At 40.5% G+C, this 72,089-nt stretch overlaps 1 protein-coding gene and 1 long non-coding RNA gene across 2 annotated transcripts; both read right to left on the bottom strand.

The window, feature by feature from the left end:
* Positions 1–17,133: 17,133 nt before the first annotated feature.
* Positions 17,134–69,064, bottom strand: PCP4 (Purkinje cell protein 4). Its single transcript, XM_042811048.1, has 3 exons — positions 68,987–69,064; positions 49,058–49,109; positions 17,134–17,489 (listed from the first exon to the last, which is right to left on the bottom strand). The coding sequence occupies exons 1-3, from the start codon at positions 68,993–68,995 to the stop codon at positions 17,362–17,364; spliced, it is 189 nt and encodes a 62-aa protein (XP_042666982.1). The 5' UTR covers positions 68,996–69,064; the 3' UTR covers positions 17,134–17,361.
* LOC122156358 lies at positions 36,350–39,772 on the bottom strand. The gene is made up of 3 exons (XR_006167455.1): positions 39,711–39,772; positions 38,293–38,348; positions 36,350–36,427 (listed from the first exon to the last, which is right to left on the bottom strand). It is a non-coding gene; the product is annotated as an uncharacterized LOC122156358 (long non-coding RNA).
* Positions 69,065–72,089: the final 3,025 nt, after the last annotated feature.

The following is a 72,089-nucleotide window of genomic DNA, read 5'->3' as shown; positions in this document are numbered from 1 at the left end:
GAAACCTAAAATGTTTACAGATATTACGAATTACATTTCTGTATTCATTTATATTTGCTGTCATAATTCTTAAGCCTCCTGAAGGTGGTGAAGTTGCAGTGAAATCTGCTTTTTTGAATACACTATCACTAAAAACTATGGCAGTCTTAAAACTACAACAGTCTCATCATTCATGTGCTGAGTTTTGACATTCTGCATTAGCTGAAGTGTAAATTATAACAGAGAACCTATGACAGCTTACTTGCTCATAAAAGTAACTGTTCCCTTAAAAAATAGAGAAATATCAAATTTGCTGTTGTACATTTGTTGTCAAGTAGTTGCATTCACATTTTAATTTTTGAGAATAAAATTTTCATTCATTGATGACTGACCTACATTTTCTGAAGAAAAAGATAATTTTGGACAGATGAAAAAGAGGGAATCCTGACTGATTCATGTTTGTACAATGTGTGATGTGAACTGAAATATTAAGTAAAGCATATATGTTTGGTGGGGAGAGCATCAGAAATCCTGTATTATAAATAGTCCTGTTCTGTTTTTATATATTTTTAATTTTCAAAATTCTAGCCTTGTCTTGCACTTAATTGTCATGGTATTCATTGTATAAATTCCTAACTCAAATGCATTAGCAGAAAGGCAACCTTGCCAGATTGCAGAAATATGCTAAGTATTAAATCCCTTAAGGCTTAGGCTTCAGTCACACATGCAAAGAAGTTTTAAATGATTATGAAATACAAAAATGCGTTACGATTTTATTGAACTTACATAATATTTAAAAAAAAAATGATTTAAGTTTTATAAAAGCTGTGAGTTTTAGAGAGACAGAAAATTTCAGAAGAAAAAAATCCCAGGATGCTGATGGAAGCATTTCTCTCTGAAAGGTCCCTTGTTTTTCATGTTGTCCCTTTTTTGTTGTTTCCCTGAGGAAACTGTGATAATAGCAGCATCCAAACCTGCACCCAGCACTGGAAGTGAGGCCAGCACAGAGAGAACAGCTCCTACCCTCACCTTGCTGGGCCTGGGACATCCCCAGGTATGGTTGGCCCTTTGGGCTCCAGGACACACTGCTGGCTCAGATGCAACTTAGATAGCACACATTCAAGTCCTGCATCCTGCATTTATCAAAACATTGAAGAGAACTGGCCCTAAAATAAAGCACTGTAGAATACCATTAGTGACTGGCCACCAGGTTGGTGAAACCCCATTTACTAGAAGTATTTGAGGTTGACCCTTCAGTCAATTGTTCGACCTTAGCATTATACATAGATTGCACTGAAAATAATCCCTGAAAATAATAAGGAAATAGGGATTATTTTATAGTTCCATGGAAACTATAGCTGATACAAAGGACAAAATAACACTATTTGATTGTAGAGTAGATTCTCATATATAGAACTGTATTTATCAACACAATCACCACCATTCTCTGCTCTGCATTTTTGACAGCTATGAACAAGAGCCTGCATGCCACACTTGTAAATATCTGCACCAGAGGAAGTGAGCCACTGTCATTGTCACCACAGCTGGGATGCATCACCTATGGCCCCACTGTGCTCACATCCACTGTTTGGTCTCCATAAACATTCAACAGATGTCAATGAATGTCAGTGGGTGCTATTTTTTAATGTTTTAATAAATGAATAATGACATAGAAGAGCTGTAGGATACCTCTTTCCTTTCTCTCTTTCTCTCTCTTCTTGTGTTCTATGATTTATATGACAGCAAATAATAGCTATCTCCAAAACAAGTGACTGGACAATACAACATCTGTAAGTGCAGTTAATAACTGAGCTGTTTAATAGACAGAATTTGCAAACACATTACTTAAATACAGTTTCATTATGTTGTGTTATTGATAGTCCACCCCTGACTACTGTACTTTAGATATTATAAACATTGATGAGATCTCTCTGTCAGCATTCCCTTCTCCAAACTGACCGGCCCCAGGTCTCAGCCTTTATATGAGATGTGCTCCAGGTCTCTCATCATCTTTATTCCCCTTCACTGAGTACTATTTAAAAGATCCCTGGCTTTTTTTGAACTGGACATGATATTCCAGATGTGGCCTCACTAGGGCAGAGTAGAGGGGGAGGATCACCACCCTCAACCTGCTGATTATACTCTTTAACACACCCCACTATTCTTTTGACCTTCTTGGCCACAAGGGCACACTGCTGGCTCGTGGACAACCTGTCACTCCACTCCACCAGGACACTCAGGTCCTTCTCCTCAGAGCTATTCCCAGCAGGTCAGCCCCTAATCTGTTACTGATGCATGTGGTATAGGACTCCCCAGATGCGGGACCCTATACTTGCACTTTTGGAATCTCATCAAGTCCCTCTCCACCCAACTCTCCAGTTTGTCCAGATCTTGTTGAATGGCATCACAGCTTTCTGGTGTTTCAGCCACTCCTCCCAGCTTCTTATCATCAGCAACCTTGCTGAGTGCAAACTCCATTCGTTCACCCAGATTGTTCATGAAATTTTTGAATAAGTCCAGACCCAGTACCAATCCCTAGGGAGTGCCTCTAGTTACACCTCTCCTACTGGATTCTGCACTACTGATCACAACCTTATGAGCTCTGCCTCTCAGTTCTCAGTTCACCTCAATGTCCATTTGTAAATTTCACACTTCCTAAGCTTTATTACAAGGATGCTGTGGGAGACAGTGTAAAATGCCTTGCTGAAGTCAAAGTAGACAACATTCACTGCTCTCTCCCCACTTACCCAGCCATTGATGACATGATAGAAAGCTGCCAAGTTGGTCAAGTATGATTTCCCCTTGGTGAAGCCGTGTTGACTACTCCTAATAACCTTCTTCTCTTTAAACTGATATCTCCTCTTTGTATTTCTGAGACTAATCCTATCAAATGTGTTGTTGAAAAGGTTAAGGTAGTTTTCTGAAATAATAACAGCAGTAATTGTTGTACAGTTTTGGTTTTTCGCATTTCTCATTTCAAGAAAGTTCCTACACATGAACAGGAACAGTCGGTAGACTCAAATAATTGCCTTGTTTTTTAAGGTAAAATCATCTGACACTGTACAGCTCTATGCTGACTTGTGCAGTCGTTCTCTGAGGATGGAAGGTGAGTTGGTATTTGATTTACAGAAAAAGCCTGAATGTTTAAACTTTGAATGTTCTCCTTATTTGTTTGGATTCATATGAAAAATTGTGCACAAATGCTTTAGATGTGTGATGAATGTGACTCTCTTTTTTCTTTTTTCTATCACATGGATTCAAACATAGCAGATTAACTCAGGTGTATGATGTATAGTAAGATATAGAGGTGCACAGGAGAAAAAATGCACAGCATTTACATAAGAAGCTTCTTAGGACTGCAAAGAGCATCAGCATGTATTCTTTCACTCCCACTTTTGCTTTATGTAATCCCAAATGCCTTAGCCAGATGCCAAGGCAAACAGATCAGCCACCAATTCCTCTCACTATTCCTTTCCAGGAATTCAATTAGAGAAAAAGACTGCCTAGTGAATATCCTTCCCATTAGTTTCCCCTGGACCTTGGAGCTCGAATTCATTTGTAAAGCAGAAATAACCCATGTAGGAGGGTTCTTAAAAGAGTAATTTCTTTTAAAGGTCACACGTGCACTTTTGAAAGAATTGAACACCTGTGCAGAAGAAATTGTCAGCGCTCTTACATGAAATGCAGGGTTTATAGACATCAGAATATCAAACCTAAATGCTTTTGTCTTTCAGAATTTTTAAGTGTACATTTTTATACCTACATTACTTATAGCTAAACATGGCAGTTGTATTTGATGGCTGGAAACTACCCTCAGACTTAATTAACCCCTATCCAGCATCTTTATAAATTGGTCATTTAAAAGAGAGCTGAAAATAACATCATCTCGAATTCACAGTTCAGTTAATATCTTACACAGACACTCCTGGAAGGTCTGAAGTTAAAGGCCACAGTTAAGGAAATGTATTACCCCTGATTTCTTCCTAACTCAACTTCACTAAATGCAACAATTCCAAGACAAAAGACGACAGCTAGAGCCCAGCACCCAGAAGAAATCCTAGCTGCTTTGGTTTTTTTATTACTGAAGCACAAGGACAATCATCTATCAGCTTCCAATAGAATTTGAAAAGGTTACTCTTCTAAGCAGTACACCATTTTTTTATTTTTTTTTTTTTTACAAAAAACTGTAAAAACAACAAAACACACAAAAAAAGCCCAGAGACCAAGGCTAGCATCTTATATGAGCAATGCAACTGTTACCCAAGTAAGAAGCAATACACTTTTTGAAACTTCAGCAGAATGGAAAGTCTCTCATGCTGCAGTGAATGGGAAAATAATACAATTATTTTGCTGAAGAGGGTTTTTAGAAAGAAATCTTGATTAGATCAATTAATTTGATTTTATGTAAATGAGAAACGGATTTCTTTCAAGTATTGGTCACAGAAGCAGAATGTTAAGCTGTAGCATTCTTTCCTTCTTTTCATGCTAGAGGAAAAATAATATGTGAGAATAAACCATTTCCCAAGATTTCTAACTGATATTTGACTCTACAACAAATATCTTTAAATTGCTATCAAGTCTTAAAATTCCTGGGTTATACAACAACAGCCTCATCTTCTCTCTAAAAGTAATACCTTTAGTATCATTCTCTGGTATCTCTTTTTTTTCCAAGTTAGGTGAAAACCAAACAGTCTTTGCTGTCTACCTCCACTGCCTGGCCTCTGTTACTAAGGGATTTATTAGATGCATTTCCAAGTCTGCATTAACAGTTACTAAGTTTATTAACTATTTACATCTGGTATCACATGAGCACGTGTAACATAAGCACTGCTGGAGTAAATGTATGTGCTATATAAATAATGAAGGAATAATGGATTGGATCAGCTCCATCTGGAAATGGGATAAACTCTTTGATATCTCAGGCAGGAGCTCTTTCTAAAGGATCAAGCTAATGTGAGTTTCTCACTGGAGAAAGTGGCTGGATACTTTCAAAGCTGTGTTGGAAGGCAGATGACTGCAGCCTCTGAAGCATGCAGCAGGTCCTTAATAGGCAATGGGTGAGGGTGCTTTGCCCTCCAGAAACAGGAATTTCAGTACCAGAAGAAGGTGGGTTTGGCTGAGCAGATGCATCCTATTCAACCCAGAAGCTCAGAAGGACCTATTTTTTTCTGAGACCTGCCGTGGGGCTGGATCCAGTTATCACAGAAAGTCATGGCACGGGGTTCTTTTTAGCACCCCTGTTTTGGCTATTATAGCAGGGCAAAGAGCACTTTCCTTCACAGAAAAAAAAAAAGAGGAGAGGGAGAGTGGAAGAAGGAGAGAAGGAAAGACTAATTGCATGTATCTATATACATATATACATATATATTTATGTATGTTGCAGTGCAAATGCTAAGTCATGGTCTGAACTAGTGACTGAGCACCTGGTAGGAAGACAGGGCCAACTCAGAGGAGCTCAGGTGCATGCAATGAGTGATTGGGAGGGATAGATCCACCCCTTCCCAAGCCTCATTTAAGGGTTGGCAGTGGAGGTGTGGGTGTCTTGCTGGAGATCCCTGCCTACCTGAGGCTTTCTAAGGGTAAGTGGCTTTTCTTCCATTGTTTCTGAGGCCACTGCATTTGGATTTGTTTTCCTTTGCTGTAGCCTAGGATTGTGCCACTGCTATTATTGCTGTACTTTCCATCATGTTATAGTGCTACAGCATTACATATGTATATGTAAATATTTGGAAGTACTATTTCATTACTAATTTGTTATGTTTAATGACATCAACAAAGAAGAATCTAAAGCAGGCTAATTTCCAGATAGACAGTGAAAATTTAACTCACAAACAAATGTCATGGGCAGAATGAATTGGGGGAGGGGATGACCCATACATGGTTAACCAAATTTGGCTTAGAGCTTTTTACTCATCAGTACTGGAGGAGCCATTTCAAACACAGCAGAGACAGCAGCAAGGAGATGAGAGGAGCACACTTATACAGGCATGAGGATTACCAGGCTGCACTCTTTTTCTGATAAATGGAGACATCTCATATTCTTCTTGAGCTTTGCGATCCCAGCAAGAAGTGTTTTGTAGCTGTACCTCAGCAATGCTATTTGCAGCTGCCAGGGATTACAGGCACCGTTGCTTTGGTTGCACTCCATTTGCATTTTCAGAATTTCTTTGAAACTGTTTGAACTGGAAGGTTCTTTCTGTGACTGTATAATTTCTGGAGCTAAGCTTCTTGTCCTGGACAGAATCCATTGAACCATGCTTCAAATAATGTGGTGGAGACCTGCCTGGTCTCACAAGTTGGGAGATCTCAAGGGAAAGAGCAGGTCTGAGATTAATTCCAAGAGTGGTGAGGAAAATATCTGATCTACAGTATTAGTTCTTTCTCCAGCGTGTACTTGCAGGTACATCTTACACAAATGCTAGTAGGTGCGGGTATACAGCAAGAGAAAAATGATTCTCATTTTTGATGCAACTGAGGTATCATGAAAGCAATCAGATGGCACTGCAGTCAGGCTTATAAATGGGTGGCTAATAACTGGGAACTGATACAAATTAAATCAGATTGATTTTGCTCTAGTTGAGAGCTTAGTAATAACATTGAAATGCAGTGCGAAGAGAGCTGGTGTTCAGCCTCCCTGCTTGACAGAAACTTCATCCATCACAAAATTGTTGCAACTGAATATAGCACACTTATACAGTCTGCAAAAGATCTTCAAAAGCACCCAGGAGATTAAAGTGCGTAAGAGCCAGTGACTTCAAATGGTACTTGCTTTTGTAAATGTCAACCCCTGAAACTATAGTAAACTTAAAAACATAAAAAATAATACTGTTTGAATTCCTACCTAGTTTTACATAAGCTTGACAGGCCTTGCTTTCATTTTAATCTGACTTATACTATAAGGAGAAATCAAACAAACAATAACAGCAAAAAAAGGCTGTTTTTTCAGCTATTATCAAACTGGAAAATAACGTTTAGAATAATATTTGTCTTATGGTCAATAATGCAGGTGCCCATAGCTGCTAAGAGCAGACAACAGGTGTAAATCAACAGGTAAGTTTATGTCTGAGAAGAGGCAAATGAAGGGAGTTAATTTACCTGGACTAATCATCTCATGTAGCAAATATTACTGCTGACGGAGCACAGGAAAATGGATTCACAAGAGGGAATAGCATAGCCTAAAGCATGCAAACAAAAGTAAACACTGATTTGCATCAGAGTCCTCAGCCTATTTTCTAAAAATAATAATGTTGTTTCCAGCAACCCGAGCACGTCTTATGGGTAGTGTATCAAGGGAAGAGCTGTTCATCTGAGAACATTTTAGCAAGAAATAGCATGAAAATCTAAAGGGAATGAAATTTAGTGGCTAGGGCAAAGGAAAAGCAACACAAATGCATTCCTGTATGAGCCACAATGGTTCTGGCACTCCCCAAAAGTTTTGCAATAGCTGAGAAATCAAACTTCTGTGTAACTGTGTCTCCCTTGACTATGTGATTTTATATTCTCAAGATATAAAGCATTTTCTTTTCAGTGGCATTCTGCAAGCATTAAATCCATCACCTATGTATTGTCAGCTATTTCCAAGGCAGAGAATTAGGACTTGCCAGAATTGGTAAGCGGGCTGCTGCTCTGGGAATTGCAAAGGATGTTGGGTGATATCTTCAAGGTTTTCTGTTGAATATCTATTTCAGTGAAGCAATCCATTCCCCACACGCACATTTTGTGATCTGTTTTGTTATCAATCAAGCCTTGCTGGGTGGGAACACCTCACCAAAGCTGCTTCTCAAGGGAGGATGAGGAGCCCTTGTGCAGATGGGCCCCATCAGCCATGGGCTGTCCAGCTTGCTGTTGTATCCAAGAGCAAGAAGGGACTATTGGTAGGCTCTGTATTGGCTGATCCAACACTTCTATCTCGTATCTTCCCTTGTACTGTAACCCTCAGCCCACCTCCCTGCTCCAGACTGGGTGTGCAGCATGGTGGCTCACAGTGCAAATGCAACTCAAGGGCAGACATGGTGTAAGTGCAGGTCACGCAGTGGAGGTCAGGGCTGTTCTCCAGTTTTCCTACTTTCCTGTATACCAGCTGCACACTTCTGGAATGTTTGAGCTGGAGCTCTGACTGTGCACTGGCACTGAAGAAATGCTGTGCATATGAAAAAGTGACATTCAGTACTTTGTGTGTGTTTCATCAAAGTCTGCCTCTACGCAGGCAAAAATGTTACTCAAGAGAATTCTTCTTCTGACTGGATGCTTTCAGGATTTCCCTTATTCTTTTGCACTTTTCTTTGTTTCTAGCCTTAACCTTGAAGCCTTGGAGCTATAAATACTATTGAATATTGCTTATTTAATTTAGTCTTATTGACAGCAGAGCCTGCAGAGTTTCAATTGCAATGCACAGCACAGATTCAGGATAATGGACATTTAATTCATATAAAAGGCTCTAACTCATGTACATACATAACAATGAAAAATGTGCAGGTACCTCTGTCATGCTAAGAGAACAGTAACCTCTATGGGGAAAGTGTTTATTTAACTATAAAAATAGCTTTTACTACTTCTGTATAAAATTATATAGAATATGGTGCTTAATGAATGTTTTCTCCTTGTGTGCATCCACATAAACAGAGGAGCTGATCATCTTCTTGCTATGCAGCAGATGTCTACAAGCTGGAGTTTGTGTTCTATCCCAGCATCCCAAGCAATAATGTGTCTTTTGATAAGACAGGTCTAATGTCCATTGAGATGAGAGTTAATGCTGAGAGGAAAGTGACTTCTGTGTTTACTTACCTCCAAATTGTGCTTTATCCCTTCCCATTTGCCAGATAAAAACAATTGATTGCCTTACCCTATCCATTGCAGAATAAAAACCTCTATCATCAGGGGAATATTGGCAACAGAAGAATTCTGGTGAGGAAAAAGAGTTACCTTTCCCTCTTAAACAACAATTTTAATTTCTTCAAATACAATGTCTCTCAATTCCCTTTTAAATCCTAGGTGCAAGAGATGTTTCACAGATTCTCCCGGGACTGTACGTACCATATGTCAGAGGAAAGTTTGGAGGGCAAACTGCAGGATGGCTGATCAAACACTGATGTTTTTATTTTTAACTCTAAGACAGAACTTATTCAGCACAGCTGTGATTCCTATAAGCCTGCCAATTGCCTTGCATAACTTGAAACACATTGCAATGCTTCAGCGTCAATGCTCAGGTATCCCCCGAAGACAACACTACACCCTTTAGTTTTACATAACTGAATAGGAAATATCAAAGTAATTTGTTATATGAGCAAAAGAGTGAGTGGGGAATGAAATACTCCAGCTCTTCAACATCAGGCAGCTTGCTCCCTTCCCTGCCACTTTTCCCCCTCCACCTACCCTTCTTATCTAATTCTCTACCCACACTCTCTACCTCTTCCTTACTGCATTGTCGTTATTTATGTTCCCTTCACCTTTCCCATATTCCTTTCCACTATAAAACCCTCCTCCTCTCAGCCTTGTCACCATGCTTTGCTACTGTCTCCCACCACTGCATCCACTTCTCTCTCTTCTTCAATCACTGTAGCTCAAGAAGGGTTGATTGCTGTTGGAACCATTCAGGGCTTTAAGGAGGTGTATTGATTCCACCACCCAGTGGCCACTCAAACAAAAGGTCTAGTGGTGGTACTTGTTTCTGAGCTGCCTGTTGTTTTAGCAGTAAGGTTTGCCTGCTTGGTTTAGGCACCTTTCCAGCCAGGCAAGCAGATGTGTGCTGGTCACGTTTCAAATTATCCTTCAAGCTAGTCCTACATCAAGGCTGAACAGGATTGTGAGAAGTTTCATGTAATTATTTTAAAACCTCAGATAAAACAACAAAAAATTTTGTATTCCTACAGAGCTGACCCTATACCTCCAAACGATATTTAAGTGGACACCAAACACATTTCCCTTGTCTGGTTCTATGGGAGCCAGTGCTCTTCAGGATGTGACCACCAAGGCCCCTGGTGCCAAAAGCAGCCGGCTTAATGCCATCACCACAACTGGGCTTGGCTACACCCAGAGAAGGACTATAGGTAAGCCTGTGCTGCACAAAGCATGTGTGCATGGTATGAGCCATTTTAATGCCTTTAGGTGAAATGTCACAGTGTTAAGCAACATGACCCTGTTTCCTGTGCCGTAATTATTATTACCATTGCAATGTTTCGTTATTGCCACTATACTGCAGGTTATTTTTGTGTCACTCAGTATGTATTAAATGTGGATGTGGCTCCCAAGAAGAAAAAGGGTGATATCACTTTGCTGAAAGTTGCAGACAAAGTTCAGAAAGTCACTGTGCTTTGTGTTCTTGATGAGGCAAAGTGTAATCTCCTCATGCTCCCTCCCTCTGTCACGTTAGTCCTGAAATCTTCAGTGGGAGTATTTATGGTGGAAGCTACTACCAAATGCGAGTAATAGCATCAGTTTAACTTTGCATTAAAACATAATGCACTGAGAAGGGGCAAGAGTCCTCAGGCTTATTTCAAGGCCTATTTTTAGATAAGATATGCAGACTTTTCTTATCAAATAATTGGACATTGCAAGTAAAGGCAAGCTAACTTTTTAGAATAAAATAGGAATTCATTTAAACCTTTCCTAAGCTTCCAAAAAAAGGTAGATTTAGAGATTATTGAAGCCTTTGCACCTGATTGTAATAATTTATTAATGGGAAATGGAGAAGCACAAAAAAGTCTGAACCAGTTACAGTTCCTGCCCAATTTGCATAAGGACATCTGCATGAATTTCTGTATCGTTCTCATATTGCAGAGGTACAGTGAAGCCATAAACTTAAAGGTGTTTTACAGTCAGTATAGTCTCTTTAAAAAATGGGATATTCATATAAGGGAAGGGAAAGACTAGACAGAGAGATCACAGAGAGGCTCCAGATTCCTAGGAAATGATGTTTTGGTTCTAAGCCAACAAAGTAATGCTGTCACAGGAAATGCCAAGAGCTGTCTAGATTTGTGGAAGGGGGACTGTCACTTATAAGATAGTCAAGATAATTATTCTGCTGTGCTTGACATTGGTGAAGTCTAATTTGGATGGCTGGGTTTCAGTTCAGGTACACAGATAAATTGGCAGAGTTCAAAGGAGAATAACAAAAATGGTTTAAAAGTTTTGAAAAAGGAGGCCTACAAGTGGGTATAGGTGTTCTGGAATAACTGAAGTGGTAGGAGGGGAGATTTGGGTTAAATATAAACAAAACTCAAAAGCTTTAAGAAAAGTTCAGCCATAGAACGAGCTGTCAAGGAAGGTTTTAGAATCTCCATTGCTACAGATACTGAAAGGCAGGAGACCATCTGTAAGGGAGAGTTCAGGGATAATTAAAAAAAAAAAAAGTGCTATCACAATTTAGGAGTTGGACTAAATAATCCATTCATGACTAGATCTTAACAGATTGGAAGTGGCATGGCTACTCTTTTTTACCTTTTCACTGTGGAGATGGTCTTTATTGTATAAAACAACATGACAATTTTGTTTGCATGATGGGGACTGTAGATAGGGAAGGATATATGTGTTTGAATATTTATAGTGAATAGGTATCTAATATTAATTTTACCACAGTAAGAACACTTTATCCCGGTTTTCTCCATCATGCTTTGAATGTATGTATAGTGTGCAGCTTAAAGTTGATATAGAAACAAAAAGCATTTAGATTAGTCCATTTGTCATATCCCTTACTGAGGCAACTAAATAATGGTCCATTCCAGACCTCTCCTGGGACTTGTGATTACCACATTCAAAGAGATTTTAGATCAGGTGATAGAATCATGGAATCGTGTGCATTGCATGATTTTCTTCAAGGGTCATCAAGCTCCAACTCCCCTGCCATAGGCAAGGCTGGCAACCTCCCCATTTAATGCTAGACCAGGCTGCCCAGGGCCCCATCCAACCTGGCCTTGAACACCTCCAGGGACAGGGCATCCACAACCTCTCTGGGCAGCCTCACCACTCTCACAGTAAAAAATTTTAAAGGTCCTTAAAGGGAGCTTAAGGGGTTCTTCAGGGAAACTTAAGGGAACTTAAAATGGTTCAAATTTTTGAGTGGTAAATTGTTGATAATGGATATAGAGGAATAACTGCATCGTCTTATGGCGCTGAGATGACACTGGAGCCTAAATATCTTTTAGCGTTCACTGTTGACTTTCAGCAGACACCTTAGTGAGCTTCTCCTTGCTGCAAAGCATCTGCTGGCTTATGGGTTTTGAGGAAATATCAAGCAACCTATTTTAAGTGGTCTTCAGTGGTGATACAGCTGTACTGACTTTATTCCAGAAATTTCCACAGACAATTGCCAGCTCTAAAACGGGATCTGGCAGGTAATAACTGAGGGTAGCAGAGTGTACCTAAGATGCCTCCTCAGATGCAGAGGCCTCAGGTTCTGCATCACCTAGGACAAGATAGCCATGTCCCCCCTATGGGCCATTATATGGTGTAGCTGAGTACCATTTCCTCCCTCTTCCACACATACCCCCCTCAAGCTTTGGCTTTCATGACTAATGAATTGTGACATGCTCCAGCTGGTTTTCTGAGGAGCCGAGCAGGGACCATGATTGTGCATGGTGTGTGACCATGACCAAGATTCAGTGGAGTGCATACATACCTTTCCATGGCAACTTTGCTTTGAAGAGGCTTTGCTTCTTTACAGTGTTATCCCTGGAATAAAAACAAATGTGAGGGTTCACTGTGAGGGACGTGGACATGGAGTCTGTTCAGTGGCCCCCAAATTCCTGATTTTGAGGGTAGTTAGATTCCAGTGCCCCATCGCACCAGCTCTGCAGTCAGTGCTAAGTGCAGTGACATGGCTGTGACAGAATGTGTGACGCACTGGGGAGAAGTTGGCAGAAAGCAGGCTGCAGATAAAAATGAAACAACAAAAAATTACCTGAGCTGAATAGAAAACACCTTCAGATGACTCAGAGGGTTTCAGCAGAGATGTCTTTTATTTTTTTTTCCCCAAACACGCTCCCTTTTTGCTCCAGTCACTCCCTGTCACCCTTCCTTCTCTTTTTCATACTGCTGTAAATGCTTTTACTTGCACATTTGCACAGCTGCGTATTGGCTACTGTGCTTTAGAACAATTTCCAGAAGGCTGTTGTACAAGCTGAGTTATAGCTTGTTGGCTGAAACAGATTTCTCAGCTGCTGCTAACACCCAGCAAGAAGGCTTGGTGGAAATTCCTCACTGTCCTACCCAGTAAGGAACTCATACTCTGCCCAGACCTGCTTGGAGTGATCTTTGCAATCACTAAGGCATAAGATACAGCATCCACAAATTGGCAGGGTCATACCATCTCCAGAGAGGTGGCTGCTTCATGGGGACTCCTCTGCCCTACTGTACAGCTGCAAAGGCTGGCCCAGGCTTGTTTTGATCTGCATTGTACACCACTTGGGTAGCAGAGGGCACAAAACCAGCAGGATGGAAGTGCGCTTATTTCCACAGCATCTGTGACCTTCTGGTGGGCCAAGGGCTCATGGCAGGTCTGCAAGGAGCCGGAGTCCACTCCTGCTGTGGCCTCACGGAGGCAAGTGTTAGTGTATTAAGGTTGCATGATGGCACACCACAGTTTCTCTACGCTTACCTATAAAGACAGTCTTTGTAAAATCCCCAAACCTTCCTAGAAACCCTTCTAAAATCTGTTGTTAATTTGCCACAGCTTATTTCCCAGCGTGAGGCAAAGGTTACCCAAAACAGCTGCTCTTTATGAGTTCCTCTAGAAGATGCAGGTGAATTTCACCCATTCCCCAGCAGTCTGTTATTATTCATTTTGTCAGTTTACTACAAGCTCTGTCCTCCTAAGGTTTTAGTTTGACAATGAATTCCTCAGGTTGATACATTATTTAAAAAAAAAAAAAAAAAAGAAAAAACCCTATTGTGGGAGCTTCTGCTGCAAGTGTCAATGCAAGATGAATTTCTACTTTCTGCAAGACCTCAGGTTCCCCTCATCCCCATAGTCCTCCAGTAGGCTAGTAGTCTGAGAAGAGTTCAAAAAAAGTTATAGCTGCAAGATGCAGGCTGGTTTTTGGCTCGCCTTTCTGTATTTAATTTGATAGAATTCGTGTCTTTTTTTTTTTTTTTTTTTTATGTCACCATTCTTGTTCCTTCCGATGGCGTTTCTCTGCTTCTAATAGACTCCTTTGTTGTTCAGCTTTATAGGTTGCTTTCACGGTTCAGGCAATGATGTGAACGAGAGCTATCGAATGCTTGGGTAATTGTTCTGATTATTCAAGCGTAGGTTATTTTCTTTTGGGACAATCTGATACGTAATTTGGAGCAGAAACAGATGTGTGTGGGGAGGGCGTGGGTGTACGTGTTGAGAGTCGTAACCCTGTTTCCTTAATACATGCTGTTCTGAATGATCTTTCGTGTTACCTACAGGAAGTGGTGGGATTTCAGCACAGATATCCACCTAATTTAAATCTTGCTTTTCATGACTTGGTAACTCCCAACTACGTAGTGCCAGTGAACTAGAAAGCTTGGTTAATGTCTGGAAGTTAAAGACTCAAATTAATACCTGCAATGTGTAAACGTTCTCTTTTTCCTATCTTAGTGAAACTCTTGGTTGGAACAAACTCCTTCCCTCATATCCCTAATACCCAGGTAGATCTTAGAAAAGTATGAGTGATAAGAAAGGAGATTTAAAATTGCCATCTTGGCTATACACAAAGGATGAAAAGAAATACTTGAGAGCGAGAAAGCTTTCTTCTTTTGGGAATTTGAACTGAATGTGTGATGCAAGGAGTCTCATAAAAAGGACACTGTCTGACAAGGGCAGCCACCATTAAAGCCAATATTGTATGAGTTCACTATTTCCTCATTACATTTCACTGTATATTAAGACTGTATTTATAAGATGCACTCTAAACTTTGCATTAAAGAATAGCCCTGCTACTGAAAGAGACATAATTCATTTACTAACAGCCCTTGTTGCTGTGCTCCAATATAGTAATTGCTTTCACTGTGTCCCAACCATATGATTATTCCTGTTGTGTAGGAAATTTAAGTCCAAGGAATGTCAGATCAAATATAAAAACCTAGTGCTTACCCAGAGTTTTTATTCAATTAAATAGCTATTACAGAGCTCATGCTATTTCACATGACATAATGCGGAACGCAAACGTAGTCCCTTATTACAGACATATGTTCATCTAAACAAAATGACACCAACCCAATCCAAACCCAGTACAATTTTTCAATTATTATACTAAGGTGATTATTAGATGATGAGCAGTCTCTGGGAATGATAAGGGGGGGTATATGTAGCCTCCATAAGTTACACTTCAAGCACAGCAGCGATGTTGTCTGAGGTTTATCTGTGAAATTCCTAAATACAGAGAATCGATGCTTCTCCTGGAGTGGAGCACTCGGCTGTGGCTCAAAGAACTCTGACTTTACTAGTGATGTGCAGTAGCATGTCATGCACACAGCCGGGGCCTGACAAAGGTGCCTAAGGCAGCATCTAGGCAGCGTTTAGGGGCTTATCTCTGAATTAAGATCTAAAAACATCCTGTCATTTCCTGACCAGTCTTGCTGTGTTTATTGAACACCTCACACACTCTCTCTGCACATCACTTCTGCACTGCCCACAGGATCCATAAGACTTTCTCTACCCAATATCTCTGAGGACTCTTCCTAATAAGCATGGTACCAGAGTTTCTACTGCTTGCTATCACATTTTAGCTTCTCACTAAATTGGCTGCCCAGTGCTTTAAGTGCCTTAATCCATCTAAGTCCCACTGCACTCTTGCAGCCCGACTTTCACTCAAAGCTTTGAACCTTTTTAGTATCACTGCTCCAAGGTGTGACTGCTCCACATCCCACATATGGGATGTGATTGCCACAGCATAAGATCTTCACTTTCCCTCCATTCCTATCCCTCTGTGGTAGCTTCCAGTTTATGTGAGAAGCCTGACGCTCTGTCGTCTGTCATGTCCTGGCAGGTGGGAGAGTAGACAGCAAATGCCACTACACAGAGCTGGAAATCAAACCTAAATCTCTCACACCTGAAGCAGTTTCAGTTCCAGGCTGTTTAGCTAAGAGTAGGCAGACTGCCACCTCTCAGCACACCTATCTCTGTCAGACTGGAGGTGAGGATCATGCTGCTTTCTTGGAGAATTGCTGCAAACACCAACCCTTCTGAAAACACTTCTGTCTCTAATTTCCCCAGGGATGAAGATGCCTACTGGGACCCTTACACCTGCTGCTGAAACTGAGAAGAGGTGGGATTTTGGCCATGTCTCTGTGTAGTGAATACCCTGTTTGCTCCATCTAAATAGCTCACTTTTCTGTCTACAAGAAACCATGAAGACCATTCCTGGACATTCCCTGTGCCTTATATAGGCTGCTAATTTCTGATCAAGTGTGAATCCAGGCAAGATTTTTACTCGGGTTTAGCCTGGAGTTGTTCTGCTGCCCTTTTACAGTAGAGAGAAAATAAATGTCCCGATATAAGAAACATTACTGTGGCTGTTTTCTATTAATAAAAAACTGGACTAATACAGTGATACAGGGTTTCATGCAAAATCGCTTTAAATTACAAATAGTGTAGATGGAGACAGGGAGTCTGTTATGATTTACTCATCAAACACTGCAAACAATAGGAAATAAGAGAAATGGCACAGAAATTGTTACTGAGTAGATGGAGAGTGAACAGAGTACAGAGGGTCAGCTTCTATTTTTAGAAATTTAAAAAAAAACAACTTCCAAAGACATCTGAACTTGGATTTTTCTTTTTTTCCTCCATAACAGTCAATGTGGTCCAAGCTGGACTTTATCATTCAAACAGGAAGGACAATGACAATTTCCCCACTTAAGCCACTTTACTGGCATAATTGCAAGACACAAATAAATGTCTGTGGTTTCCTACAGCTCTTATCCTCCTGTCAGCTTCTGTCTGCAACTTTTTACTTTAAGCTTATTATGAGAAAAGGATTTTATTGTTACATTTGGTTGGCAGCTGGAATTCTCCAAATGAGGCAAACAGGGCTGAGGCACATGCTTTCATCCCTCAGCAAAATCCTTGTAACATACGGTGCTGTGATGTCTCCAAGCTTTAAGTGAAGAGGAAAATAGGCATCTGGGCTGGGTTCATTTGTAACGCTGCGCTTGCTAGATTTATATGAAACGACAGATGAAGGCAGACACTTTAATTACTTCACCCTAACTTTTTATTACAACATCAAGTAAAATGGTGAGTTACAGAGGATAATGGGTGTGAAACACCTGGGATGAAGTCACACAAGAGCTTATGGTTTATTATCTGCCAATGGGGCTTTAAATATTGATCATTTCTGTACATGCATCTTTGTGATATTTCTCATTTTCTTGATAAAGCATTTCAGGGTTACTTTGCTTTCAGCTATAAGGTAGCTGCTAGGACTGGGACCCCGCTTTTTTCTTCTGGAATTTCCTGAACTGGGACTGTATTGCCACCGCCGCCCGCTCTGTCTCTGGTGCATCCATGTCTATGTCAAATTCCTCTTGAACTTTCTTTTGTCCATCTGCCAAAGAAAGCAAAACAAAATATCAATACATTTTTCACATAGACACAATCATTGGACAGCACACATGGAACACCATGTCCCTTTCTCCTGCACAAATGCAGCCACAATGATGGGGAGCATATTAAAAAAAAAAACTCTGGGACCAGTTTTGGCTAATACAGCTGATCAAACCCAAGCCTCCCCCAGAACAGCAGCAGCTGTGATAACCTGTTTATAGCTAAGTCACTGACAAGCTGAGCAATTGAAGAGGTGCTCAGAATTCATTACACAATAACCTGACACATGACGAAGTCCTCTTCTGCCTGAGAAATAAACAGTGAGCGGCTGGGGGATGCTCCTGTGCTTCCATGAGACAGAAGTTACATCCCCATATTTACTTCAGGACAATGGCACCTTAAGATATTTTAAAATAGGAACAGGATCTTTATTCCTATCCCATCACCGGTGTTAACAGGAAGAGATATTACTTCCTAAGTCTAATTTCCATCCTTTTCACTTGTTTCCTGCCTCATCCCTTGCAGAACATACTGCTCTTCCCCACTGAATCATTTATGTTCAATCTCTCTTTTTGCCACTGTCACTCTTCACAGGCTCAGTTATTGCCTTTCAGCCCTGATCCTTGTCTCCTTGCCTTCCTTTATGCCCATTCTTCAGCTTCAGTTCAATTACATTAGGTCTCCACACAGACACAGTCCAGCTGACTTCGCTGAATTTTGTTTTATCCACTCACAGCTTAAAAGTGCAGCCGTAGGAAAACTTCTGCCCTCTTTGCAATGATAGCTCTAATCTGCCTGGACTAACAAAGTGAGAACACATACCCACTCCACCAGCCTCAACATACCACTGAGATTCTCTGCTCTATGAAGTTAGTTATTTGCTCAACTCACATTGTTGTGTCTCAGTCCCACTGTGACCTTGTGAAATCAGCAATAAGAAAATGAAAACTGATTTACTCGTCCTTATGTCAAAATGTATCCTCCTTTAGTAGGATCTTGTTAATGTTATTCTGAAGAGGATATCACTTACAGAGAAATATTCTTGATATATTTTAGCAAAAATTTTACACTAGTAATGAAATAAATAGTTAATCAGCTCTGAAACCAATGAAACTAAATGCTGTTGCTGTCGAAGAGAGCAGACCTCAGTGCTGCCCCTCCACTCCCTGTGAGGAGCTGCAGCCGCCATGAAGCCTCCCCTTCAATTTAGTGACATTTGCAAAATTATTTAATATACCTTCCAGACCAGTACCCAAGTTATTAATGAAGACATTGAAGAGAACTTATCCTAAGATGGATCCCTACAAAATACCCATGGTGACTGGCTGCCAGCTCATTTACTATAACCCTCTGCACCCAAACCATCAGTGAATTGCTCACCCATTACATTATAGTTTTGTCTGGCTGTATGCTGGGACATGTTGTCCAGAAGGATACTCTAAGAAACAGTATCAAAATCTTGGCTGAAATCCAAAAAGATAACATCAACTGGCTTCTGTTGGTCAACTAGGTGGGTAACCTTGCAGCAAAAGGAAATTTTGTTGAACAGTACTTTCCCCTGGTGAACCCATGTTAGCTGTTACCTGTGACTGCACTGTCTTTCAAGTGCTTTTCCGTAATTCCCAGAATAATCTCCACAGTATAACCAGGCACTGAAATGAGACTAATGGGCCTGTAATTACCAGAATCTTCTTTCCAGCCCTTCTTGAAAACTCAACGTTTGCCAGCTACCAGTTAACTGGGAGCTCTCCAGATTCCCAAGACCACTGGAAAATAATTGAGAGAGGTCTCACAGTGACATTAGTTAGCTTTTTTTGCTCCCTGGGATGAATTCCATTGAGCAACATAAACTACTGTGCATTCATCTGGAGCAACAAATCCTGCACAGGTTCAGGGTTGACTGGGAGTTTTGTGTCATTACTGCAGTGATGGTCCTCCAACTCTGTGACCCCCAGAGACCATCATCAGCATTGAAGACAGGCAAAGAAGGCATCAAATATCTCTGCTTTATCTACGTCCTTTTTTGTGAGACAACCATCCTCATCAAGTAACAAACCAGTGTTACCTTTGATCCTCCATCTGCTGCAAACATACTTTAAAATGCCCTTTTTAGTGTCCCCCACAGTGGCCAGCTTCAACTCTAATTGAGCTTTGGCCATACAATTTTTTTTCTCTTCAATGGTGAACAGCATTTCTGTAGTCCTGCCAGGTTGCCTGACTTCACTTCTAATGGATGAATTGACACCCTTGGTAACACTTGATGAAATCTGGCTTGTATAATTTATGTCCTGCAACAATCTTAAAAGGATGTTAGTTTGCAGTAGTGACTCAGCAAACTTAGTAATACTTATAGTCTCAGAAAAAAAAAAGGCTTTATTCACTAGAATTTTTAATTAATCTTGCCTGGTATGAATTATTATTACTGCATTAAAATCAACTGTGCTACAACAATTCAGCATACCTGAAGATCCATTTTACTTCTATTTTTGGATCCATTCTTGTTGAAATGAAAACCAAAATTCCTAATGAATTCTTTCTGCACCTCTATTTTTCAATCAATAGAAACGTATGGACCATCTGTTTTCAGCCATGATTTTGACTTGAAAATCAGAAGCGTTCAAAATAAAAAATATTTCAAAGAGTAACTAAGACTTCCATTGCTTGCTTACGAATGGTATAGAAATACACAAATGATTAATGTATATTATAATGAAGCATGTGTATTATCTACATATAATGCATATGACATACCTGTGTTTTCTTTCTTCCTATATCCATCCTCATCTTTCTATTTTTCATGTATGTGTATACCCACATTTGAATTCATAGAGAGTATACATGAATATATATAGAAATACACAGACATCTGTTTAAAGAATTGTAAGTCTTGTGTTAAACTGAAAAGAGCTAAATGGGGTATTCCATAAAAGCTGGGAATTAGATTGTCTTGCAGTTCTACCCCAAACAGTTTCTACTGATGTCTGTCAAAACACAGACACTTTAACAGATGGATTGTTGATCTGGAGGAGAATGTAATGGTGTACCTCCTTCAGCTTTGTCTACGTAAAGGAAAAATATTTTTTTAGATTTTTGTATGTTGCTTTACTAAAAGTAGCCTAACGATTGGAAAAATATCACACCCCACTATGACCACTGCTTTTGTTTCACTGGTTAGCTAATGTTAAAAATTGGAGTTAAAAACAGACCCACTTAATCACAATGAAAATCCAACCTATACACAGGTCTTGCATAAACTAGACATGACCTTACAGCACCAGTAAGAATGACAAAGCTTTTTTGTACCCTTTCTACAATGTATGTACCTAAGCCATGCTAGCTTTATCCATTAATTCTGCTCACATATTTCAAACATGCAGGTTAATAAGCTTGAATGATCAGATTAAATTGCTCAAAGTAAATTGAATGCAAGTCCATGCAAATGTCCTTCTTTTGTTCACTGACTCCCATGCCTAGCTTTTCTTTCATAAGTAATAACTAGCTTGGAAGTGATCTGCAAACACAGACAATTTTCCCTGTCAGCAGGCCTGCAAGCTCTTGCATAGTTTACAACCAGGCTTTGAGTCTAGTTCTGAATTCCCTCTTTGTCACACACACAATTTTGCTGGTATCTACACTTTTTAGACTAATTTGGGTGCATGGTTTTCCACAGAGATATCAAAGATCTCTGGTCTTCTTTCATTGGCCAACAAGAGGAGTCTGTGTCAGTAGACTTCAAAATTCAAAAAGGACTCATGATTTTGAGGGGTTTGGAAATCAAAATCGGTACAGTCACCAAGAGTGCCAGCTTGTATCAACAGCCAGGATCAACACCAACAGGGGAGGTGGAAAAAACCAACCATAGCTATGTATCATCTCAGGGAAATCTGAGATGTGACAGAATGAACTCCATGGAGCACAACACTGACTTCTTGTTGAGTCCCATCATCATCATGCCCATGACCAGTTGGCACTACAGACTAATTTCATGGTCCTAAAGTCTGAGACAACTTGCAGTCCAAACTTTACTTCCGTATATCAATAGTCATCCCAGCAGGAGAGCCTGAAACTGCATCTAATTAGCTCTTTTCCAAATCCAAAATCCTGAAAGCTCATTTCACATTGCTGCAATTGAAAAAGTTTTACTTATTCAATTTCCAGATGAGACATTAGAAAGTCATCTCTGTAATCTGCTGCAGTGCCTCATGAGCCATTGCAAACACTGTCTGTAACAAGGAAAACAATAAAATTTTACACGTTCAAATCTACCCAGCAGACAACTCTAGAGAAATGCGGTGCAAGTGTAATTATTCACAAATATGCCTTCAGCAATTTCTTTCATTTACTTTTTTCGTATAAAGAAAAATTGAATTATAACAACACTGGAAAATGAGATCACTGTTCATTCACTATAGGCCAAAAACCTAAAAAGAAATTTTCTGTGGCCTTGAACAAAGAGGTAATAGACCAATGTTTCCTAGATGTGTTCACTGACAGACAAAAGCTGATTAGCTGGATTTGGAGGAAAAGACGACTCACTCTTCATCATCAGAATTTCTCCATTCACCAGACGAAGTAGAGTCACTTCTACTTCTTTTGCTTGTCACTGACTGGAAAAATACATAGCATGAAAAATTGTATGGGCTGGAGACTCTAAGTGTCATTTCATGTCTTTAAGTGCTATCCTCCATCTCTGCTCACCCAGCCCACATTCAATAGGAATTATGGGACTATACTAAAGATGGAATGCACTCGGGAAAATACTGCATTTTTTCAGGGGGTAAACTGCAGCATTTAGAAAAAGGCTAAATGAAATGTGGGACAGAATCACAGTGCCCCACGACATGCTGGAAGCAGTATTTTGCCTTAGGCAGGATCATTACCTCCTACTGTTCAAAAGATTGTTCAAGCTGTGACAGTGTTTATGCCACCCTGATCTCAAGCTATTACACCAGTCTGTCCAATGAGGCAGAACAGTCTCTAATTAAGGAGGACAAAAATGGGCAGAAATCTCACAGATGTTGACATTCATGTGGAGCATTACCTTTATCCTTATAAGAAGCTATTTTTTTTTTCTGACTAGGCTGCACAAAGCAAACAGACAGAGAAAACACATGGGTGCTTAGGTGTACAGACAGCCACATTTTAGTCCATATAACTCCCAATTTAAAAGCCAAGAGATGACAACCATTCTTTCTACTCTGTATTCAGTTGAGGGGTGAGGAAGTGAAAGACAAGATCTTGCCTTCTTGAGGAAGGACAAAAAGGAGGAAGAGCTAGGGGACTCACCCTTGTCTTTTCTTCCTCTGCAGGATGAGGAAAAATAACACCCAAACTGATCTGATGACTGATAAAAGGAAACAATCTATTTCTCAACACTGAAATATCTCCATCCAGTTACCGAGGCCACGTAACCCTGCAGTTGGCTCTGAGCCTTTGTTTTGGTCACCCAGCTGCTCCTAAGGAGGCTCTCACTTCACAAGGCATGTGAACAGATGGGAATGCTGAAAGAGTGGATGTTGCCCAAGCCCAAGAAGAAAGGAAGGTAGCTGACATTGCCTCATTCTACTTATTTATTTTCTAACCCGTTCTTTTGCTGAATAAAAAGTCAAATAATCAACAGCGCACTACTAACTGACTCACAGAGATAATCCAACCCAAAGGTTCAGATACTGTACCTATTATGGACAGAAATTAGCTTAAGAATAACACAATACTTTTCCTTCCTACTTTCTAAAAATGCTGCAGGGTGATCCACGCATTTTGTGACAAGGAATGCATCATCACATTTGTTCCTGTTTCTGCATTTCATAGCAAACTCAGACATCCAAGGACCACTTTCCAAAGTCAAAAGCTGCCTGCTCTATCTGCATCAGCAAAGAGGCACTCAACGGTGGGTGCAGTTATGGGCTTATACAAAGGTGTTAATTTTCCATGGCCAGTTATATGAAGATGGGAGGTGCTGGAGAAGTGCAGTGTCCACACAGCAATAATTTCTGAAACTGAAGAACAACTCTTGGAGCACAGTAAGCTCCTGTGACTTCAGAAGCACGGTGTGAAGTAAAATAAAGGTTATCAATAGTGATCAGATTAAATGTAGCAGCTATTTTTATCTGAACCACGCTAGCCATCCCCTTGATATTACTCAAAACATGCTAGAAAAGAATTAACATCTTCCTACTACACTATAAATTACAATCTGTTATTAAAAAGATGACCTCATTAGAGAATCAAAATCTTTTCTTGGTTAAATTGACCTCTGCTTTCATAATGCAGCGTTGTTAGCTCTAATTCAAAAAACTAGTTTTGCTGTACAAACTAGTTGTTGTTCTCCTATGAATTTGAAAATATTAGTTCAATATGAGTCTGATTAATCTTTTTTTCCTAGTTGTAACAATGTGGAAGAGCAGATATATTTTTTCTGTTATTCCATGAAGTAGGACAAAACTATACACACATCGGGGTAAAATATAATGAAGTCAAAACAAATTGTAATAAAATTCAACTTCCAAAAATTTTATTTTCAACTAATTCATAGCCAAATTCAGGTAGACCGATTTCGCTCAACAAGTAACACAGAAATAAATATTGTTTTTCTTTAAATGCAAATATTATTTAAGCAATCATTCCTCATTTCCAAAAAAATTTATGTATCAATTAAAGACCTTTCAAATGCATAACTGATACATAGATATGTATGTATGTGTTAATGGAGATCTACAAGCTATTCTGGCTAAGAAACTACAAGGTATAATTCATATCTCCATGGGGAGACTAAACTGTGGAAGTTTAACTATTTACAGAGCAAATGAAAATGGCCATTTCAGCTGTATAATTTCAACTCCTGCTAGCTAAACCTGCACCTGAGGAACACCAGACTGACTTCCAAAGCCAACAGAAGTCTCTGGCATTTGAAAGGAAATGGTGCTGGGGACAAAGAGAGGGCACAGACTATCATATACCATATATCACTGCAGAATGATGCCCTATCAGCAGGGATCCCTGCGATCCACCCGAAGTACCACCCTTAAGAATGCAAGCCATGACCCTCCTCACAATCTCAGTCCAAAGTCATGCGAGTGTCTGCATGAATGCGATCCCCAATGTTCCAGCCAAGTTTTAAATGGGAATTGTTGTGATGTGTTTTTAATTTCCTGTGCAATTTCCAATTCTCCTATCTTTGCTAACACTGTGCCTTTAAACAGCTTTGCTGTGGAAAGAACTGCATTTCAGCAGTGCGTGAAGCAAACCACCCTCTTGCCTCTCTAGTCAACCGCTTGATTAATATATGATTAGTTACTTTCCTATTATGGTAGCATTCAGGCACTCCAAGTCATAGATGGGAACCCTAATGTGGTAGGCACTTACGAATGCAGAATAATAAATTCTCTCCTCTCCACCACTCCTCAGTTCTATGACCTTTGCAAAAGTGTCCTCAGCTGCAAACGTTTAAAATAAAGGCTGGAGAACAGCCTGAAGGCTGTGGCTGCACCAGCAAAATTCACAGGGCCACAGTAGGGCTTAGTCACTGTTCACAGCTTCTCTACAGCATGAAATAGTGGCACAACTGGCATGGCTGGGGTTGTGCCAAACGGCCCTCTGCCAGGTATTGCCTGGCTACTGTAGTCAGATGGCATGGCCAGCAGCTCTTTCCTGTGGGCAGGGGAGATGTTAACACCCAGGTTTTTTTGCAGGATGGAAAGTTTAGCCCTACTGATGCAAGCCATGCTATTCCACTTTGCATCCAAGTCAGAGAAAAGACACTATCCCATTTTATACTCTAATAGAGATGTAGCCTCCAGCCCTTCAAAATGCTTTGTAACTCTAGACCACTGGGAACAAATTCAAAATGAGTTGGCAGATGCTATTAATTATGTGAATACCAACTGTACCTGAGAGCCCTTGCAAAGAAAATGAAAAAAAAGGCTATTCATCCTCGAATGTAATATTGCTTCCCTTGTGTTGCATAGCAGTGGCACTTTCCAGGAATGCTATTCTTTACCATCTCTCTCTCTTTGCAGTTTATAAGGTTAGCTAAGGATTAAGCTCACAGAAATTGCAGCGATCACAATATGCCACACAGAAGTAGCAAAAAATGGGGCTTAAGTTCATACACTGCCAAAGTAAGATGGGGAAGCTGGGGAAGATGGCACAGGTTACAGAAAAAAACCTGTCAATCAGAAAGAGGAGAAGAATCAATCAAAAGAACCATGATACAGAGTGAGAACATGCTTCTCTTAAAAAAAAAAAAAAAAAAAAAAAAAAAAAAAAAAAAAGAGGCCAATTTTGCTCTGCTCATCTTCAAAGCAAAATCAGGGCAATTTCTAGGTATCATGTACACCAGCAGAACTCTGTTAGCAACTAATGAGAGCTCTATTTTAATTTTTCAGAGCAACTTTTATGAAAACAGGCTGCCCAGAGAAGCTGTGGTGCCCCATCCCTGGAGGTGCTCAAGGCCAGGTTGGATGGGGCCCTGGGCAGCCTGAGCTGGTGGGGGGCTCAGGGGTTGGGGTGGGCTTTGAGCTCCCTTTCAACCCAAACCCTTCTGTGATTCTATGAAAACCATTACATGAGAGCTTGGAAAATCATGATAAAGAAAAGGTTCACCTCTTGTAAAATCCATCACCACGTTTACAATGTCTTTAACTGCACACTCAGCAGTGGACAGCATAAGGCATAAGAACCCTGAGCTTTGCCATGCATCACTGTACAGTTAAGGAGTCATTTCAGTACCTCCATATCCCATCTTATCACACGGTATCTATAAATGCCTTGTAAATTAGATTGTCCATAAAAAGCATTTACTTTACTGCATAAGTTAAATGCAAAAGAAATAAATTATGTCCAAACATAGCAACTTCTATTTGGATAAATACAGGCACTTCTGTGTGTTGGTAACAGGATAACCACTTTGGTAGAGCCCTGCTATGAAAAAGCCACCTATTAATAATCCACACGCTATTAACATTCTGCTTTACATGTCAGCTTGGGAGTGCCTGAGGAATCAGCTGGGCCACTCTCAAAGTCCTGCAGCTACCTGGTCATAAAAATGACCACGCAGGCAGCGGATATCCTTTGAAGACAGAACAAAATGGAGCTTGGGATACCTGATCCAGCCCTCAGACAGAGCTGAACGATCTTACTCAGGTTTTTTTACGAATGTATTTGGCAAAAGAATTTGTCACTCCTCCATAAAACCAAACATATCTCATCAGAAGACCCCCAGAGATGCGATTGATGTAAACCCTAATGTCCTGGAGCAGCTCCAAGGTCACAGTCTGAGCGAAAAGCACAGTATACCCTGATAGACACCAATTCATCACAGAAATTGCACTTCTGCTGACTTTCACCATTACCCACCAGTAGATCTTGAACACTCCTGCATCACTTGGATTTGTAACTTCAGTTCCAGCATCCACAAGTGCAACCACTATAGTACTGAACTGATGCAGTCCAGCCCCAAGTAGTCTTTTGCTGAACGTGCCACATAGTAAAAGTCTCTCATTAAATGTACACAATTTAAATTTCTCTGACTCCTGAAAGCCTCTGCTCTCAGATGTAGCTTTCCAAGACAAAGCAAAGTAATTCCATTGCAGGAGTGTACTAGGAAATTTCCACTGTTCGCTTTTGCTTGGGCTGTTATCTGAACAGAAGTGTTAATTTCAGTTTACTACGTCTCCACTGAACACAGAAAACCGCATTATATGTTTATTTCCCCTGCAGGCTGGTCTGCCTACATTTCAAAAGAGGGGCACCTCAAGAGAATGTAAAACAGAAATAGTAAGTATCTCAGTTTGTTTCCCCTGTGGCAATATGGCTCTGAAAGGATCAGAAGGAATTATATGCTGCAGGGTGTTGTCAGTGTATTATGGGCTGTCTTGCCCCATAGCCCTTTGGAAAGCTTTGTTACACATCATGCAGAAATTCATTAGGCTGAACGGTTGCAGAATGGACTCTAGATAAAAAACTCTCTCCAATTCCTGAGCACAATGCAGCTAACCTGAGTTGTAGTTGCTTACATCAGAACTTAACAGAAACTCACCTTACAAAGAAACCCACTGCCCAGTGGAGAAAAACAAGCACTGAGGGTGCCATCCTTCTGACTTACTTCAGGAATCCCATTTAGGGTAACATCAATCTCATCTTCAATTTCCATTCTTACATTATCTAGTTCTCTAGCAAGGGGAATTCATGGTGATGAGCTCAAATGTCGATATTGATGCTTAATCTAATGGATCACATTCCCTGACTCCGAGAGACACCTGAACTACAGTGAGGAGTTTCATATGGACAAACTTATTTGCTACTTCATGTGAAATTTCTTCTCATCACATAAATTATGTAAACTGAACAAATGGTACTGTGCTGACACTCCAGCAGCTGAGAAATCTAATTTGCTTCAGGAAGGAAGACAAAAGGAGAAGTAGTGCGTGCCTTCTCATACTACTCCATCTGTGTGCTTCCATCCCATTGCTAGTGAGGAAGAGAACAGCTCACCTTCAACAAAGGGTCAAAATGAACATTTGTTCCTTCTGCTGAGATTGCCAGTGAAGCTGCCAGTTGTGCAGCTGATCTGGATCCTCTTATGTTCCCTCAGGAGCTGACTGAACAGTCTGCATACATTTCTCAAGATAAACAGTTGAAGGGACAAAAAAAACATATCAGCACCTCTTTCCGTAATTTCCATTTATTTCAAGGATAGTAAATTTTTGTGTATGCACATATTTCTGCATGCTAAGGAGAAACTGTTTCATTTATATAAACCTTCTTTTGAGCATACCTCAGTAAGACTTCTGTTTCCCTAAAAGGAATTACAGCTAACACCACAACAAGCGATATTGAATACTTCATTTGAATAAGCAGACAAACGACAGTTACTGTGAGAACTATAATTGAATTTGCAAACTACTGCAAACACCAAATCTGTGCTGTGCCATTTAGCCAATAAAGAGACAGGTGATGGCTGTGACTGTTCTGCTGAAAAGTGGAGATACTCAAAAGGAACTTTGTTGTACTTATCAGGAGTCAAAGGCAGCCATCATTTGACTTCTTGACTGATATGACAAAAAGGAAAAATAAAATGGCTGGGAAAGAGAAGTAACTTCTTGAAGGCATTACAAGTGGTGCTTCTCACTGCTGATCTGAGCCGAGGCACCCTTGTCCTCAGCAACAAGGGACTGTAAGCTCTTGAAGCAAACATAAAACATACTAAATAACTCTCAATACAGTTCCCAAGCACAAATCCTCTCTCCTTTGTGTTCCTAGGTCTCATGCAGCACCTATGGGTGAGGAGGAGGCATGGCTTCAGCACTGAAGTCCTGGCTGATTCAGCTGAGAAATTGGATTTTACAGAAGGATATACTTCTGTTCTTTAAATGCTAAATAACACAAATTAGTGTTTCATCACTCCTTAATGGAAAAAATACACAAATATCACACATTATAGTCTTTTTTTCCTGCTGTAGAAACTGATGCTAAGGTTAATGATAAGTCTATTAGCTCTGAGACAGAACATGAATGTAGCTCAGCTCTCCCACAAATTTCCTCTCATAGAGTAATAGAGAAGCCCTTATTGGCACATAGGACAATTTATTGTTTGGCATAACAGAGTGAAAAATGGCAATGAATAGATTTTCTGAAAGAGTCGGGAACACATCCAGAAGGGCAAGTTGCCCTTCTCAGCAGCTTGCTCATTACTTATAGGCAGTTACTGTACTGCAAGGCTGAAGCCTGGAATTCTAACAAGTCAATACCAAAGCTCTGTGGGATTTCTCGTTCCTGACTTTAGTGCCTGTATTTATTGAGTGAGGACTGATGGCAGAGAGTAATGTAATTTTCCAAGCTTTTTCAAAGTAGCAGAGATTTAACGATCAAGGTCAGGCACCAGAGAGTACTTCAGACCCTGCTTGAACTATTTTTCCTTTGACCATCTCATGAAAAAGTGATATTCCAAACCTCCTAGGTTCTAGGCACTGAGTCAGCAACGCTATTTGGTAACCAGATCCTATTTCAGAAAAAAAGGGTAGAGGGACTGTTCTCCCATGAGAATGCAGTTATAGGTTCTGACAAGCACCTGACTACAGTGTAGATCATTAAGTCTAGGTTGCAGCAGGCTTATTCTCTGGTGTGTAGAAATGTCCACCTTCTGCAGACCATGTATAAGAATCATCTTTTTTCTCTTTCCTTCGGATAATGGCAGAAGCAAGCAAGGTTTTCCAATTAAAAGAAAAAAAAAAAAAAAAAAAAAAAAACAGGAAAGTTAAGCCTGTGCTGCTAACGTTTTGTATATATCAGGAGATTGTGGAATAGAGAGGAGAAAATGGTCTCATTTTCCTGACAGATGGTACACTTTGCAAACCAATACAGTACATCGAGGACACAAAGAAAGGTTGTACGTGCATTCCTGAGCTGCCAATAAAGTGGTGGCAAGGAAGTATCGTCCCACAACTGAGGCTGCTTTTCAGCCTTCAGAGCTATAGAACAAGACTTCTGTCCCCTGAAATAATCCCCATTCTGGTTCAGCAGCACCTCATTTTCCTCAGAAGTCCCAGCAAATACATTCAAGCACAACCACCCTACTAGAATCCCCTTAGCATTGCCCTTTTCACCTTTATGGAATATATATATATATATATACATGGCCTCAGAACATAGTCAAAGACACAGGGAGATGTGATTCCTGTCTTTGTTCCATACGCAGATAGATCTCTGCCTTGTGCTGAAAAGACTTACAGTGAGACAAAAGGGAGAAAGGGCATTAGTCTGCACAGAGATTTTGGGATGTGGTTACCACATTTGTTCATTCACTTGAGGAGAACATTGTGATTGTGTTATTTTTTTTTTTCTTTTTTAATAAAAATATTTACATATTGGATGGGTGCAACCCCATATCTCAAGCATAATTTAAAAAGAAAAACTTCCAGGCACCGAACTGAGAAGTGCTAGAGAGTAAGCTTCAGCAAGGTTCAAAAAGACATTCTTTGCTGCAAACGTATGCTACATGTTTCATACCTTTGTGGATTCACAAGGCATCCCTGTGATCTGGAAAATGGTGGAGGAGTTTGCTATTGACTATAAAACGTCGCAAATTAAAAGGAAAACGCAAAAAGAATTTTAAAAGTTGACAAATGTTACTGAGGTGAGATTAGAAGCCATGAAGGCTTCCTATTCCAGCTACCTCTCTTTTTACCTCACTAAGTTTTCACCTGAGGCATCTTAACAACTGCTACTTAAAAACAGTTTTATCAGGAAGGGTGGTCATTGATTTAGCAAAGTGCTGCAGTTGCAATTAGAGAGTTATTAAACCCACTGCCAGATAGTCTAATTGACATGAAAATCTAACTGAGGCCAGGGAATAAAGGTTTCCCTCCTGCTTAAGTTGCATGTTTATCGCACACATAGCACTATCTTGAAAAGATATTAACATTGCAAAGTTAAGCACAAAAAAGTCACTTAATGACAAAGTACAGTGCAATTAATCTGCTAAGTTTGTGCAGACAACTTTAATTCCAGAAAATTCTGTTTCAAATTCTTGACTTTGCAACCTTTGTAGTCTTAGCAGCATGCTGTGTTTCCTAGATTTAAATAAAAAATATATATACATATTCTGCTGCAACATGTGGACACCCACATGGCTCTTCAGCACAACTATTTGAAACTGCTAGATCCACCACACAGACCTCTTGGTTAAATAACTGATAGCAGTAGCAGGCTGTTGTAGGAAATGAGATGAGCTACATATTTTGCTCGTGGGTTTTACATGGCTGACAGAAAAGGAACAATTAAAAGATGGAAGGTGTGGGCATCGGGCTGGGACTTCATTGCTCATTCATGTCTTCAGATGTAGTCGCCTTTTCTGTTATACCTTCTCTGTAGAACTCTGGCCTAACCTCACCTCTTCCTCAGCTGAGATCCTCATCATACCCAGTAGATGAGGTTTCCCAGTAAACCTCAATGCTGCTTTTTTTTTTTTTTTTTTTTTTTTTTTTTTAAATCTGATTAGTCCTAGTCCACAAAATCGTACCAGGGTATCCCCTAACCCCAGAACTCCATTCAACCCTTTCCCACACTAACTGGCTCTTGGTCTCTTCCAGTTACGACACGCCTTTTCCGCATTCCTCCCTTCTAAACCCAGTTTCCATTCACAACTACTAATCCTTCTCTAAATATTCTGAGGCTGTAGTTTCCAGACAGGAATTAGTGAACTCCAACATTCCATCCTTTGACCTCAGAGCTGTACTTTCTGTCCCCTCTGGATTCAAGGCAGAAGGTACACTTTCTCCTAAGTAACTGTGTTACCTTGGTAATACCAAAGGCTACACCATGCTCACAGCTCCATTTCCTGGCCAAAATGTAGCAAGCAGAAGCAATTAGAAAAAAACGAAGTTACCCAAGCCCCACAAAGACAGCATTGGTTTATTTATCTTGGTGCCTGCTACTTTGCTCAGTGATTCAAAAAAATTAACTGCTTCACTGAATGCACACACATGTAAGGCTCATCTTTCCAAACATTTACAACTTGGCAATGTTTGAATATAGAAAAAGCCACATATTAAATGGTAAATCTGAAGCTCCTGTTCAAAATGATAACAGTTCAGAGCAATCTGAATAGAGGCATCCAGAAATTGTTTTTAAATGGTAGACATGCTAGTATTTTGTTCAAGACTCATTTTTGGAAACAACTGGGATGACTTTGCTGAACCCCTCCAAAATAAATTCTGCTTGACAGCAAGCAACTAACATGGCAAACTGTAGCTGAAGCAGTAAAATTTTGGCAAAGCTGTATACAGCCGAAAAGGGATTTGATAACCAGCAGAATTCAGTAGCTCAGTGATTCAGCCTTGCCACCAATTCGGACAATAGCAAACAAAATAAGTATACATAATGTGAGCAAAGACTGCAAATAAATGAAATAAAGATACAGATAGACAAAATCTCAAAGAGAGTCAAAAGGGGAATGTGGATATTCTTGTGGTAGTGTTTTGAGGGTTGCCAGTGATTCCTCAAAGTTTTAGGCTCAAAAAAATTTTTTTGTTTGTTATTTGTAATGATTACATAGAACACAGAAGCTAATCAAAGCTCTCCATCACATGTTCTGTGATTGAGGATTTATCTCACGCTTAATTCTGTTGCTTATTTGAAACATATGAAAAAACCATTTTCCCTTACCTGAATTTAAGCTTTGACAGACACTCTGAGTTCTGCTTGGATTTACAGACATGTCAGATTGTCAATAAAACCAATCTGAAACACCATCTTAGCTGACACACACAATTGACCAACCTCAGATCATTACTCCAGCTCATATTTTTCTAATCTATATAGACTTTTTTCCTTCCTCTGTTTCTGAGGATTACAAGAATGTGAGCTTAACAATATTAACATCTAAAAGAATGACAAAATTTCATGTCTTTCCTCTGCATCAGAGAACACAAGCTGGGTTAGTGCAGTAACAGATTTAAGCTAGGACATAAGTCACTGGCTGAAACTACAAGTGTTGACACATGCAGAATGCACAATACACAATATACAGTACACCCCCAAACCAGTCTCCTTTCTTCCTAACTAAAATCCACCTCATTTTCTTTACTGCTTGAATTTCAGACCTGAATGTAAAGATAACAAATTAAATATTTTTATTCCCTTTTCCTCAGGAAACTCCCTCTCTCATTCCCAAACTGACAAGGAGAGAAAAAAAAATTAAAAAATAAAAGACAATTGAAAGTGCTTATTTCCAATCACACTATTTTAAAGATTGCTTTATCTCCTTAAATGTGGTGCTCTTCTTTCCAGTGTTTCTTTGCTGTCTACTCACCTGAGCTCCAGTCAAATCTAGTTTGGAAAACACTAACTGTTTTTGAGACCATGCAGAAACTAGAGACTTCAGCTGAGGTTAATCATGACTCCAAAAATTAGAGCATTAGTCAGTTACCCTCTTCTGATGAACATATATTCTTGAACATAGGTGCAAACAAAGTTTGCCTGAGAAAATAAGTGGAGGCAGTTAGAGGAAGAAGTAGTGCTTGACCTATCTGTCCTGAGGAGACATTAAATTCTCTGGGGAGGAGAAAGAATTAGCAACAAGACAGAAACACAGCATGAAAGAGACAGTAAGAAAGCCCACCAGAAAAGAAACAGCTCACAGAAGAGATGAAAGGGAAACTTCAGCTTTTATGGAGATGGAAAGAAAGTAAGGAGCAAGTAACTTGACCTATCATAGCAGTATGACTTGCCTGGCAGGAGGGCCAGTAGCTCGGAATTGCACCAGGGCATTCCACTGCATCACATTCTTTACCCCACTCTCACGGACACATTCATGTCATCCATGAGAATAAGGAGAATGAGAGGTCACACTGGCAGAAAACTACCTACTGTCATCAGACAGGGATTGGTAAAAAGTTTCAGGATAGTTAAAGCCTCTAGGGCCTTGTAAGCACTGAAGTAAGCACTGAAGACAACACATGAAGACAGCTATGGCAATTTGCAACAGCTGAAGGTCTGATTATCTATTTTCTGTTGCCTACCTCAATCTATACACACTCTTCTAGAAATGTTTTTTTTGTTGTGTTTTTTTTTGTTTTTTTTTTTTCTCCCCAAAATCAACCAATCTTTCCTCTCAAGCAAGCCATTAATGAGGGAGAAACAAAACATCTTTTCTTGAATTGTCTGAATGGAAAAATCTACATTGTTTTTCATTGTTCTACTTTCTAGCATGCATGGTCAAGTTTATCAATTCCTTTGTCACATCCAAACAGCATAACATACAACAACAAAAGGTATGGCCAACACCTGAAAAGGAGGCTGACAACAAGCTGATCACTCTCTAACTCAGTAATTACACTGAAATGTTAAGCTGTGCTGAACAAAAGTAGAAGCTGTACTCTGCTTTTTGCTGCTTGGCCAAGAACCTCACAAACACAGAGCAGAGTAGAAGCAGCTGCTCTATCTCAGCTCAGGTTAATTACTTCCAAGTTTATATCCAGAAAGTTCAATCAAGAGATATGCCCCTAAATATGCTTCATGGTAGTATTTCCTGGGAAAACTACTTACAGGCGTAGGAAATTATTGTGATCTCTTAAAAAGTGTGTGAAGTCACAATTCCAGTAGTTATAAAATGCTTTCATATCAAGTTTAGAGTAAATTCAGATCTACTTATGCTTTGTAGAGTAAAATAGCTTCTCAATGACCTTGCATGGTGCACACTCCAGAAATAACAGTAGTTATGGATGTCCTTACACTTCAGTTCATTAAAAACTGAAACTTAGAACCAAAGACAGTAGGAGATAGAAGCTCACAGAAATATTTATAGAGGAAAAGCTACAAAGAAGCACTAGAAACAACTCGATGTAGCTATCTTAATTGGCTGGGCGTGCAGCCCTTTCTATTGGGGAAAAAGAATGAAGGAAAAAAAGTTTGCTCATTCTAACCCATTCTGCTTTTCAACCAGTTTACCCTGTAATAATGAAAAAGCTACTGTTAGCATAAATAATCTTAAAAAGATGAACAAAGACCAAAATTCTACACTAGTTTTGCCTCATCTGAGAACAGCCTCTAGATTGCATTATTTGCAATGTCTACCTGCGGCATGGCAGGTATGGAGAAAATAGTCATAAATACAGCTTCTTTTTGAGGCTCTTCCATAATGGGATGGCTTTTAGCTCAAAGACCCCAGTGGACTCCCTCTTACGAATCTATCTCTTGCTTTTTATTTATATGGTCCCTCATTCAAAAACCATAAATACTTCAAAAACAGTTGTGATGCTTTTCTATGTCATTGGGTGTGGGTCACAGTTTGAAAGAGGTCCAATAGTCAAGGCAGGCAAGGTGCATCAGACTTCTACACACAGGAAGAAGAGCTCTAAGCCATGTACCTGGTTCCACTGGGTTTATCTACTGTTGTGCTGCAGATATGCAATACTGTCTGTAGATCCTTTATCTCCAGAGCTCTTTGCACTGGAGTCTAGAAGAGCTATTTCTTTCTCCTGGTTTTTAAAGAAAAAAAATATTTAAGCCTAAGTCTTAAGTTTGTGTGAGATGGGACAAAATGGTGCCTATTGACAGAATGATGGCTTATGACTGATTGGCAAAGCCCATGTCTGTGCCCTCCATTGACAGCATCTCATCTGTCACTCACTGACAAAGAGGCCCCAAATCACACATCTTCCATCTGCCTTCCTGCCCTCTCGAATAGCAGAAGATATGATTGTTGTTTTTTTTCCAACTTCTTGGCAGCAGAACACATCTTTGTCTCCTAAAGTCAGACCTCAAAAAAGATTTCAAGGTTTTGTTAAGAATAGATTCTTTGGTCACAAAGGTCACAAAGAAATTTTTGCTAGTGAAAAATACTGCTATCTGCTTTATGAACAAAATCATTAGAGATCATACTCTACCCGTGCTTCGTGCTGTCTGCCAGCAATTAGCCTGCTGACTGCTAGACCAAGAGGTAGCTGCTTTGAGATGCCAAACAGCCTTGAATGCAGCTGCCTCATTATCTGTCTCAACTTCCTTCTCTTTGTGGGCTCAGGCTGCTGGTTATCAGAGGGGCAAGTGGGATATTTGGATCTAAATATCAGGTTCTCATCTTTGCTGTATAAACCAGTAGAGGGATAAATGCACCCCCATCATGCTGCCCAAACTTAACGGATCTCTGCTATTACACAGGAGCAGCAACATCACCATCTTTTCTCAAAGGTACCACACCTGATATTCTACACTACCCTGAGCATTAATCCAGTGAAACCTAAGGCCAGAGGACTAAACCTATCTTCAGCCTGCATTTAACCTCTCCCCTCCCATTCTTCTGCTTAGTTGTACTGCATCTGCTACAAATCAGAGAATTCAGCGGAGAATTGTCATCATACTTACTTTTTACTTCCATTCTTAAATGTAGCCAGAAATTCTGCAGCATCTATAGCTGCAGAGCTGTATCAGACATTCCTTCACCTGAACACAATGGGAAGTACAAGTTTCAGAAGCTCTGTCATTTGGTTTGAAAATAAAATATTGAAATCAAGTCACTTCCTACATACTGTGGTGATATTGTGCAGGCAGAGAAGTGAAGGGTGCAATCTCCAGGTCATGCATTGCCCAGCCCTATGCCCTCACACTGAAATGGAGAAAGACTGGTGTAATTGCAATAGATACAAGTGATCCTTCCTCTCCAATTTGCCTCCCACTCTATAAGAGGGATATGATAAAATTAGCAGCTTATAGACTGTCACTAAAGCAAGGCACGTACTGCAGTGTGTGGTGGAAAGAATGGAGGGGTGAGGGGAATGGACTTAATGCCCTCTTTGTATCTAGCACCCTTTGGTCTGAATTGTACATTTACAATTTCTAAATTGATAAAGTCAGAAAAATAATAATGCCAATTTTTCACTGCCAATTTTAATGAGAATTAAATTATTTTAAGAATACTGAAAAGGACACAGCAGTGCTGTCTGGCTGGAGAAAGAAGTGCAGAGTAAAATAGGTGGAATGAACAGAACAAATGCTTAAAAAAAAAAAAAAAAAAAAAAAAAAAACCAACTACAAAAGTAAAAGAACTGATTGAGGCTAACCTAAACTGTGAACTACAGAAGAAAAAAGTCACACTGCATCAGAAGTTAATGCATCACCACAGCGCAATCAAACTAAAGATGTTCAGGCAAGGGACACTATCCTACTCTTTGTGTCTGAAAGAGTTGCTGCAATATATTCTCAGGAAGGAGCACCTCTGAAATAGCCATGAAATTAGAAGTAGGGTTAAAAAGTCATAAGCAATCCAAAAGGCTAACTCTTGTCCATTGGTTGGGTTCTTGCCATGAGATTTCCAGGACTAGAAACCGTGGAGCCAGGACAGTTAGTGTTAGATTAATACTGAAAATGAATTCAAAAATCTTACAATAAAGTATTCTTTTTCTGGCTATTAGCCTGGATTTTAATTAGTTTGTGCTAATGAATACATTTGTACATGTCCATTCTTTATTGGCAGCATTTAGAGGAGCTGGTAAATTGGTCACTGTGGAGTGACAGTGTTTCACTAATACCTAACAAATAATTAATGCTTTTCTACCTAGAGTCAACCAGCAGTCTCAGGGTTTTTTCAGTATAAATTTGAATGAAAAATGATATACTCAAAATACAGTTAGAATACTCATTCATCAACTGCTGTTGAATGATACTGCTATGAGACCCTAGAAATGCTGAGAGCAGAGTTCCAGTCTCTGCAATACTGAAAGTATCTCCCAAAAGTTGCCAAAACACCCTGTCCTATTTTCCACTGTGATTCTTGAAATGCCTTTTCCATATCACGACATTATTTAAGTTTCTTCTTTTCTTGAAAATTCTTCTTTGGAAGACATCTATTTTTCTCAGTCCTTCCTATTCCTAACCAGCGCAGATTGAGGAAAAAATGAACTGAGTGTGCTTGACCAAAGCAAATGTTTTCAAATCCAGTATCCTATCTAACGAAGACCTCCTCAAGCCAGGAAATATGTGGATGCTAGACTTCCATACAGAAAATGGCTGGAAGAGGTTGCACAAAGAAGCTAAGTTTGGCCAGATGTAAATAAGAACAGAGTTGTTTGAGATGGAATTGAGGAGAAATTAGATACCCACATCCAAAGCTGATATACTGAAAAATCCAATGGAGTATCTATTTGACTTCAGAGACACACAGGCTCTGTAATATTACCCCCTGTAGCACTATAATGTGATGCAAAACACAGCAAAGACAGCAGGGTAGCAGAGCTTCAGGCTGCAGCAAGAGAGAATAAGCCCAAGTGCAGCAGCCGTGGATGCAGAAACAAAGGATAATAGCTGCTCACCTTCAGAAGGCCATAAGCAGAGATCTCCAGGGAGATAGTCTCACCTTCACTGCCAACTGTTAAAAGAGGTATGAGAGGGGATGGATGCTGGCTCCAACCCTTCCAGTCACTCAGGTACATTGCATGCACCTGAGCTCCCCTGGGTTGTCCCTGCCTTCCCACCAGGTTCTCAATCACTGCTTCAGGCTGTTACTTAGCATTTCCATTACACCCACAGATTCCTCAGCCTTGACAGGATTGAGCAAGTCAGAAGCTATTTTATTGCTAAATCAGATTGAGATCTCCAAACACATAGCTCTCCAGAGAAGCTCATTCTAATAAGCATCATCGCATGCCTCAGGTTGGAAGAGACCTTACAGATCATCTAGTTCAAACTTCCCTGCCACGGGCAGGGCCACCAGCCACCAGATCAGGCTGCCCAGAAACTGGAGAGATGCTTCCCTTTCTCCAGTCACCAGAGACTTGTCCTGTCAGCTATGACTTTTCAAATATGATGGAGTGGCTCATCAACCACATCAGCCAGTTTCTTCAGGATCCTGGGCTGCATGTCATTTGGTCCCATAGACTTGTACACAACCAGCCTCATAAGGTAGTCTCAGACTTGCTCTGCTCTTACAGTGGGGGGGATTTTGCCCACCTAATCCCCACCTAGAGATTCAGGCACATGGGAGAAGTAGGAAGCCTGACTGCCAGTGAAGACAGATCCAAAGAATTTATTGAGTACCTCAACCTCCTCCCTGTCTGTTGAAGCCAATATTCCCTTCTTATTTATCTTGTCTCTTCTGCCCAGTGTATCCAAATAACCCCTTCTATTATTTTTTCACATTCCTTGCCAATTTTAATTCTATCTGCACCTTGGCTTTTCAGAATCCCATCTCTGCATGTCCTATCATGTCACAGAAGAATTGTCAATAGAGAGATGAATAGAGCGTTAGGTGTCTCACACATACACATTTACCGCCAGAAAAGAGGATTTCCACCCCAAACTTCTAAAGAGGAGCAGAATTTACTGTCATTGATTTTAATGGCTCTGTTCAGCCTAGGAACCCAAGATATAATTGGATGAGAAATCTTCTCTTGCAATGTATGTGGAGCCTAGGCACTTTATATAATGTCCTAGAATCCAATTCTGAATGTCAAGACTGGAGGTGCACTGATTTACATTGAAGCATCCAGTTTCTTTCTGCAGACTTAACTACCTTGATCCCATAAGGATGCTCAGCTAAGGACCAAACTTTAATCATGTCTGTAACACTCCTGCTGTTCTAAATGCTAGTTGTTTGCAGAAGGTAGCCTGATAATACCAAATTGCAAGCTAATTTTGGAGTATCAAGCTAAGCATATTAAGGACTCTGAGCTACAAATTAAAAGCTTGAAAACCATCAGAAAAAAAAAAAAAAGATTTTTTAGTGACTTACTAATGGACAAGGAATTCGTAAGTGGAAAAGATTTTTCATTTCATCTAGAAAACCAAGTCTTCTGGAAAAGAAAAACAGAACAAAAGCCTATATATGAAGTAAAGCAGTTAACGTGTAGTTAAAGTGATGTTTCTGTAACAGTAAACTCTGGTAACCTCTGTTGTGCATTGACTGTGCTCCGCTTTCATTTTTCACTTCCACTAAATTAGAAAAATCATGCTGCTAAGCTACATCCACCTCTTGTGGCCTTTTAATCACCTGTTGTTAGAGTCTGTGGACATGGAAAGAGACATCTGTAATTTGTGTCAGTCTAGCTCCAAGGACTTCCAGTGTCAATACACCACTTCTTGCACCATTGATTCTAATGCTTATATACTATTGGCAAACTATCCATGATGATACATGGACAGATTCATTTCCGAGGTACCATTGTTAGTTTTACTAGTCCTATCCAGAAACTAGCTGACCTGTGTTCTTCATTTGGGTTCCTATCAGCAGCGCAGCAGAACTGAATGTTCTTCTCAGAGTAGCGATGACAGCATTGTTTCAGATGAGTACACATTCGTGGAAGCAAGCCTGCGCATGTCAGCCACATACCAGTCATGGAAAGAGGTCTTGTTTACCCTGGTGCATAGGCAGGCAGAGTACTGATAATTACAAACTGATCTCCAGAAGAAATATGGTTAAAGGCATAATTTCTGTTCTGTCTTTCCTCATCATAGAATCATAGAATCGCAAGGTTGGAAACGACCTGCAAGATCATCTAGTCCAACCACCCTCCCATTCCCAGTACCACAAGCTACTAAACCATATAAACCAACTTGATAGGAACTCCAGCATATTTGTGAGTCATGTGAATGGCAATACCTATCAGCACCACCAGATCAGCATTTGTTTCCTTAATTTACAACTGCTTCCCCCACCCCTAATCTTTACATACAGGCTTCTCAGAAAGAATGAGAGATTGTACCACCTTCCAGGTGCCCAAATGTTCACTGAAATGAAAAAAAATTGAACACCTCCCAAATGCCTGGATCCAAAATGCTGTAAGATCAAAGCCACATAGTCATCATGATCAGAGGGCTGGAGTACCTCTCCTACAAGAACAGGCTGAGAGAGCTGGGGATCTTCAGCCTAGAGAAGAGAAGGCTCTGAGGAGATCTCGTAGCAGCCTTCAATACCTGAAGGCGGCCTTCAGGAAAGGTGGGGAGGGATTTTTCATAAGGGAGGGTAGTGACAGGACACTAGTAGATTTAGATGAGATATTAGGAAGAATTTATTTCCTGTGAGGGTGGTGGGACACAGGAACAGGTTGCCCAGTGAGGTTGTGAATGCCCCCTCCCTGGAAGGCCAAGCTGGATGAGGCTTTGAGAAACCTGGTCTAGGGGAAGATATCCCTACCTATTAAAGGAGGCTAGAACTAGATGATCGTAAAGGTTGCTTCCAACCCAAACCATTCTATGATTCTCTGATCATTGCTATAGCAAAGCAGCTGATACAAAACCTTACTAAGGGGAAAGTTGTGGCCATCAGCAAAGGGAAGAAACTAGAAGTCAGAAAAAAAAAATAATAAAACAGAACAAATTAAAAGACAAGGGCACAGTCAGTGCAAATATCCCCCTACCAAACAAAGAAACAAACAAAAAATACGCCCACAAAGAAAAAAAAAAAAGAACCAAAAAACACCAAGAGACAAATGACTATGCCAATAACCTTGCAGGGATCTTGTAGAGGCTCAGGTCTGGGATTTAACAGTTCTGTTAAGGCTCCTTTCTTTTAAGTAATTTCACTACTCCTCTATGTCCGAACTGAGCTTGATTTATTGACAGTATAAGCTTTCCTGAAGTATATGCACGACAAGTCATGCAACAGGACAAAGACCATCTATTAACAATTGAAACTGAATCATCATTAAGCATAATTCATAATTATTTCCTTGGGCTATTTCTAATTGCAGTGGTGCAGGATGGCTGCAGCTCTACTAATTGCTACCTCCTGCAAAACTGTGCAGAGGAGCAGTCCATATTAGTGACCATAGGTAAGTATGTACACTTACATACATGTGTTCACTTCTTTATGTTTCAGAAATTGAGTTGAATCTGTATGCATGCAGTTTGAAAATACCACATGTAGGCAGGCATATACACACACGTATCCCATCCCTTGTATGCAGACACTGTGTATACAACAAAGATCTCATAAATTAATCAAGTTATTCTTGTAGCAAGCTGGAAAGAAAGAGATGAAATGAGGCAGGGATTGTTATTGTTATCCCTATTTTTAAATACTTGGAAAGCATTCAGTTACTACAGTGGTGAGGACCATATAAGTACCTAGACAGATTCATTTGTGGGAGGAACACTAAGTGTGAGGGCTTTTCTAACTCAAAGGTGCCAGCTAGCTGGGGATTTAAGGGACCTCTAAGGGGGGTGGGGGGGGAAGAGAAAAACATTTTGAAGTCGTATTTTTCAGTCCTTTAAAGGACTTCAAAAAGTTGAAACAGTTCCTTATAGTTGTGCTGTTTTGATTTGTTTTTTGTTTCGTTTTGTTTTTTTTTCCCCTGGGAACTTCTGCATATGATTTGCTTTCCTGGTACTCTTTTATCAGACAGGAAACCATTGTTTTCCTCTTAAGTGCTGTTATTTTAAGAAGAAAAAAAAAATACCAACAAACGAACAACAACAACAAAATGACACACCAAAAAAGCTGCATAACTAACATTAGAAATCAACATACACATGGAAACACTGCATGTGCATAATGTAGTATTCTTTGCGTCTAGGAATGGACTTATTTGGAAGTCATGATGGTAGTTGCAAACAATACACAAAACGAAAACTTCCAGGGAAGTCTGAAGACAGGACATTGACCAGGACCACATAAGCACTGCTGGCTCTGTTCATCACTGAAACTTTTAATAAGATGCTTTAAGACGATTCTGACTAAACATTTTAAAATGAAAGGCCTCCCTTGCCAGGTGAAATCCAGCAGTAATACACAATATCAAACCAGGTGTGGCAGATAACAGAAGAATACAAACAGCATCTGGGCTCTCAAAACTATTATTTAAAGTTTCAGTCAGGTATATTCTCTCCTTTAAACTCTAACAGACATCTTTCTCCAGAAACCAGATGGCCACTGTGTGTGTGTGCAGACGTGGGGGTAGACGAAACTTCGGTAAAGAAGGTGTTCAGTTTATCAAAAACATGTAAGTTGTTGCTTTGAAAGTTTTTGTGTCAGAAGTTGCTGATAAGAAACTTTTTTGTGAACTATCCTTGTTAGCACTCTTCTAAATAAATAAGCACACCGCATTTCTCCGGAGAGAACTTAAACTTATCCCTGGCCTCAAGAAATGGAAATTCACCTAGGAGAGGAAATGAAGTTCATGTATAATTCCCCTTTCTTCCTTTCAGCATCCTCTCTAGGGAAGATCTGTGAACAATATGAGAGCCTTATTATTAAAGGCTAGATCTGTCTTCAGCTGAGACATGCTGGCATTCTGAGGAGACTGCTGGAGTCCTTGATACACAGATCAGGAAGGCGAAGAAAAAGATACAGGCCAGAAGAGGACCTGGAACATGTTTGGTTTGGTTCTGGCTAAACTTTTTTGTGTGGGTGTCCCCAGGAAAGTGACTAAAATTCAGTGGATTAGGTTGCCTGTACGGTTTTTATCATGAAACCCATCTCAACTGCATAGCTACTCATCCAGAATTACTTGCTTTCTCCCAGCTGTCATTTGAAATGCTCTCAGCTGCAGATTACAGCACTGAGTTCACACAGGATTTTTACACCCTTGTCTGAGCCTGAGCAATCTGTACATGATAAAATACAACTTACGTAACTATGCAAAGGGTTCAAACACTTTTGTATTTAGGTTTTATGAAGGTGTTACATTATTTGATGGGAGCACAGACATCTAGGAATGTTACTGAAACACAGACTTTCTATTCTGAGATTTGGGGGCCGACGTACAGCAAATAATTCTCACTTCACACTTACCATAGAATGGTTTGAGTTGGAAGGGACCTTTAATATCACCTAGTTCCAACCCCCCTGCTATAGGCAGGGACACCCCCTCTACTCAGGTTGCTCCAAGCCCCATCCAGCCTGGCCTTGAGTGCTTCCAGGGAAGGGGCATCCACAGCTTCGCTTGGCAACCTGTTCCAGTGTCTCACCACCTTCTCAATAAAGAATTTCTTCCTAATTTCTAGTCTAAATCTACCCTCAGCCAGTTTAAAACCATTTCTCCTTGCCCTGCCACTACCTGCCCTTACAAAAAATCTCTCCCCAGCTTTCAAGTAGGTCCCTTGCAGGTACTGAAGGCTGTTATAAGTTCTCCTCAGAGCCTTCCCTTCTCCAGGCTGAAGATGCCCAGCTCTCTCAGCCTGTCCTTGTAGGGGAGGTTTTCCAGCCCTCTGATCATCTTTGTGGCCTCCTTTGGACCTGCTCCAACAGCTCGATGTCTTTCTTGTCCTGGATACTCCAGAATTGGATGCCATACTTCAGGTGGGAAGCAGAGTATAACCAAGGGTACGGTTGGCCTTCTGGGCTGCAAGCGCACATTGCCGGCTCGTGTTGAATCTTTCACATCTTAAATCCCCACCAGATTCAGGTGTGTTTTATGAGATGGAACAAAATTGGTTCTGGGCATAGATTAAATGAAATGGGGGAGGGAGACATTTCCTGACTAGGAGATCATCTTCTGTGAGGCTCCGCTTTCAAGGGACAAGAGTATTTTAGTAGAATACCATAGTGAGGAAAGTTAAGGTGGCAAGACCATTTCCTCCCAACACTCAATAGAATACCCAAGAAAATTCAGTATTACACATACTTCCAGACAATGGTACACTTCTCATCTTCTGATTAGTGCTGTGAGGATGAAATATCAAAGAGAGAGAGACCTGCTTCATCTTTTGCCTCACAAGCTCTGTTCCGTGGGAAAAACAAGATGCACAAGGCATTACAACACTACAGCTCAATCACTATCCTTCCCTGTGAGTGAAGAACGTGACCTCTGGATCTGGGCGGACATGGCAAACCCACATTCCATGAGCGTATTTAAATATTTACACAAATCAGCCTTATGTTTTCCCTTCTTTTTTGAAATCTTTCTCCACAAGTTCATTTGTTGGGCTGTTCCCAAAACCAGTATATTTTTAAATAGTCATTGGAGAATATTAGTGGAAAATTAATTTTGAGTTCTCAAACAAATATTTATATTAAAGTCTACTATAATAACGATCCTGAATTCTAGCCAGGAAATAATGCACTGTTGATCCAAGCACTCCTCATGAAGATGATTATTTACTATGAAGATGATTATTTACCCTGCTGGACCTAGCATTCTCCTCTGAATGCAGCAGGCACGGAGTGTGTAATTTACCAAATTCCTTGAGCAGCTGAAATTGGTGAACGGACAATTGACCACATTACAAATTGCAAAAAAAGGAAAACTTACTAACAGGAGCTCCATCCTAGCATACACAAGTTAGTTACAGTTATTGTTATTTTTTTTTCTAGAAGTATTCAGATTTAAGTCAGTTCAGATGCCTCCATTTTAGATAAGCTCCTATGCTGAGCCAACCCATGGTGTACACAAAAAAGATGAAGAAACCCAGAGTCTTTATCCATTTACAGTTTTCTAACCACCCAAAGCAAATATCTCTCAGGATAAATGCTTGAGAACAGAATAGAAACTGAAAAAGAATGGATTCAGTTTCTCAGTACAACTATCTTCTCCTTACTGCATAGGCTGACTCTACGATGACATGCAACTTAATTCAAAAGTGTTCATTTTCTTTTTACTTAGAGCTGGGCAGTTATAGAATTCATCATGTAATCATAATATCCTGAGATAATAATTACAAATATCAACTGAAAATCACATGTGTTAGGTACAGAAGAGAGAATTAGATCTATTAATAGGAAAAAGGAGTAATCTAAAGAAAATAATAGTTGGTTCTGATGTAGCTGCTACTCTGTTAAATGTGCTAGTCTTGTAAAGAGTAGATTGCATGGTACCACCTTGCAACATTCAGTGCCCACTGAAGTTGTCAGGTACTCTTACAATGACTTCACTAGCCTTTTCCAAGGCACTGATATTCCATGATAAAACACTGTAATGCAATAGTTGTTATTCTTTAGGAAGAGATGAATTGTTATCTGCCCTTTTACCAGTCATGATCAAGACCAAACTACAACTTGTTGAAAAGGTCAAGCCAGATAAATGTCATCCTGTGTGGTCACTGGGAGTTTTGCTGCTAGCCTTCAACATCAGTAGAACTTGTTCCAACCCAAGCGATTATTCAGTATTTATACTACAGATACACCTTCAAGAATTACTGGCTTGTTGCTGCGTAAAGCAAGGAGGATATAGTGGTGTATGCTATACTAATATAGTGGAGGTCTGCTAATGTCCAGTACTCTGAAAGTGAAAAAGGACACTAACACTAAGCAGTCTGCTGGAAAATTCAAGGCAGTTGCAGGAAGATACTGCTGATGAATGAAGGTCCCATATAGGTACACTCCATTTATCAACATAACCAGTACAGTTTGGATACAAGATTTTCTTCTCTCATTATCACAAGCTCTAACACACTGTCACACATCACTGCTCTATACAGCTTTTCTGAAGCTGTCTTTCCAACTGCACTTCCCCCCCACGTGCCAGTGAGTAAGGCTGCTAGAACAAGGCCGCATCAACTCAGTGGAGGATGGGACTGCACCTGCATTTTGTGTTTTATTGTAAATACCTCCAGCAGAGGTTTTTAACAAGACTAAGAGAAGCTGTTGCTGGGGTGACTAAATATGACTAAGTATATGGTATCACTGCCCAAAGATCAAACAACACACATTCATTAACAACTACCAAACCTACCACTACTATAAAAGGAGTCTTCAGATATTTAGTTTCCTTAAATGCTTTACAGTGACAGCAACCCCATATACATCTTCAAAGAGGGAGAGTACTATCGTCATAGACATTGACTTTAGTTTCTCCAGTTTTGATTCAGCCTAGAGATGGACCCAAAATTCACTCTCCACAGACAAGTTTACCCACAGCAGTTTCTCCATTATGTGAATCAAAACTGTAACAAGATCTGAGCATCATTATTAGTTGTCAGGGCCAGTTCTCAGCCGTTTTTCCTGGATTTGCAATCAAGAGCAAGGACAGTGACCAGGCCAGTTCAATTTCTCAAACAGTTTTCATAGTATGACTCTGTATTTTACACTAAAATGAAAGGCAGTTTTGTTTCTTCCTCTCTACTTCCCATTTCCAACAAGAGGGAAAGTTATTTTGACAGGGAAATGACCACCTGAAGAAGTGGCTGATAAGAACAGCCACAGTACAAATTTAAGACATGCACATTTTGGAGACTTCTGCAGTACACAGTATATTACATTTTTGTAAGTAGGTTTTACAGCACACCTGGTGTCCAGAAGAATAAGTCACTTTTGCTCAAATTCTAACTGCACACAGCTAACAAAGTGCAGACAGACAGACTTTTTCTGCTTCTTTGATTTAGAATTCAGTCTCAGGTTGAAAGTTCTAATTCGACTTCATTGCAAGTATGTGGATTTGGGAAAAAAAAAGAGACTGTGTTCTATCTTCCCTGCTGCTGCTCTCTTTTATGTAGGTGACAAGTTTTTTTGGTTATAATTTCACTACAAAAATAATTGACGTTATCTAATAAGATGCAGTAAGCATTTGCCTGTTTATACCATGTATAAAACTACACTGCAACTAAGCAGAATTGTAAATTTGAATTAATAACGCAAGCCAGTCAAAATTCTCCTCGAGGAGAAAATTTGCCCCTAAAAAAGCCGCAGAATAAGTAAATCTCAGCTGAATTTGGCAGCAGGACGATCTTATTTGTAAAGAAATTCATAGTAAATGAGCTCAGTTCATAATGTGCTTTAACAGTAAAGAGAAAAACATGCTTTCCATGCTGCCTGAATGGTTGGCATAATTTTGCTTGCCTTCCTTTCCTGTTAACTTCAGGATGAAAATGGCTTTGCTGTCAGAGTACATTTGTTCCCACTAATTCAACAGTATAACCAGCTAAAATATTTATTTCTTTTTTCCATCCTTTAATTTGTGTTTTATCATATCGGGAGCATCATCTACTGATTTCATTTACTGTAGCATTACGCAAACAACTCTTATGGGAAAGTCAGCTCACTGTAATATGAAAACTAAGCAGAAAAAGGACTCAGTGTTTTAGGATATATTGCCTCAGAGAGCCCCACGTTTCTGGGCAGACCAACACAAAGGCCAGAATACACATCTAAAATCACTGCTCAAATATTTCATCCCAATAAAACCCTCAACTTTTCAAAGAAGACACTTACATTCTTATTGCTTCTCATGGAGAAGATGAACTACCAGAACATCTTTTGGTTAGAGCTAAATGATCAAACAGAGCAAACAGTGTTATTTTTTTTTTTTTTTTTTTTTTAGCTCAATCACTCCCCTGTTCATGAAAGTCTACAAAATGATGTTGTCTTATATTCGGGCGAGTCTATAATTAAAGATGATCAAAATGTTTTCCTCTGAAACATGTTGCTGATGGTAACAGGATTTTAATTGCATGATCGCTGGTATGCAATGTGCTTCTGCCTCCTATAGGAAATAAAATCAGTTCTCAACTAAATACAAATGTTTTTACTGAAAATTCAGCTGGTTTTCTTCTTTCTTTTTTTTTAAAAAGCAAACAAAAAGAAAACATTTTCTGGATAGAATCTTCTGCACAATTTGTGGAGTAGGAATTGGCTTCTGCTTGCCCCTTTGTTAGGGGCCAAAAACGTAACTTGCCCCTTTGAACAGTGCAGCATGCATTTGCCCATTCACATCCTCTCTCCATCAACTCTCAGATGAGCTCTGTGCAAGTGGCTTCTAACTTTAGTACCTCAGTTATCAGCCTAAAGTTAGGTGGAATTAATCAGACCACAAAAATTATGTTTATGGACAAGTCTTTGTAATTATTTACTTTTGTATACCTTATTCATGTAGCAACTACTTATAATGTTTAATTTTCTCTCCTGTTCTTTTCTCACATACCAAACACTGTCTTGTCCTTGCCTCATTTGCATCTGTGATGATTTCTAATATTTGATTTAAGTAGTGTGAACTCAGGAGCAAATCTTTACTTAAATACATGGTTTGAATATACAAAGGACACAATGACACAATCCCATGAAGCCCTTAGAGTTTTTCAAAAATGTGCAAAAGGTCAGAGGAAAAAAAAAACAAGGCTGATGCTGTCTGACATCTGTCATTACAGTAAATATCAATATCTATTTAATTGGCTCTATATTCTCCATCAAGAAATAAAGCTTACACTCACCATTCTCACCAGATGTCTTATCTTTTCCATTTGTAGCTCCGGTTCCTTGTCTCTGGTAGAAGAGGGAAAGAAAAAGCAGTTAGAACGAACTTGGATTGTCACCTTGAAACTGCTAGCAGTTACAGATAGATTTCCCTTCAATCTCTTGGATAGTCACTCACCCTCTTACGATGCTGTTTAGAAAAACCAGCAGTCAAAACAGGAACACTTGGTACCATCTAGGCACAGCTATGTAAATATGTGTGTAATTGTACACTGTTATCACCTACTAGTGATGGGCTATGTGTAGTCAGGTTAAAACAGTGCAAAGGTATGAGCCACAGTAGAACATTCCCTCGGGTCTCTGCCATGCCTCCATTTGTGGGATTCTTTGGACATTGGTCAGACTTTCCATTTTGTCCTCAAACACAGATGGAACTTCCCACTTCAACTCAGACTAAAGAACACCCAAACAGATATTCACCATGGCAAAGCTGTGTTAGCGAGGTTACACATATAATTTACTAGCTTAGGAATGGCTACTCAAAAAAATACCAAACAACCCTATACTGCATCCTTCAGAGGGAGCATCTCACAGGTAGAATTAAGGTGTTTAATAAACTTGTTTGGTAAAATCTGCATTCCTTATGCAAAATTATCTATACTTATAAATATTACTGAAACAGATTAAAAAATCCATCCTCTAGGGCTGTCCATGTGAAAAACCAGGAGTATGAAGTTTACAGTGAATAAATCTAGTCGCATTCAGGGGTAACATATATTCATGCATCAGGAAAGTTAACAACTGCAGCAGCATTGCAAACCACTTGGTTTGCACTAAAAAATGGACAATCATACTCATTCTGTTATGAAAAACCATACAGGCATACTTATCCTCAGGTATTTACTGCAGAGCAGTATTAAAATTAAAATCAGGACTGCTGATTAAAAACTCCTCTAGTGCCTGTCTTTCATCCCCCATTGTGTTTGTCTTCTCAGAGTATTCATGATGTAAGTACAAAACCTTCATGTTTACTCTTAGCTCTCATTATATAAAGCCAGAGGGAGAAAGAAGTTCTTCAAACCCCTCAGGAGGACAGCAAAAAAGCTACATATGGTCTATCGTGCATCCACATGCCCATGGTGAGGTTTCTCATCTTCCTCCCTGTGGCAGACTTCAGTGCATGGCTCTGTTCTGCTGCCTTTGCCTCATCTCACGCTGTGCAATGAGACAGAATCCCTACAGAAAACAACTTTGAGTCCGTAGCTACCATCCCATGCAATGGAAATATATTTTTGTTTCTCCCTGGAGCTTCACAGTCTACAACAGGAAAGAAAACTTTAGGCTAATAATGCCCAAAAAAAAAAAAAAAAAAAAAAAAAGATCCTAAAGGGCATTTTATTTTTTTTTTTTTTTAATCTGAAAGTATAACTTCACAATAGCCATAAGTCACTAAATCCACCTAGAAGCCAGTTTTGCTAAAGACATTAACATTTATGCCTTTAAATTAAGCTTTGTTAATACATCAATATTTCAATTTCAATCCCTATTTGAAACAAGATTTCAGTGTAAATTTACCAGGACCTCCCAAAAAATAAAATACCAATTTCTAGAAGGTAAAAATCCAGTAACTATATTACTTTTTCCAAAAATTTACTTTAAATTTTTTTTTTTTTTTTTTTTTTTTTTTTTTTTTTTTTAAGATGTTCTTTCTGAGTATTTCAGACTGTGCTGCCTAGCTGTTATGAAGACTTCTCTTTCCTCCCCAGGCTATACCTGTCAGGTTTGGTCTGCTGCTGATGCAGTGCTGGAATAGGGAAGCACACATTTCATGTCTCAGGATTTCCCCTTTGGGAGAGGGGAAAGTTCTGATAAAGAAAATAAATGAAATCTCAGCTTCAGTTACTGAAGATATTTTCTGTTCATGAGGTCAAAATTGTTTTCTAAGTTAAGATCAGACTAAATACATAAAGCTTGTTTGGGGACCATTAGACATAGAATAAAGCTTCAAAGTTTCTTAAACAAGCGTCTGATAGTACTTCCTTCTGTGCTGCATACATAATTTCATCTAAAAGCACTGTGCTGTATTCCAAAAAAGACCAATGGATTTGAGAAAGAGAATCAGTTTCTTGTTAACAGGGCATTGCAATTGTGTTGGAAAAAGCCATATACAACATATTCATCCACTTGCAAACCCCTCAGTATTTTACTTCAATACATTCACTGGCCCTATTAAAAACAAACAAAAAAAACCAACACATTTTCAAGATGCTGATACTATTAGCATTAGCCTCTTGCTTCCTTCTTCACCTTTCATGATGCTAACACAGGCAGCAAACAAGGCTTAGGTTTCCAATATCATTCCAAACAAAGGAATGAACATGAGGAGTATCTTCAAGAAGCAATGGATTAAAGCCCTTCAAAAGCTGGTGTAATAAGTACTGTCCTCAAAGCCAACAAATGAAATTAATAACGTTGAAATAGGAAAAAAATAGTACTAATTTCTGAGCTTTGTTTTTAAACAAGCAATCCCCAAGTTGCTGACCATCTTTTAAAAGCTAAAAGTAGTCTAATCCTTTTGCTTGCTGTAACTCATAGCCATCTCCCATCACTCAAAGCTTCTGAAGTTCCCCAGATTCTGTAAGGCAAGGACTAGGATAGAAGCACTGAATAAACTGTCCATTGGGTATTGAAGAGGAAACATCTGAGCCAAAATGAACATGAGTCTAAAGCCATAATGATCATCCAGTAAAACAGGATAAACAGTTTTGTTGCTACGTTGCGTAGGAGGAAACATAGTTTATGACTGCTTGGGGCTATATTAATTTTTAACTCGGTGGTTTTGCTGAACATCAAAGGCACATCATTAAAAATGTCTCCAAAAATCAAAGTCACTCCCAATTTGTCAGAAGACGAAGGAAAAAGGGCTACTGCCAGGAACCACAGTAGGAGAAGAATAGGTTTACTTTCCTGTTAAATTCTTAGTGCCATACAGTGCAGCTCGCTAATGTAGTGTAAAATCTACAGAATTAGTCCCCAGGTGTACAAACTAAGGGCAAAAAGTGAGCTTTCAGCCAGAAGGATTTCTCAATAAGAACATTAAATTACTGCAGTGAGGTTTTCTATTCATTCTCCTAACCTATCCTGCAATCCCAAACATTGTTGCATTCTCTCTTGTATTCAGATTTCTGGACCCTTTCAACAACACTTCAAAGTTGCACCTCAGCATTAGGGACTGTATCCAGGCATTGGTTATGAAGTTTCTTGAGGCAGAGGAATGACTTTTGAGGAGCTATGGAAAGCCCAATATCAGGAGATGAGACTGTCAGGAAGCTCTGACAACTGGGTCAAATGGTTTTATCTTTCATTTGAGTGCAGGGCCCACATGATATAGCATGCTGTATCCCAGTGAAGCAGGGTTTGCAGATGTTTAAAAGTATATTGTTTCTACATAAAGGAAAAAGGGGAAAAAAGAAAAAGGAAAAAAAAAGGAAAAAGGAAAAAAAAAAGAAAAAAAAAAAAAAAAGAAAAAAAAAAAAAAAAAAAGTAAAATGGTAAAAAAAAGGAAAAAGGGAAAAAAAAAAGGAAAAAGGAAAAAAAAAAGGAAAAAGGAAAAAAAAAAGGAAAAAGGAAAAAAAAAGGAAAAAACTCTCAAGAATAAAAGAAAAAATAGAAACAATGGAAAGTTTCTGTAAAATTATTATCAGAAATGGCTGGTGTGGCCTTGAATCAGGCTTTTTTGTTTTGTTTTGTTTTTTTGTTTTTGTTTTGTTTTTGTTTTTTTACACAATTATTTCACTGACACATTTTGTATATCATTAATATGCTCTGTTCTCATCGACTGGATAACAGCAGGGAAATCTGCACAAATCCTAGGCTTTTCTTAACCCTCATTTTGCTACCAGGTCTGCTCTAACAGAAAAGGCACAGGTGTGACAGAAGGAAATACACGTTGGTACAATGCAACATAAAACACGTCTGGCCAGCCAGCTGTATGCCAAGAGAGACTTTAATTTGCGCTGCTATCACTGGTATCTGTTCTCTATACAGAATTTTCTGCTAAGTGTATGAGATGTATCCAAATATTTTAGTGGTGTTTTTTTCGCAACTTTCTGCTTTAATTAACAAAAGCAGCTGCTTAAGCACTAGAATGAGAACAGTAGTGAAAAATATATTTTAGTAACTTAGAAGTTTATAACTTTTCTTCAAATAAAAACATTGTAAGTATTCACTTAAAGACTTCCCAAGTTTTCCAGGTACAGCTTGTAGTTTTCCTAGCTTGCAGCAGAACAACCTGGAAATGCACCGAGCTGATGCCCACTGATTACAGGACTAAGTATCTCCTTTTGAGCACCTCGAATCTGTGCAGTCAGTGTGGACTTCATCCAGGAACAAAGAAAGAAACAAAGTTCTAGGCTGATTTTTACTTAGTGTTGGTTGATCTCTAGAGATACCAGAGAAGTTTGGACTAATCAAATAAGCCACAAGTGAACTCACTTTGCTTATATGTGCAGGAAGATCCCAAAGCACGCTTACATCGCCATTACTGCATCATTACTTCATAGTGTTTTTTCTCTTCTTTCCTTAGGTGGGATTTTGAGGGCATTACAATTGCATGCCCACTCCTACACACTAAAGGTGATAAATTAGATATAAAGACAGAAAGCACACAAAGCTACGTCCTTCAATTAGCCTCATCTTCCATGTTCTTCCTGTCCAAGTGCACTACATGCAATTCCTGATTATGAGAAAATGATGTTTTCCATGCTTTTTTATACTGGGTATGAATTTGCTATTGAAAACAAAGATCAAATATTCAATTAAAAAAAAAAAAAACAAAACAACAGGTATTGGGCACTGAGGAAACCGTTTGCTATTGCTGGTTAATCACTACATTACACATGCATGGCACAGGAAAACAGTTCTTTGATGAAGTGACATCTGGAACTAACTGAAATCAATGGGCATTGTGCAACTGCTCCTCTTTCAAGCTCTAGCAAAAATTTAATATAGGTCAGAAACTAGATGAAGAGCCAGAATTTAAGTAGGGGCAAAAAGCAAATGGCTATGACCTGGAACAAGTGGATATACTCTGTCAAATTTGGAATTTCAGTGTAAGTTGGTGAAATTCTTCTTTGCTGGAGATTCCTGGGAATTGTATATCAAAATGCATGAAGATGAATGGGGAACAATAGAATGTGTCTTGGTATATGACAGGAGAGCCATGCACAAGCTGCCACACATTAACTCCAATTTTAAGTTTCCAACACCAGTCTGTGATATAGATTGATGTTAAACCCCACTAATTACATAAAGAACGCTTACAGTCAGAACTGAAGAGTCCCAGAGAAGCTTGAATATCACTATGAAAACTCTGTTGGAAGTAAACTCTTCTCATTGGTTTATTTTGCCACCTTTACAAGTTTCTCCACTTTTTTTCCCCCACGCCACAGACTGAATATTTATGAGATAAAATTGTCCTTCGAAGCCCGCATTTAAGGTAACAGCAACAAACACAGAGCATCTAGCCAATACTTTATCTGAATGTACCCGTGAGTCTGATGAACCTGCTGACTTCTTGCACATCTTTGCATGAAATCACAGATTATATCTTTTGAGTGCTCAACAGGAATGAAAAACATTTATCAATGTATACTTCAGTACAAAGCAGTCATTTATACAACTAACAGTTTCCGGTAGAAGTGACTTTTTGGAGACTACCACTTTTTCCTGTCTGCTGTCACCTTGGGATCTCAGATCTCTGTGATAGAGTAGAAACCTAAGTAGCACCCTCTTCGTGTCCCTTTGCACAGTGGGAATTTTCTATTCTCTGGCCATCCTGTGTTGCCAGAGCAGCATAATATTGCCAGAGCAAGAGTGCCAGGATTCATCTTTCAATACTGGCTGTCAAAATTAAACAATCCCTGGCACTCCGACTATTTTTGTAATTATCTTCATGGGTCAAGCAGTATTGTACTTGACTAGCTATTGATTGTCCTTAATTTTAAGGATCACCTATGGCTATTTTTATACATTAAAATCCCAGAACTGGGCTAAGATGAACAGACGTGATTCAAATTTGAGGATTGTTCTGTTCTCCCCCCATTTGCCCAGAGGCAAGCCTAGCTTCAAAAGGCAAGAAGTCACAGCTTGGTAGAACCAAGTTACTGAAATATAGCATCTCCAGAAACATCTACCTGTGCAATTTCCTTACATCTTTCTATAAATGATATAACTTGAACCTCAGCATTCACATCCTTGCACATTTTAGTCATTTAAACTACTTAAGAATAAGTCTACATAAAATACTTAGTTCACCCAATGGACAGAGTGCCTTAAGCATGGGGGTGTTCACAGAGTTCAGGCATTTGCCTCAATCAGCAAGGTGCAGATAGTTCACTTTTTACCAGACAGAGCTTTTAGGTTTGAGGTGAGTCCTCAGCACTAGCACCCAGTATGATTCCAGGCTGAAGAAGGAGGCAGCTAATAAGGAGCAGAGAGAATCACTGTCAGAGACGCAGAAACCCACTTACAGTGCTATATTTATAGATTCTAATAGCACAGAGGAGAACTATGCCCCACTTTCACCAAAGCAGTGCTGCAATTTATAAATCAACTCACTGAAAACCTGCTGATTTTGTATTCAAATTCAATGCAGTATTCTAAACAGTATATTTACACCAACACCAAACATAATCAACATAATTAGCACAAACGGTATCTTCCTTAATATTTAGGTTATTAGCATATTCTGAATTAAAATATTAAGTAGATATTTCTCCGAAGACATTTGTAATCACTTTCTTTTTTTTTCTGAGGCAGGGATTAATGGAATCTTTGAAGTTAATTTTGAAAGCAGCTGCAAGAATGTATTTCCCAAATCCTGTTAATTACCGTGCCAGCCTTGAGAAGTAATCCTTTTTTTTTTTTTTTCCTGCAGGAAACAGGGCTTGATCCTGCAAGGCTTATTTACAGGAGAACTCGCATGTGAACAAGTACTTGTGTTTACTTCAGCAGCATTAGTTGCTTGAATGAGAGTTGGAATCTTACTGCGGTACTGTAAGATCTCTAAACTGCACATTAAGTTCTGTTAAGCACAAGATAAACAGGGTAAAATTAACTATGGAATAAGCCTTCAAACACCAACTAACAAAAAAATACCTCAGCTCACATTTGGGCAAGGATGGTAATGCCTGTATCCACAAATTACACTGCAAATTGATAAATAGGAAATACCAAGGTGACCCAAGAGGAGTATTTCAATTACATAAAAATAGATTAAGCTGTGAAGTATAAACAAAAAATGACTGGAATTCTTCAGATTGTTTCTTCCTTTTTTAATCCTATCAGTTCTTATCGACTGGTAGCATTAAATTTGGCACCACAGTTCCAAAAAGGAAGTTTGGGACAGGAAACCAGCCTTCAGAACTCCCCTTCCCAATATGATCCAGTCCAGGTTGTGGATGCCCCATCCCTCGAGGCATTCAAGGCCAGGCTGAAATGTCGCTCTGGGCAACCTGGTGTAGTGGTAGGCAACTCTGCCCACGGGCAGGGGGTTTGAAACTAGATAATCTTTCAGGTCCTTTTCAACCCAGGCCATTCTATGACGATTCTTTGTTGATAATGATGATTCTCTCCATCCTCAAGGCCTCATTTGTCCAAATAAAATTGCTTGCAAAGCCATACAGAAAATAGCATCACTAAGATTATTCCAGATAATAGTAATCCTTCTGCAGAGCTGTCTTGAAATTAATCACTGGAAGGAATCATCCAGCTTACGAAGAGTTTAATTGTTTGTATCAGTCCAACAGAACAGGCTGTAAAGTGGGGAGGAAGAACCACAATTCGATTCTGGAAACTGAGTACCAAAACATAACTTGCTTTGAAACATTCAAGTCTCCTTTTTTTTTTTTTTTTCCCTCCTTAATTCCTCTAGACACAGTGGGAATTGCTATGATCTCAGGAGATTGTTCCATAGGAGAGCAAAGATGCTCAAAAAAGCCCTAGCTCAAAAATGAGGGGGTATAGATGGAAGAATGCAGAATTTCAACAATAGTACCAAGGCAGCATTGGCTGGAAGAGACCTCTGGAAGTCTCTGGTCCTACAAATACCCTGAAGGAGAATATTGTCAATTCTTTGCCAAGTCAGGTCTTGCAAGTCCCAAGGGCAGAGAATCCACACTCTCTCTGGGTGATCTGTTCCAGCACTGCTGCACGACACTCCTAAGAAGAAAGATCTCCTTGCATTCCCCAATGATTTCAGCAGCTAATTTTATTCTGAGCTGGCTTTCTCCTAAAAAGCTGAAACTGCAGATGGACCAAAAGTTCTTGATAAAAAGAATCTGGAAGCCGCAGTGTTCTGAAAAGAAGTTATGTGGAATTACTACATTTTTTAAATTTTAAAGTAAATACTCTAGTGCCCCTGATTCGAAATACTATTTGCTAAACAGATCTCAAAACATTTAATCAGTTGCCAGTTCAACATGGATCTGTATCTCCTGGTGATGCTGCACAACCTCAAGAAACACCAGGCAGCCAGGCTCTACTAAAGCAGCTCAGTGACAGGGAGGTAAAGCCACGCACAGACAGCATACCTCCATTATAAGCCCTGACCAGCTATGCAGGCACAGTTAATGGCAGCTGACTGTAGCAGTTGACGAGGAGTTAATCAGAATCTTGGGGACCTGGGCAAAGTGCTGAATTCAGAGGGCATCATGGGTACCCTTTAATATTTCCAGTCTCGGGTGGGAAGAATGCACTAAGCCAATTAAGGGGTCAGGCTCTTTGCTCAGGCATGATATAGCTGATTATGGATGGTGTTGGTTTTCTTAAACAAATATTTACTTTATATGTAATTCCTCCAAACTCTACTGAAATTGAGGGTAATTTAATTTGCCAAGATACAAACCCGGCTGTAATTGAGTTAGAGGCTGTCTTCAAGGGACAACTTGGTTATTGATGGCAGAAGTCTGCACTGACAAATTGCTTCATATCTGATCATATCAACTTTATCATTATTAAAACAGACTGTGCATCTTCCCAGACTGCAGAAGTTTGGGTGTTTTTTCTGTTAGCATTTTTTTTTTTTTTCCCAGCTGTACAATTCAAACAAAATTCCTTCTCATTTTCTTTCCATATCCTTACTTATTTCTGGGGTAAACAGATGCTACCACAACCTTCTAGAACTGCCCAGCCAGGTTTTGAGAAGTTATTGATTACAGCAGTTTCAAGTCACTATACAAAGCAACTTCCTGCCTCCACCATAGGGAAAAGCCTTCTGATTTTCAAGACAACAGCATGAGGAAGCAACATGGATGTTAACGCATCACTTTGCTCCTCAACCCTCCAGGCAGGCCGTGTGGTCACAGACAGCGACTGCAAGCAGCCCCAGAGCCATTTGCAGTTTTGACAGCAGCTTCTGTGGGGCTGTTCCAGCAGCAGGGGAAACCACTGGACTGAGAGCACATTGCAGCCTTGGCAGCACACCCTGCCCAGGGGCTGCGCAAAGAGATGATGCATACCCGTTATCTTTGGCTCTGTGCCACCAGGACATCCCTACCCAGGGGTTGGCAGCTGTAGCTGCCTTGAAATTGGGCTGTACTTGACAGAAATTTGTCCCTTATTGTTCAGATATGCATTGAAAGCTACCCACTGAGACTTTGGGGGAACAGCTTTGTTTCCAGTGTGATGCAGTTCCTAACAAAGCTGCCTTGGCACTGTGCGTCCAAGCAGCAGCCAAGTGATTAGAAATAACCCCACAACACTAAGAAGGAAAATGGATGGGGTGATGCACAAGGTCACACCGATTGCCAAGCTTCAGGGACAGCACTCATACATGCTCACATAGAATGCAGAGGGAAAAAAAAGAAGATAGATCACTAGCTTCATCTAAGAGCTGGCTGAAAAACACGGATTTCCACAAATCAGAAGCTCTCTGGACCCTGCAGCTGCTCAGTGAAATTAATGCTACTATCAGCTTTGACGTCAATAGTGGCAGAGAAATTAGGAAAGCAATTTCCAGTGTAGCTGTAGGTAGTTCCCAGCATCCCTGACTCCAAGGACAGACTCACCAGATTGGTTTGGGATTGTAGAGACCTTAAAGACAATCTAGTTCCAACCTCCTTGCCATGATCAGGGACACCTCCCACCAGGCCAGACTGTCCAGGGTCATGTCTGCCCCAGGGATGGGACCTCCACAGCTTCTCCAGATAGCCCGTGCCAGTGCCTCACCACACTTTACTGTAAAGAACTCTTCCCATTGTCTGATATACATCTCCCTTCCTTTTGTTCAAAGCCATTTCACCTTGTCTTACCACTACACTCCCTGGAAGAGAGTCTCTCCTGATCTTTCCTGTAGTCAGGAAAGACTTAAAGAGAGAACAAGTCAGAAGGATCGTGAGGCCCCGCTTTCACGGTCTGTATTCATACTGAAAATCAAGATCAAGCGAGCTTTTGCCCTTCTGCTCCACAGGAGGTCATTAAAAAAGGGAGGTCATTAAAGTCATTAAAAAAGGATCTGAATATGTTCCTCCAGAAAATAAAGCCACATATTCATTTTGTTAATATCCCAACAGACCTAAGTTTCACACAGAAAGCAGATTACAACATTCACTTAGATCCAGCTGTGCACTGTCTGATGTTGCAGTCTGATGAAAACATCTATTAATTTTTAAGGCTTATATGATATGACCACAAGAGATATTGTTAGAATTTGGATTTGTAACTCTCATTTTTTTCCCCACAATTTACAAGAGTAATGCTAGATCCTTAGCTAATTGTTTCTGCGTATGCAGATCCATCCCTTTAACCAGCTCCAGGGTGAAAATACACCAAGCTTCTACTCAAAGCAAGGAATAGAAGGCAGAACTCAGAACAAAATCCTTGTGAAACAAGTTGAGGGTCTCCTGCAGCCTTTCTGTAGAGATGCATTCAGCTTGGCTTGGGTGCTAATGCTGTGCCATAGCTTGGGAAATAAGCTGAAGTGATAGCTAGCCAAGTCTGACTGGCCAATTAAAATTGGCATGAAGTCAGCCTGCCTTAGGCATTTGGCTGACCTGCTTAAACTGCAGCACACGTGTGCTGGCACATGTAGTTTAAATGTGTGCCAAGCCAACAATGTGCTTGTTCTCTCTTTAAGTGATGAGTATGCATCTGTCAGATCTAAGTGGAGTAGTGATACGTACAAAGCAGCTACGAAACCTCACATCTTATTTTTCCACCACGTAATCTGCAGAAACCTGTTTGCCCATCTACCTCCATTTGCCTAGTCTGCTTTTCCTCCTCCTTCCAATCAAGTTGATGCTTTATTTTGCAGCAGTTTCCATCTTCCGTATTCCTTCACCTCACATTCCACTAAAATATGTTTGGAACTTTAGGAATTGGTTTTCAGTGCTGCTCAGATTTCATTCCAGAACACCACATGGTATCTCTCAAGTTCCAATAAAAGATATTGTTCATGGTATTTCGAACTAGTTTTGAAACTGTGCTTAGAAATTCAACAACCAGAATACTTAGTATTTAGTCCTTGAGATTTGAAAAAGCTTATTTTTTATAAAGAAAAAAAGACAGCATGGAGCACAGGAACTAGAGACTAAAAAGCACTAGAAATCAAATGAAAGACATACTTGTGATTTTTAAATTTGGATTATTTTTCTGCCTATGCACCTCTCCCTACTGCCTCACCCAAGACTTGGGATTTGAGCACTTCAAATGTTTTCATTTTTAGCTACATGCTTTGGTTCATTTCAGGCCAGCTACTCTCCATTACCAACTACTACACTGCAGTTACATTAGGACCTGCGTTCACCTGTACGATGCATTGTTTAGACCCTTTTGAAGGGAAGTCTATCTTGCACATTCAAAACCCAGTTCCCTTGCTCTCTCATAGAAGAGGGCACTCTTTCCTCTCACTAATCCAACTTAATCCTAGTGCCTATTCAGGGCTTTGCTGAAATGCACACAGGCTCTTTGTGGAGACATAAAGGCAAAGCAGCCTGTCAAGTTGTTTGACTTGCCAGACATGACTCAGTTGAATGAGTCTGGCTCAGAAACACTAAAGCCAACCTTTTTTTTTGTGGGAGAGTATAACTGTATCAATAAAAACACACTCACAAAGCACTGTTCTTCCTTAATATCTTGCATGCTAATAGGTTCAGCTTGGAAAGAGCCACCAATTTGCATGGAAAGAGCCTACTAACTCTTGACAAGATTAAAAACCTGTAGCATAATGTTACACTGAGAGTTGTCCTACTTCCGAGGATATAAGCCTGATCAGTGCTTGCTTGGGCATTTCTGAACTGCGTCTTTTCTGGGGATGACATAACACACAATGATGACATAATCCCCACAAATACTTCTACACCAGAGCAAAACAACCAGCCAGGCTTCCTGCAGCTCTTCACTCTTCCCCATTTTTAGTGTAGTCATTTTGTGCTGTGAACCAAGACACAATCTTCCCCAATCAGGTGCAGCAGCATACAGCCTTTGAGTTTAAATCATTAGAACTTGAACACTTGGTTCCCATTGTTGTGGTTTAAATCAGTAGGTGGCTAAGCACCACACAGCCATTCACTTAGTCCCCCAGCCCTCAAGTAAAATGGGGGAGAAATTCAGAAAAAAATTGTAAAACTCATACAAGTTGAGATAAAGGTTATTTAATAAGACAGAAAATGAAGAGAAATAATTGTGATTATATCTCATAAAATATGTATTTCTTTTAAACAGAATAAGCAATGCACAACACAATCACTCACCACCCACTGAGTAATGCCCAGTCAGTCCCTGAGCAGAAACAGCCCACCCAGCCAACTTCCCAGTTTTACAGTTTTGCATGATGTTATACGAGAAGGCTGCAGAGTGACTTCATTGCAGCCTGCCAGTACCTGAAGGGAGCCTACAAACAGGAGGGGAGTCAACTCTTTACAAGGGTAGATAACAGCAGCACAAGGGGAAATGGTTTTAAGTTGAGTAGAGAAGATTTAGATTGGATGTCAGGGGGAAGTTCTTTACTGTGAGTGGTGAGGTGCTGGCAGAGGCTGCCCAGAGAGGCTGTAGATGCCCCGTCCCTGGAGGTGGGTAAGGCCAGGTTGCATGGGGCACTAGGCAGCCTGGTCTAGTATTAAATGGGGAGGTTGGTGGCCCTGGATGTGGCGGGGGGGAGGGAGGACCGACCTTGATGATCCTTGAGGTCCCTTTCAACCCAAGCCATTCTCTGATCCTATGAGACAGAATATCCCTTAAGCCAGTTCCAGACATCTGTCCTGGTTCCGTCTCTTCCCAGCTCCTTGTGCAGCTGTTGGTTCCATACAGCACTGCTCAGCAAGACCTAAAACACTGGTGTATTATCAACACTGCTTTTCTCCTATAGCCAAAACATAGCATCATACTAGACACAATGAAGAAAATAGACTCTGTTCCAACTAAAACCAGGACACCCATTTATCTGGTTATTCTACAATGGCTTCCCTAGTCCTGCTGGCTCTATTGAGTAACTGGAATCATATGAGCTAACTAAAGAGCAGCAAATAAAGCTGCTCATACCTCCTGCCAGGCCATTAGACACCAAGACCCTGCTTGTGACACTAAATAAACATTACCACACATCCTGCCATAGCTAGCACTCCCTCTCCACACATTAGGGAATCACAGAATTACCAAGGTTGGAAAAGACCTCCAAGATCATCTAGCCCAACCATCCATATATCACACATCCACATATCATCCATACAAACCATGTCCCTCAGTACAGCATCTAAATGCTTCTTGAACACCTTCAGGGCTGGTGACATCACCACCTCCTTAGGGAGTCTGTTCCAGTGCCTAACCACTCTTTCAGAGATTTCAGAGAAGACATTTTTCCCTAGCATTCAACCTGAATTTCCCTGAGACAACCCAATTCCCTCTAGCTGGTTACATGGTAGAAGACAATTATTCTTATCTTGCTATACCCTCCCTTCAGGAAGTCATAGAAAGCAATAATGTCTCCCTTGAACCTCCTCTTCTCCAGACTAAACAACCCCAGTTCCCTCAGCCACTCCCCATAAGACTTGTGCTCCAGATTCCTCACAGCTTCACTGAGGCCCTGGAATGTGTCCAGGAAAGGGCAATGTCCTTCTTGTAGTGAGGGGCACAAAACTGAACACAGCACTCGAGGTGCAGCCTTACAGAACTGAGTACAGTTCTGAGGGACAATCACCTTCCTGCTCCTGTTGACCACACTATTGCTGCTACAAGCCAAGATGCTGTTGGCCTTCCTGGTCACCTGGGCACACTGCTGGCTCATGTTCAGCCAAGTATCAACCAATGAACCTGCAGATTTAACACAATGATCAAGTACAAGATTCAGCTGAATCTGGTCATCTTTACAGTTTGAAGTCAGAAGGATACCACCTTCAATAGCTTCCCTCCCCCTCCTCCATCCCCCATCCCCCATCCCTTTTTTGGGTTTTACTATCACTTCAACAAAAGCATTCTATCATCATTCAGTCTACCTTCACCATCCTCACAGCATAAGGTACACCTCCATTCTGGGTCATGTTTCATGCACTGCATACTAAGGTGATAAGGTAACAAAATTCAATGTCCACAAAATAATACTTTTCTCTTTAAGAGGAGAGACAACTCAGCTGTAAATAATATTCAAGGCATGTAGGCAATTTTCACTTCTGATCTAACTTGTGCTTCTTCCTCCAAGTTTCATGTTGCTCATAAATAAGGGTACGTATCACTCGACATGAATTGATCAGGTGAGAAAATAACAGCTGAAGAACTGGCCAATGCAACACTTATTCCATACACTTTTACATGGAAGGTGGGAAGAAAAATGGAGAGCGAGGATAAATTGAGTTACTTCTCCCCAGCCCTGTCGTTAAGGCAAGTTTCACAATTACAACTCTTCTGCAGTTGCTTGCTCTGAGCCAATTCCAAAGACTGTCATTTCTTTTCCTGAGAAGAGACAAGTAGCCTACCTGATCTGTCTCCTCCATTTGTTTCCATAAGAGAAATAAAGAATGATTGCCATTATTAAAAGTAGATGGAAAAGTAAAGGGACAAAGAATGTTAGTTATGATTTCACCTAGTTTCTATTTATTTGGCATGTCTATTTTTGTTAAACTAGTGTCTAAACAACTGAGAAAAAAAGAAACAGAACACCTTTTCTTAGAAAAAAGAGAGGCTGTTATTCATCTTTATTAAAGGATCCTATGCCTCACAGAGAATAAAGTGTTGCATGGCCCTGTGATTTTAAAGCTCCACTGCAACTGACATGATGAAGAAAGGCATAGCTTTCCTCTGATGCCCACAGCCTTCTCTCAGCCCTCTTCAACCAAGCAGTGAGCATCACATGATTTACACACCCAATGTCTAGGACTAGCCACTCTATTATAAGTTATTTTGTACTGTTATTACAGAAAAAGAAAACAAACACTGACATACTTCTTATTTCATACACTTGGAAAATAAGACAAATAACAGCAGACATTGACCATATACCTTATTTCATCACAAGCCTGACCAAGTCAGCATAGAAATGGTGGAAAGACAATCCTCGTAAGCTTGATGATACATTAGAATTGTAGGGACATATTAATATGTTACATGCCTTTGGAGCCTGAAATTATACTCTTAATTTTCCTATTGAAGTGGTGGATGCAGTTCTCTTGTTTTACAAATACAGAGGTTTTCATTTGAAGTTACTCTTTAACAAAGAAATATTATCTTGAAGCACACTTCTGAAGCCAACTGTCCCCTATTAGAGCATTCTTTTAATCTGTTAGCATTATATGCATTGAAAAAAAAACAAGCTTCTTTCTGACCTGTACCACCTTCACCAAACTAAGATTAGCTTTCAACTTCATTCATAAGTGCTGTTTGAGAAGATGCCTGATTCCACTGAAAGCACATCAGGGGAAGAGCAGGCAAAGTGATAAATTAAAAAAACAAAACTTGTTCTCCTTCCTCCTCTTTTGAGAAGTAATTTACTACACAGCTAGTAAGTAAATTTGAGATAAAAAAAAAGTGTTCACACACCTTCAGTCCCATCCCTATCCTACAACAGCTGCACAATTTCTTCCTTCCAGCCTGCCACATTCTAGCTGCACTTTAGATCTATGCAGTTGTGCACCTATTGTGGGTACAACCTCAGCGAAACTGATAGTTCAGAAGTAGAGGATCACTGCAGTATCTGAACAAAAAGGCACTGTCATCATCATCACATCCCCACCCCCTCATCCTATTGCAAAAGGTCTGCTTGCTAAGACACCAGCCCCCTCCACAACCTAGATTGCAATAACCACATAAGAGTACGGTTGTTCCCTTGAACAAACATGGCATATTTTCCCCCCAATAAAAAACATCTCTCTGATTTATTCCCATCAGGATTATTGATGTTGGAAACACCACTTCAGTGTTTAAATACATCTAGTTCCGAGACTCAAGGTATCAACAGTTTAGCCCAGTTTCTATGGAATATTGAACTGAATTTGGGAAAGCAATCTATGAATGAGTTTCAGCTTTCCCACTTAACTACCTGAAACAGTTACAGTTTCAGGCAGAAACCAGCACTTATGCCAGAAGTTCCATTCTTGGCTACATTACTCTCCTTCTGTAACAGCCTCCTGGCTAGGGTACTTGACTGAAGTGATGGAAAGGCATCCCAGGGCCTTTTTCAACCTATAAGGAAGCAGACACCCCATGTTGCTCTAGTAGACTGGAAACATAACCAAGGCCCCTAACCTCATGGTGTGGGTATAAGACATTTCCTCTCACTCCAAGGACTGATGAAGCTCAAGTTTCAGGACAAGCCTCTGTGTTAGGCATATCATATTTCTAGTGAAGTCAACATCTTCCCCAACACAACTGCTGTGTAACTACCTGAAGGTAATCTGAGCTCCAAATTATACAGATTAAATACTCTGGGCTGTAGTTGGAAGCTGCTTGGCATTCCCCACAAGGTTTGAGCTGATGAGCCAGAAATACCCAGCATATCCCCTTTACAGGTAACACAATCATGTACCCTTCATATTCTCCCAGAGGTGGGCACAAGATAGCAGTTGGTGCCAAATTAAAGAGCCGTAAGACAACAGGAATGAGCTTGCTGCAGCTCCAGAGAGAAACAACAGCTGGAGTTCTTTGTATTCCAAGCCCAGCTAAGAGACCTAAGCACTCTACAGTCAAACTCTAAGATTAAGACTGATCCCTAACAACCAGAGCCATTCAACACAGAAGGAAAGAGTGGCAGTGACTGCTGTAAAAATATCTGTATGAAGTTAAAAAAGCTTCTTGCAAGCCTTCACACCAGAGGAATACTGCCTGCACGGCCTGACAAACTCAGCATGTCAGATAGTTACTCCACTGATAAGCTGACAGACTCTTTGAGGTGAGTTTTAAGCTTAAAGGCTCTCTAGTAAGTGTATATAGCTATTTGGCATTCTTCTGTGAACCAACACCCAAGATGACTTCCCCCAGTTCATCCTAGGTGACCAGAGATCTTTAATGGAAGAACAGTTGTATCTCTCTCATAGATGCTGTATTGACAGTAGCCAAATCTGAACAGCTTGGCCATTCTCTCCAAGCTCATTAAAGTTGAAGAAATAGACCTACTATAGACCTAGAGAAAAGGCTCCTCAATTACTCGGGAATAGATTTGCAAAGTTACTTCAACACCTAAAAAAAAAAACATTTCAGTACATAATGAACTATCTCCAGCTAAAACCAAGAAGCATCTAGCAATAAGATACATTTGGACACTTCCATGATCCAACCGGGCAAACCCTTATACCTTAAGTTCCCTGGAGTTACAACGCCAGATCTTTGCCCAGCAATCAGAGTACCTTAAATACATTTTTTTGACTAATTGCAGATCAAGATTTTCCTGCAGAGTTCTTTCCTCACTGAAAAAAAAGTTAGCTGCTAGAAAATAAAGGAATACTACAGTCAGATTAATGGCTGCTTCCTCCATCACGATGGAGCTTTCCCCATCAGGAGAGTGGTAATCACATAAACAGGAACTAAGTTAATTTTGCTTGATGCAGTAAAATAAAAAGCCACGTAAAAAAAATCTCAAGAAATAACTTCCAAAGGATCTGAAAGCTTTCTTCAGAATTTGCTACCACTGCATTTTAAGCTCCACTCAAATACTACCAATTACAAACATAAGCTTTCAGCCATCTCAACACCACTTTGAAATAATCTTTTCGGGGCTCAAGATGAACCTTTTTTAATCACTGTCCTCAGATTCTCTGTCAGATTAGGACAAAGAAAATAAAAAAAAAAAATCAGTTACAGCATTACAACTGAAATCCAGCAAGACCCCCATCCAAACAGATGTTTAAGGAGCTTGCTTTCTAATCTTTTTTTTGCCTCTGCTTTTAAGCAGCCTTCTGAACTGGGGTGGTTTGGGCTGGTCCAGTTGTTCCTATCTGTCTTTTGGAAAAATAATATTCTTTTGACTGTTGGCTTTCATTCAGTATAGCTGTGGGTGATAAATGCTCCAGTATTATCTGTTGAGTGACAGTAGGACTGAAGATATTGATTGCACTTAAGAATCATAGAAAGATAACATTTCTAGCTTTGAAGGTGTGCTAGAAATACTGCTCTGTGAGGCACCAGGAAACTTAATATGAATAAAGAACCCCTATGGCGGCATTAAGAGTGATCTTAATGTTCATCAGGACACACTATGTACAAAGCAAGCAATAATACTTCAAACTATGAAAGGGAAATTACTGAACAAGTACATCCTAGCACATGAATATAACGTAAGAGTGCCTTGCACAGTTGCAGTCAGTATAGCAGGATCATTCAACCATTCCTCTTCACCAGAGAATTTCTCCCCAAACATTCCCTTAAAGGAGCAGCCAGTGTGTGTGGCAAACATGTAGTTACTTTAAAAGGCTACAGCATGGACTCAACCCTGTGAATTCAAATGCAGGCAGTGATAGGGAGAGGTCACAGAAAGCACGGTGCAAGTACACTTGGGCTGTCAGATCCCTGCAAGCAGCAGGAAAGCACAATGAGGTTTCTCTCTGCTTTTCCCACTTGCCTGACCAGCAAGCTAAAATGTTTCTCCTCATAACTATCTCTCAGGTCCTCACCTCAAGTCTTTTACCTAAGAGAGCACCAAAGTATTACAGCTGCACATCAGCTAGTCAGAAACTAATTCGGTGCTCCTTTTTGCTTTACTTGTGTTGCTAGGACAGGAATAGCCAATTGTTAGAGAAGCGGCAGGTTCTTTGTAACAGGAAATAGCCTCCAGAAACAGGCGCTTGGGTGAGGTGTAATTACAGATATCACTACTCATCCCCAAGGGAAAGTGCAATGGAGAATTTGGGATGCTGCAAGCTGACTCTGGCTGGCACTTGACTGACTGGTTTGCCCCCAGAATATTTCCCTAAAACAGCTTATTTACTTACAAACAGGCAGCAACCTTCCCAGGCTACAAAAGTATCTACATTCTTTTCCTTAATTATCCTTCCCAGGTCAGATTTTATGAAGTTCACATTAGCATCAGACTACAGAGATGTCATTTTTTCCATGAGCTTCCACATCTGGCTCCCGCACAATTTGTTCTATGATGATTCCACACAGGGAAAAGCACTGCAAACACCTTTAAACTCTGGTTTTCAAATTCTCCACCAGAGCACACAGTCCTTCAAAGCACAAAACAAGGCAACACCTCTCGCTTTGAAGGCGCACACACACCTGTAGAGACTCATTAAATACAGCTTTACAGAAGCTACGAGCTCCAGACCCCGCACACAGCCAACAAACACCTCTCAGCTCAGCCGCAACAGAAGCACCTTGCCCTCCCCACCTGACCTTAGGAAAGTACTAACGCTCAACGCCTCCCGCACCCGCAGACCCCCCCCGTCCCACCCTCCCTCCCACTTTCTAAGAGCAGCAGGGCTCCCCCTTACCCTCCCAATGCCCGCGCCCAGCGGCCGCTCACCCACCTCGCTCATCTCGCCCGGCAGCCCCGCACGCACACACCCGCCCGCGCCCCTAAACTGCAGCACCCGCCCGGCACCGCAAACCCGCTGCCCCGCGCAGCCCTTTAAGAAGCGGCGCCCCGCGCCCGGCCCGCCCAGCCGCAGCCAATGAGTGCCTTCGGCCGCGCCGAGCCCCCGCACCCCTCATCGGAGGAGCCGCGGCTCCCCCTGGCGGGCGGTTGCGGAGCTACGGGCAAAAGGGGGAAAATGGCGGAGGGCGGAGAACGCGCTGAGAGGGAGTTGAACGTGGACGCTCGTCCGCAGCAAACGGGGGATCAGCGTCCCTTTGCCTCATCCTGTGGTCGCGCATTTGGGCTGCAGATCTTTCAGCCCAGGGTCTGAGAGTGGATTTCTCCACCCATTTCTGCCACCTTTCAGGTGTGTGCTGGAGGTGCTGAAAATGTGGAATCCCGTGCTCAGTCCCAATGGGACACCGAAGTGTCATGGCCACTGTGTCACCCACCTAACTCCATCCCTATGGCAGACTTCAGACAGTCACAACATGAATCGTGCTGCCTTTTCTCTTAAAACATACGGCGTTTCTTTGTCAGGCAGCTTTCCTGGAGGGATGGAAAAGAGTGTTCTCTGTCATTTGCTTGACAAAAATGAAAAGATAATAAAACAAAACTTTGGAAATTGTGCAGTTATCCTCCAGCATCCATCTTCTGATGTAGCACAATGCCTATATTTGGCAATACACGTTCAGATGCTCTGACTCATGTATCTGTGAAGAAATATAGATTCAATTTGCTTCGAGAATGCATTTAAATCCCCTCAAATTTCTCTTAAATGGATTTAAAAAAAAAAAAAAAGTTAAAGTAGCATTTTGAAGAGCCCAAGAAGATTGTCAGCCTTTCCACAGCCTGCCAACAGCTTCTGTGTCAAAATCCACATCCAGGGCTCATCTGGATGGAGGCAGTGGAAGAGATTTTGCAATGCCGTTATGGAAGGCCCCTTTGCCTTGCCTCACTGCAACCTTCCAGAACTCAAGGGAAACCTATAAGCAGGAGGGGAAGTGACATTTTACTGAGGTAGATAGTCATAGGATGAGGGGGAGTGTCTTTAAACTAAAAGAAGGGAGATTTAGGCTAGATGTTAGGAAGAAATCCTTTCCTTGGAGGCAGTGAGGCGCTGGCACAGCTGCCCAGAGAAGCTGTGGTGCCCCGTGCCTGGAAGAGCTCAAGGCCAGGTTGGATGGGGCCCTGGGCAGCCTGAGCTGGTGCATGGAACTGGGTGGGCTTTGAGGTCCCCTTCAACCTAAGCCATTCTATGATTCTATACAACTAGGGATCAAAATGTTGCAGGATTTTTTAATTTTTTAATTTTTTTTTTTAATTATTATTATTATTTTATTATAGGTTTTTCCTGTTATTTTCTATAGCAAATGAGGGGAAAGACCCTATTTTAAAATACTGTCTTCACCTCCCCTGGCATCTGGCATTTTACAGAACTCACGTAAATTATCCCAGGTCTTGTTGTGAGCATACCAAGTGGGCAATAAGCAAGGTGGGAGTTTATTGCATGAATAGCAGCTTGTTCTGGTGCTTCAGAAGTGTCACTATGGTGTGAGTATCCAGAATAAAAATGGTGAAGCCCCTAAAGCAGCTTTGAGTTATGTGACAACATTTTCCAAGAAAGGCAGTCATTGGTGCATTGCATTAGTATCTATATTCTGACAAGAATACCATTGGTATTCTTGTGTGCTCAAGGGGTTATTTCTGACCAGCGGGCTCACAAACACTCAGTAGGTGACAGAGACAGCTAAAAGAAAACATTTTCAGCTTCCACTGACATTGCTAAGAGCCCTGCTGTTTGCAGGAGAATAAGACTGGATCTGAAATTCTCTTGCTGCTTACCTCGGTGGGGAAACAAACATCCTGGGAGTGTGGCACAGTCTCTGCTTGTATCATGCCCAAACAGGATCAGCTACCTTTCCTTCTGTATATTTGCTCATTCAGTCCTGTGAGAGCCCAGCAAAGAGCAGTACGACAGTGAGGTGGGCCATACTTATACACCAGCACATGTCCTCCCCAGGTAGGGCCACTGCCAGCAGCAGTTGCCAGTTAGCCATCTGGGTGGCAAGCAGTACATGCTCATTTTGTAACTGCATGAAGAACGTGTGCTGGTGAGGTATGACATAACAATGGATTTCTGTCTGAGAGCTGGTCTCTCTCATCATCAAAATATACGTGTCGTATCCAAGCAGAAAATCTCACTGCTGTAATTCAGGCTGTACTCCACAGTGCACGCAGAAGCATGTGAACAGAGAAGGCTCTTTGCACTAGACTCGGTGGGGGAACATAAAATGTTTTTATTTTCTGGCCTGCCTTGAGGAGTTTATAGCCTCCAAGAGGGACCCTCTGCAGAGCACACTGAGCTGCACCCAAGGAAGCCCAGAGGCACAATGGGCCTCAGCACCCAGACATTGGAGGATGTCCTGCAGTCCCAGTTCAAGACCTGGGAGCAGGGGCAATGAGAGCTGGTATTTTGAGGAATTAGCTGCTGACATTAGCTAGAAGAGACACAGTTCATAGAATCAGAGTATCTTGAGTTGGAAGCAAATCGCAAGGATCATTGAGTCCAATCACACAGAACCACCCAAAATTCACACCCTGTGTCTGAGAGCACTGTCCCAACGCTCTGTGAGCTCCATCACTGGGTGCCATGCCCACAGCCCTGTGCATCCCATTCCACGCCCACCGCCCTGTGGTGCAGCCCCTTTCCCTGACCCCCAGCTGCCCTCCCCTGACACAGCTCCATGCTGTTCCCTCAGCTTGTCTGCTCTGGGCTGAGCACAGCGAGGGGCCTCAGCTGATCCTTACATACCTTGCCCCCATACCCTTCCCCATCTTCATGGTAGAAAACACGGAGGAGAATGGAAGTCCCTCGCTTCTCAGGGTGCTGTGTTAAATGGCAGTTCCTAACCTGGTGCTGAGTTTATTTTCTTCAAATACAGCATTCTTCTAGAGCAATGATGCTGATGGTGATGGCAGTGCCCTGCATGCAGTATCCCCTTTACTTGCGTGTACTCCAGCATGCAGTTGCAGTACTAGCTGCACAAGATGCT

Source organism: Centrocercus urophasianus, unplaced genomic scaffold (genome assembly GCF_019232065.1).
Source record: "Centrocercus urophasianus isolate 14NV4802_14NV808 unplaced genomic scaffold, USGS_Curo_1.0 seq_12, whole genome shotgun sequence".
Classification (NCBI taxonomy): Eukaryota; Metazoa; Chordata; class Aves; order Galliformes; family Phasianidae; genus Centrocercus; species Centrocercus urophasianus.
This window is presented reverse-complemented; position numbering and strand designations above follow the sequence as displayed.

What these genes read in the sequence shown, in the direction of transcription:
- PCP4 (XM_042811048.1), bottom strand. An exon ending in TAAGACATCTGGTGAGAATG is followed by an intron (nt 17,490 to 49,057) that starts GTGAGTGTAAGC and finishes TTTCTTTGGCAG; the next exon opens with ATGGACAAAAGAAAGTTCAA.